Below are 69,629 nucleotides of genomic sequence, written 5' to 3'. Positions count from 1 at the left end.
CTAAGTGCTCAGCATGATGGGATTGCTTGCCCAAATGATCACTTGTGTCTGGTGTTGGATCCCCAGTCTCCTTGTTATTGGGGCAGGAGTAATAAAGGGTTGTGTTACCCTTGTTGTGTGAACCGAGGGCAGCAGAACTGTACCTGGCATACCCTGATAGAAGGACTCACCCTCAACTGAATGGCACTTGCTAGGCTGGGGACATGGGTTCCAAAGTGCCATAAGAAGAAAGAGTTGGTGGTAGGTACTTGTACTTTGGTCTGGTAGACACACTATTTGACCTTTCTCTTTCCATGATATAATAAAAGACATAATTTAGACTCTATTGAGAGCCTTGTTACATGCTGCAGAGCTAAAATCACTGATAACCAGGTCTAAATAATAAACCTTCTTTGAGTCAGTGTCTCTATTGTAAGAGACTGCCCAGTGTACACTAGGAGTGAGGCTCCCTGACTAAGCTAAAATCACTGAAATTTGTGTGAAGTGGGGGACCCTGAAGACATCTTGGTGAGCGGCCAGCAGCGAAGTTGGCAGAGAGGGGTGTTAATTGGCCATTGGGGCAACTAGCGAGTGCTTGAGCAGCAGAGTGTTTGAGGTGCCTCCTTCTCCCCCCACTTCCATCCAGGGTGGGAGGTGAACTCGGCGGCTGAACCTCTGAACTCTGGGACTGCACTGGCCAAGGACAGCAACTGTGAGTGGGGTGCAGAGAAGGGACGGGCACGTTAAAGGGACTTTTGGGTTGCTGGACTTAAGAACCTGAGGGGAAAAGGACAGTGCCCAACTTACTTGGGGGTGGGTCTTTTGCTCATGGTTTATGTTTATGAATCCTAGTTGCAATGTTTCCACAAATTAATGCAGAGTTAAATCCCTCCTTTTATTAAAAGGTTTTACTACACTCAGGCTCTGTGCTTACGAGAGGGGAAGTATTGCCTCTCAGAGACACCCAGGGGGTGGTGTGTAATTGTCCCAGGTTACTGGGTGGGGGCTCGAGCCAGTTTTGTGTTGTATTGTTGAAAAGGAACCTCTAGCTATTAAACCAGGCCCTTGTCCTGCTGGCTCTACCTGGCAGAAGGGTGACACGAATCTGTGTGAACAAAGAACCAAGACGCTGTGTGTTGCTTCTGCCTAACTAGTTGGGGGGTTTAGCACAATGAGAAAAGATAAGAAACAGAGTTAAAGTGTTACCAGGTATGGTGGGAGTGGAACTTCCCCAGGCCACTGGCTAAAGTGACCTCACTCCGTTCAGTCTCAAAGGGGGCAGAGATGTGACGAAGTGGGGATTTTCCCTTGTTATGTTGTATGTGAGTCTTACTGTTGAGCCGATGAGAGTTTTACTGTTTTGCATGAATACGGTGTGTGGCTCAGTTTCCCTGTGTGCTGCACCAGTTCCTCGGTGGTGGGAATAGAGGTGTGTGACTTTGGCTGAGACCTCTGGGGCAGGTGAGGCTGCTCCAGCGGCCTGCACCTATGCTGTGACCAGTGCCCTTCGTAACCTGAGACCCATGAGGGGGATGCAACCAGGTGATGACCAGGAAGTGAGGCAAAGACAAGGAGGAGGAGCAACGGGCGTGTTGGAGGTTGGGTCGCTGGAAGCTGGAAGTCTGTTTGGGGGGACTGGAAGATGGGGAGTCCAGGCTGCCTGGTCCAGGACTCCCCAAGATGGATTTGGCTGAAAGTCACTGATGTCTGTGCCACAAGTCCTCCTTTTCTTTTTGCGAATACAGACTAACATGGCTGTTACTCTGAAACCTGTGATATCAAGGTCTGTTCTATGCTGTGTTCCTGTCAACTTATAAACTTTTACCAGCTGGCTGAGAGTCACTTTTGACTGTGGAGTTGGAGTGCAGGGCCCTCTGTCTTCCCTAGAGCCCAGCCCGGGCAGATTCATTGCAGGAAGTGCACAGCATGGAAGGGGATGCTGAATGCTCTGAGGTCAGACCCAGGAAGGTCAAAGCTGTGTAAGCTTCTTGCCCTGGCACAGGATGCTCAGAGAGAGGAGGCATGCTTTCCCAGAGTCCTGACTGGCTTTGTATGGAGTAGTTCCAGAGCATTGGTCCAGTGACTCCATGAAAGTGGTTTGTCAGACAGAGCCCAGAAAACATAACCCTCTGGTCTCCCAGAGGATATGAACCGCCTTTGGGTTACGGGGTCCCACAATTAGGGTGTAATGTTACCATGTGTAATCATAATGGTACATCCATAAAGGAAAATCCCTGAGCTTGCTGTTATGTACATAGAATCATAGGACTGGGAGGGACCTCGAGAGGTCATCTTGTCCAGTCCCTGCACTCATGGGAAGACTATTCTCTAGACCATCCCTGACAGGTGTTTGTCTAATCTGCTCTTAAAAATCTCCAATGGTGGAGAATCTACAACCTCCCTAGGCAATTGATGCCAGTAGTTAATCACCCTTAGAGCTAGGAAGTGTTTCCTAATGTCCAACCTAAACCTCCCTTGCTGCAATTTAAGCCCACTTGTCCTATCCTCAGAGGTTATCAGACTGGGCATAAAGTCTCCCCTGGGATGTTGGGTCGATGACATTTAACCACTTTGCAGAATGTAACCTACAGGTAATATGAATACCAAGCTAAAAAAAAAATACAAATTTAAGCTGGCCACAGCCAGGAGCTGGAAATACTCCCTGATGGGTGAATGTATGGAATCCTCTGTGGAAGCAAGTGCAACCCGCACTCTCCAATGTGTCCTTTCAGACCATTACATGGGTGGTGCACCCCAAAGAACGGTGGGTGGACTGAGTACATCCCAACTGCAGCACATACACAGAAGGGTTAAAGCAGTAATTTAGTTGGTGGGTGAGGGGACACACATGGAGTCGTCACCAGAGAAGGGATTCGCGGGCAGCAGGAAACACAGGGTTGGGTGCATGGACCCTGGGGGACAGCTGGGTACCCAAATAACTGATAAGCCAAAATGTGAAACTTCAACAACAAATCAATGAACTACTGGCTCAGCAAGTGTCTGCAATGGTGACAGGATGGAGAAGGGCAGCAGAGGTGAACTGGCAGTTAACTCAATGGACAGGAAACCTGGTAATGTGGGTGGGGGGTGGTTTCAGAAGGCTAACCTGGAGGGAGGTGTATATGCTCAGCTAGCAATGTTAATGAATGTCATGAGGGACACATGGGTGGGACGATGTCCTTCAGCTTTAAATCGTAAAGCTAGTCCATAGTTATCCACACTTGCCCGACACACCCATCTGCATGAAAAATAACATCTTCCACCTGTGGGTTTAGCACCTGTGTAATAGTCACCATGATACTTTGGAACAGGACGGTAACAAAGGTGGTCCCCAGGAGCCCTGTGGGAGTAAGGAGAAAGGGATTAGCTCACTGGGAACCATTGGGGGATAGAGAGGGAGGGTTGAATGGTGTAAGTTGGACAATAATCAAGTAGAGCAATGTATGTCCATGAAAGATATTTGGATGTGCCCCTCCTCAGTGGCCACAGAAGAGGAGGATCAGTGGCCTGTTGCAAAAGGGGAGTGATTAGGGTGTTGTAGATGGGGTATGATGTGTTTTGCTGGGAATGTACACGATCCTGTAATATAACACTAGGGGACACAATTATACCAGCACATGATGAAATTACACACATCTACACACTGCCATCAGGACTATGGTGCATGAAAAGGGGTGGCTTTTGAGATTGCTTGTGGTGATAATGTCGTATTCAGGCCTGTATATTTGCCTGAGATAGAGTTTTGCGTCTTGTTTGCCCATTTGACTTTTCATATTTTTATATCCTTCCTAATATGTGTGTGAACAAAGACACTGTGTGTTGCTTCTGCCCAACCAGATGGGTTTGTTAGTACAATGAGAAAAGATAAGGAATAGCGTTAAAGCATTGCTGGGTTTCGTGGGAGTTTAATATACGAGTGTACACTTGCAGGACAGTCCTGCCTCAACTCCTTTCCGGAGATAAGGTCAATCTACCAGTTGGGAGGGGCGAGTGGGATGGGAGGGGTGGGGTGGCATAAGAAACACTAAAAGCCAAACAAATGCCTGGCCTTGTCCAGTACACAACCTCACTCCTTACCTCTCCCATGGGATACAAAAAAGGTGGTACCAAAGCCCCCAGACTCAAGACCCTCCAGAACAGAATATGACCACAAATTGTAAGGGGGTGGGACCCAGGGCCTGCGCTACAGGTATAATTAAGCCTGCTAAGAAGGCGGAGGTGGGGAAAAAGGAGACAAGGGAAAAAGGCTCTGTCAGCAAGCAGAGCTATTGATATGCTTGCTTGATTAACCCCAATAAACATTGCCTTGCCTGCACTTCGGATGTTGAAATGCCAATCATGATCGTGGGAAACCCAGCCTACCCCTTCCTACCATGGCTCATGAAACTGTACACAAGCAGCCTGGAAAGCAGTAAGGAGCAGTTCAGCCATGGGCTGAACAAGCGCAGAATGGTGATGGAATGTGCCTTTGGACATTTAAAAGGTCGTGTGCGTTGTTTGCTTCCGAGGTTAGACCTCAGTGAAAGCAATATCTCCATTATTATTTCTGCCTGCTGTACGCTCCATAATATCTGTGAAACAAAGGAAGAAAAGTTTCTGCCAGGGTGCGGGGTTGCAGCAGATCACCTGGCAGCCGATTTTGAGCAGCCAGATACCAGGGGAAGAAGAAGAGCCCACCGAGCAGCTCTGCATCTCTGTGAGGCTTTGAAAACCAGTGTCAGCAATGAGCCAGAATAAGGTGACACTTATCTGTGTTGTTCCTTACCAATCTGTCTCATTCAGTGCATTTTCTCCCTTGTTGACTCCACCCCCACAAACCACCATGTGTGGAATGAATAAAGAGCTTTTTTCCCCCTCAGTCTATTTTGTTTTATTATGGACACAAACATACAGACAGCAAAGAAAAGTAAGAGAGTCTTGAGCAAAAGGGCTGATAACACTATGAATCAGTGACCTGTCCTCTTCATTATTTACCACGTCCCCAAATTTTGTGTCATCAGCAAACTTTCTCAGGGATGATTTTATGTTTTCTTCCAGATCATTGATAAAAATGTTAAATACTGTAGGGCCCAAACCAGATCCTTGTGGGATGCCACCTGAAATAGCCCAGCTCAATGATAATTCCCCTTTTACAGTTACATTTTGAGGCTTAACAGTAGCCCAATTTTTAATCCATTTAATGTGTGCCATGAGAATTTTTTAATCAGAATGTCATGTGGTATATTCATTACTATCACCTTCCCCTTTCTTCCAAATGTTAGATATTATTTTTATTATTATTTTTACAGGTGCCTTCACTTCCCCTCTAAACCGGGTCAGTTTGTTAACTAGTACAACCTTCTTCCTCAGTTGTGGTATTGTGGCTTTTTGGGAATCTAGTTAGGTCTTCTTAAACGATTCCCAATCATCATTCACATTTTTCTGATTAAATTTTTCTTCCCAGTTGATTTGGCTCATAATTTGTTTTAGCTTTGTGAAATTGGTCCTATTAAAACACTATTACTGTTCTGGACTTTATTCCGCTCGCACATTAGAAATGTGATCAAGTCATCAATAACCATTAACGTTTAGTTCTTGCGATCCATTCCTCTTTATCTGTTAGGACAAAGTCTAACATAGAATTCACCCATGCTGGCCACAACACTTTTTGAGTTAGGAAATCGTCTTCTGTTATGTTCAGACATTCCAAGGATGTTTTAGTCCTGGCAGTGGGAGACCTCCAGCATATGTCACTCACATTGAAGTCCCCCATGATCACACAGTGTTTTTTCCTACACATTCCTTCCCCATAAGGAAGCAGTTGTCCTGTTCCCTCGTGTGCTTTGGTGGCTGTAGAAGATGCCAACTAGTACCCTATCTTGTGCTTTTATCTACAAGGACTTTAATCCGTAAACATTCAAAATCATTTTCTTCTGAGTCATGAGTGATGCAGAAACAGATAATGGCATATTAAAGGTAGAGTGCTCCTCCCCCGCCCCTTTTCCCCATTTGCTTCTTCCTCAGTTGATTTTAGCATTACTATTGTGTCATTTATTCCAACGGCTTTCAGATAGAATTATAAATGAACAATTCCAATTCCTCTTGTTTATTATGCAGGCTCCTAGCATTGGGTCACAGGCAACTAAAGAATTTCTTCTCTTCAAGTCCTTTGGTTTCTTGTCCTTTGTTCTGAACATCTCAGTTTCAGAGCTAGCGGAGTGCTCTTGTCGTCCCTCTTTTTACCTTCCCTGTTTGCTAGTAGTTTAACCCCCCTCCTGACACTTCTAGCCAGTCTGTCCCAGAGCAGATTGGTCCCCCTTCTGCAGAGATGGAGGCCATCCAAACTGAATAGCCCCCTGTCACTATAAACGGTGGACCAATGTTCCACAAAACCAAACCCCTCCACCCTACACCACTTTCCTAGCCAGTGGTTCTGTTGTCTGCTTGTCCCTTTGTAGAATCTTCTTCCAATTCTTCTGAGAATTGATTCTCCAACAAGCATTGTCCATCTTGCTTGGACGGTTGGAGGACTCTTTGTGGGTGAGCTTGATTTCTTTACAGTTTGGGCCAAGCTGCCATTTGATACATCTCTCCATTTCCTCAGACCATCTGGATCTTCAGAGGGATCTTCCCTAGTTTCAACATAGATGACCTAGAATTGATTGAAACTTCCAGCAGTGTGCAATTTCTCCCAGTCCTCTTCTCTGTGGTGGCCACAGCCTGCCCATCCTCATCTATCTCCAACAGTGTAGAAAGCCACCGAGACCTCCTGCCTGCGGTGGTTATGAGTCACCAGGCCTCTTCTCTGATTTCCTCTCTCTCAGATTCCTTGGTGGCCAGCTCCTTTCTTCCTTGAACCTGGGCTACTGGTGTTTCCTGAACACGGCTGTCTAGCTGCTCCTCAGTTTCTCTGACTCTTAGCATCTCACTTTGTCCCTCAAATCCAAGATTCGTGTCCTCCAGCCACCAGCATGGACTCCATGCACATGTAAGCAGGGGATTTGTCCCAAGTTTGCTTACATGTAGTAGGGGGATTTCTCTACGTACACACCATCCTGGCTGAACTGAGTGACGAAAGGATCTGTGTCCCTGACCAAAATCACTTCACCCTGATCCCTGCCCACCCTTGACTTTCCCTTTGGGCACCAGGTGAACAGGACTCGCATCACACAGGGAGATCTCAGCCCAGGAGATCCTGGGAGTTTATCTCAATCTCTCCATGGGCAACTCTGGCCAGGGACAAGGGTGCCCCTACTGCAGGACATTCCTAATTCACCCTTTCAACCCATAATCACTGCAGTTCACTTCAACATGGACAAAACATACTTACCGCTAAACCGTTTCTTTGGGGCTTGCAGGGTAAACCCCACGATGAAATGGCTTGGGTGAGGTTCAGTGCAGCAGTCTGTAAAGTGCAATGAACTTTACAGTTAAAACAAATTTATGAGTCTGGTTTCTTTTTCTGGGGGCTGGATGTGCTGCTCGGACATTGCTGGGGGGCACCCCCAGTCTACGGAGGCGGTGAAGCTGTGTGACTTAACCTGGAGGAAAAGTGAGACCCCCCAAGGGGGTCTGGTACGCTGACAGGTTCTTCCTAGAGATGGTTCCAAAACTGGGGCCAGAGCACAGATACTGGGGCTCCGTGACACGGCTGTCCTGGCAGGACCTCCCCCTGCACCCCAGCTGTGGCCTTTAGTGCCCTCTTGACCAGCCACATCCCCCTCAGAGGTGCAGAGCCATGGAGAATGAACTGCAGGGGACGATTCCACCCCCCGGAGGGTGGGACAGACAGGAACAGGCATGGGCAGTGTGCGCTGAGCAGGGGCTGGGTTTGCAACGTAGCCCAGTCAATCCCCAGTCAGGTGACGCAATGTCCAGCACCTGCAACGTGATGTGTAAAGGGGTACAGAGGAAGAGGTTTGCTGTGTGTGACGAAGTGGGAATGTTCTTAATGTTTTCTCTGAATACTGTGTGGGTGCCTCAGTTTCCCCCGGGCATTTCTTAAGTATCTAGGTGGTGGGATAAGGGGGTGTGATTGTTGCAGAGCCCTGGAGGGCAGATGTGAGGCCGTCTTCACAGAGACCCTGTCTCCTGGCGACTGATGGCCTGGCCCTTCCCCCCTGCAAGGTGCCAACTGAAGGTATTGGAGAACAAAGAGATCAGGTGGCCTCCTGGCCCGGGACAGAGAGAAAGGCCGGAGGAGGAGATGGAGAGGGTTGTCAGTTTCGAGATGGCTGGGGGGACGGGGGGAGGCCCAGAACCTGGGTGTGGGCTCCCCGCCCCCCAAGATGGACCTGACGGAGTGGTCCTGTTCTCTGCACCTACAAGCTCTGTTTGGGACTGTGTTCCTGTCGTCTAATAAACCTTCTGTGCTCCTGGCTGGCTGAGAGTCCCGGGGAATCGCAGGAAGTGGGGGTGCAGGGCCCTGACTCCCCCACACTCGCTGACACTGGGTGACCTGGGATGTCTCTGCATCTAAAGAAAAGCTCATGCTCTGTTCCTGACATGGAAATGGAGATAAATGGAAGGGGGCTGTTGTTCCCTCACGGAAGCTCAGGAGAAAGGGGCAGGGCTGAAGAGAACTCAGGATCCCGAGACTGACAGTCCCCAGGGCCAATGGGGTGATGCAAATGCTCCCGGTGAGCCTGATGGACAGGGCAGCAGGCCAATGAGGGAGTCAGGAGCCCAGGGACCCCTCCTCCGAGTGAGCTGGGGCTGCCTGGGGCAGAGAAGGGCAGAGTTAAGGGGACAGCAGGAGCCGAAGCTGGGCTGAGGGCAGTGCTGGGGAGCTGGAGCTGGGGCAGGGCAGACCAGCCGTGCTGACAAGGAGCCAGGGCTGAGCTACAGCGGGAGCCGTGGGCCCAGAGCTGGGATCGGGGGGCAGAGCCATGCGACACCACACCAGAGCCAAGCAGCTGAGGAGAGCGAGGGGGGGAAGGGAGCAGAAGGCCCGACTCGGGGGTGGGGGGCGTGACCCAGATCGGGGGCTGATGCTGGGGAGAAGGGTCCTGCCACCTGCAGCCTGCGGGGGTGTAGCCGGGGCCAGAGCCGTGTCTGACCCCGGTGTCACCGCAGTGCAGGAAGAGCGGGGAGGCCTGGGATGGGTGAGGAACAGACGCTGACCTTTCCTTACGCCCCAGAGACGGATGTGTGTGGTGTCCCCATGCCCACAGGGCGGAGCCCCTTGCTCCTTTAACCTGTCTCACTTTACCTGCTTTTCCTTATTGTTTCTTGCTGTTTTAATAAATTGTATTTGGTCTGAACTTACTGCAGGGACAGTGGGCCAGGGAAGTGGCTTTTGTGGAGCGAGCACCCTGGAGTGGGGACACCCTGGCCCTTGCCCTAAGTGACCGTGACAAGATTGGGGGTCGAGCCCCCCAGGACCTCTGGGCCCAGCTCTGTGGGGTTACGAGAACTCTGGTGCGTGGGAGAGGGGAAGGGGAGCCCTCGAGGGCAGGCAGGCCTCCGGTTGAAGGGATATAGGGTGAGGACTAGGATCCTTTCGCTGTCCGATTCCACCGGGGCCCTGCAGAAGCCAGGAAAGTTCTCCCCAATCGTGGGACCATTCCCCCGCTTACACAAGCGCCCCCTTGGCAAAGGGCTCTAGGGAAAGCCCTCAGTCATGCCCACGGCATCCAGTGACCAAACCCAGACGCTGAAAATGAAACTGAGTGGGGAGTGGCCAGCCCGTCACTCTGCAGAGAGACACGCAGAGAGCCAGGGAGGCAGAGGGGAAAAGTCAGAGACAAACGGCGAATTAACCTCGGAGTCTGTGCTCGCGTCTGTTCACCAGGGTGAGATACAGGAACAGAGCTGGCTGAGGGGGAGCCCAGGGCTGGGCTAGCAGGGGGCTGTGGGTCGGGAGTGAGGGGCACCGGCAGAGGTTGGGGGGAGCCCAGGGCTGAGCTAGCAGGGGGCTGTGGGTCAGGAGTGAGGGGCACCGGCAGAGGTTGGGGGGAGCCCGGGGCTGGGCTAGCGGGGGGCCGTGGGTCGGGAGTGACGGGCACCGGCAGAGGTTGGGGGGAGCCCAGGGCTGGGCTAGCAGGGGGCCGTGGGTCGGGAGTGAGGGGCACCGGCAGAGGTTGGGGGGAGCCCGGGGCTGGGCTAGCGGGGGGCTGTGGGTCAGGAGTGAGGGGCACCGGCAGAGGTTGGGGGGAGCCCGGGGCTGGGCTAGCGGGGGGCTGTGGGTCGGGAGTGACGGGCACCGGCAGAGGTTGGGGGGAGCCCGGGGCTGGGCTAGCGGGGGGCCGTGGGTCGGGAGTGACGGGCACCGGCAGAGGTTGGGGGGAGCCCAGGGCTGAGCTAGCAGGGGGCTGTGGGTCAGGAGTGAGGGGCACCGGCAGAGGTTGGGGGGAGCCCGGGGCTGGGCTAGCGGGGGGCCGTGGGTCGGGAGTGACGGGCACCGGCAGAGGTTGGGGGGAGCCCAGGGCTGGGCTAGCAGGGGGCCGTGGGTCGGGAGTGAGGGGCACCGGCAGAGGTTGGGGGGAGCCCGGGGCTGGGCTAGCGGGGGGCTGTGGGTCAGGAGTGAGGGGCACCGGCAGAGGTTGGGGGGAGCCCGGGGCTGGGCTAGCGGGGGGCTGTGGGTCGGGAGTGACGGGCACCGGCAGAGGTTGGGGGGAGCCCAGGGCTGGGCTAGCAGGGGGCCGTGGGTCGGGAGTGAGGGGCACCGGCAGAGGTTGGGGGGAGCCCGGGGCTGGGCTAGCGGGGGGCTGTGGGTCGGGAGTGACGGGCACCGGCAGAGGTTGCGGGGAGCCCAGGGCTGGGCTAGCGGGGGGCCGTGGGTCGGGAGTGAGGGGCACCGGCAGAGGTTGGGGGGAGCCCAGGGCTGGGCTGGCAGGGGGCTGTGGGTCAGGAGTGAGGGGCACCGGCAGAGGTTGGGGGGAGCCCGGGGCTGGGCTAGCGGGGGGCTGTGGGTCGGGAGTGACGGGCACCGGCAGAGGTTGGGGGGAGCCCAGGGCTGGGCTGGCAGGGGGCTGTGGGTCAGGAGTGAGGGGCACCGGCAGAGGTTGGGGGGAGCCCGGGGCTGGGCTAGCAGGGGGCTGTGGGTCAGGAGTGACGGGCACCGGCAGAGGTTGGGGGGAGCCCAGGGCTGGGCTAGCAGGGGGCTGTGGGTCGGGAGTGACGGGCACCGGCAGAGGTTGGGGGGAGCCCAGGGCTGGGCTAGCGGGGGGCTGTGGGTCGGGAGTGAGGGGCACCGGCAGAGGTTGGGGGGAGCCCAGGGCTGAGCTAGCAGGGGGCTGTGGGTCAGGAGTGAGGGGCACCGGCAGAGGTTGGGGGGAGCCCGGGGCTGGGCTAGCGGGGGGCCGTGGGTCGGGAGTGACGGGCACCGGCAGAGGTTGGGGGGAGCCCAGGGCTGAGCTAGCAGGGGGCTGTGGGTCAGGAGTGAGGGGCACCGGCAGAGGTTGGGGGGAGCCCGGGGCTGGGCTAGCGGGGGGCCGTGGGTCGGGAGTGACGGGCACCGGCAGAGGTTGGGGGGAGCCCAGGGCTGGGCTAGCGGGGGGCCGTGGGTCGGGAGTGAGGGGCACCGGCAGAGGTTGGGGGGAGCCCGGGGCTGGGCTAGCGGGGGGCTGTGGGTCAGGAGTGAGGGGCACCGGCAGAGGTTGGGGGGAGCCCGGGGCTGGGCTAGCGGGGGGCTGTGGGTCAGGAGTGAGGGGCACCGGCAGAGGTTGGGGGGAGCCCGGGGCTGGGCTAGCGGGGGGCTGTGGGTCAGGAGTGAGGGGCACCGGCAGAGGTTGGGGGGAGCCCGGGGCTGGGCTAGCGGGGGGCTGTGGGTCAGGAGTGAGGGGCACCGGCAGAGGTTGGGGGGAGCCCGGGGCTGGGCTAGCAGGGGCCGTGGGTCGGGAGTGAGGGGCACCAGCAGAGGTTGGGGGGAGCCCGGGGCTGGGCTAGCAGGTGGCTGTGGGTCAGGAGTGACGGGCACCGGCAGAGGTTGGGGGGAGCCCAGGGCTGGGCTAGCAGGGGGCTGTGGGTCGGGAGTGAGGGGCACCGGCAGAGGTTGGGGGGAGCCCAGGGCTGGGCTAGCGGGGGGCTGTGGGTCGGGAGTGAGGGGCACCGGCAGAGGTTGGGGGGAGCCCAGGGCTGGCTAGCAGGGGGCTGTGGGTCGGGAGTGAGGGGCACCGGCAGAGGTTGGGGGGAGCCCAGGGCTGGGCTAGCAGGGGGCTGTGGGTCGGGAGTGAGGGGCACCGGCAGAGGTTGGGGGGAGCCCAGGGCTGGGCTAGCAGGGGGCTGTGGGTCGGGAGTGACGGGCACCGGCAGAGGTTGGGGGGAGCCCGGGGCTGAGCTAGCAGGGGGCTGTGGGTCGGGAGTGACGGGCACCGGCAGAGGTTGGGGGGAGCCCAGGGCTGGGCTAGCAGGGGGCTGTGGGTCAGGAGTGAGGGGCACCGGCAGAGGTTGGGGGGAGCCCGGGGCTGAGCTAGCAGGGGGCTGTGGGTCGGGAGTGAGGGGCACCGGCAGAGGTTGGGGGGAGCCCAGGGCTGGGCTAGCAGGGGGCTGTGGGTCGGGAGTGACGGGCACCGGCAGAGGTTGGGGGGAGCCCGGGGCTGAGCTAGCAGGGGGCTGTGGGTCGGGAGTGAGGGGCACCGGCAGAGGTTGGGGGGAGCCCAGGGCTGGGCTAGCAGGGGGCTGTGGGTCGGGAGTGAGGGGCACCGGCAGAGGTTGCGGGGAGCCCAGGGCTGGGCTAGCAGGGGGCTGTGGGTCAGGAGTGAGGGGCACCGGCAGAGGTTGGGGGGAGCCCGGGGCTGAGCTAGCAGGGGGCTGTGGGTCGGGAGTGAGGGGCACCGGCAGAGGTTGGGGGGAGCCCAGGGCTGGGCTAGCAGGGGGCTGTGGGTCGGGAGTGAGGGGCACCGGCAGAGGTTGGGGGGAGCCCAGGGCTGGGCTAGCAGGGGGCTGTGGGTCGGGAGTGAGGGGCACCGGCAGAGGTTGCGGGGAGCCCAGGGCTGGGCTAGCAGGGGGCTGTGGGTCGGGAGTGACGGGCACCGGCAGAGGTTGGGGGGAGCCCAGGGCTGGGCTAGCAGGGGGCTGTGGGTCGGGAGTGAGGGGCACCGGCAGAGGTTGGGGGGAGCCCAGGGCTGGGCTAGCAGGGGGCTGTGGGTCGGGAGTGACGGGCACCGGCAGAGGTTGCGGGGAGCCCAGGGCTGGGCTAGCGGGGGGCTGTGGGTCGGGAGTGAGGGGCACCGGCAGAGGTTGCGGGGAGCCCAGGGCTGGGCTAGCGGGGGGCTGTGGGTCGGGAGTGAGGGGCACCGGCAGAGGTTGGGGGGAGCCCAGGGCTGGGCTAGCAGGGGGCTGTGGGTCGGGAGTGAGGGGCACCGGCAGAGGTTGGGGGGAGCCCGGGGCTGAGCTAGCAGGGGGCTGTGGGTCGGGAGTGAGGGGCACCGGCAGAGGTTGGGGGGAGCCCGGGGCTGAGCTAGCAGGGGGCTGTGGGTCGGGAGTGAGGGGCACCGGCAGAGGTTGGGGGGAGCCCAGGGCTGGGCTAGCAGGCGGCTGTGGGTCGGGAGTGAGGGGCACCGGCAGAGAAGGGGGCAGGGCTGGGATAGTAGGGGGTTATGGGTTGGGAGTGAGGGGCATTTGCAGAGCTGGGAGGGGGACAGGGCTGCACTCCCGGGCTCCAGGTAACCCAAAACCCCATGAGCAGAGAGGCACTTGCCAGCCCTGCCCCAAAATGGGAGTGGCCAGCGCACAACCGTGATTGGAAACTTACCCAGCCAAGTGGTGAAAACTAACAGTAGAGCCCAGGAGTCCTGGCTCCCAGCCCCTCTGCGGTAGCATCTTAGCCCCGATGTTCCCATGTGCTAGCTCTTGACCCAGTGGATCTCCCCAGGCCTGCGGGATCAGGGGGATGGAACAACTCCGGGAGGACGTCACCTGCTCCATCTGCTTGGACGTCTTGAAAGACCCCCTCTGCATCGAGTGCGGCCACAACTTCTGCCGGGGCTGCCTCTCGACTCACTGGAGCCAGATCTCAGCCCAGCAGCACCGCTGCCCGGACTGCCGGGCTCCCTGCTCCGGGGATAGGATGATCCCAGACACACACGTCAAAAACCTAGCAGAGAAAATCGCGAAGCCTCTGCAGGAAGAGACTGAGTTGGTGAGACCAGACAGGCCGGATAAGGGGAAAAGGAGCTTTCTCTTGTAGGGGATGCTGGGCCCAATCCATCCGCAGGGCAGGGACTGGCTGACTCATGGGGGCAGGGGATGGGACACCAGGCCTTTCCCCTTTAGAGGGCACCAGCCCTGATCTGGGCCCAGGGTGGGGACTGGCTGTCTCAGAAGGGTGAGGAAGGGGACACACAGACTCATAGACTGGTAGGCCAGAAGGGACCATCATGATCACCTAGTCTGAACTCCTGTACATTGCAGGCCACAGAACCTCATCTACCCGCTCCTATAATAGACCCCGAACCTCTGGCTGAATTACTGATGTCCTCAAATCATGATCGAAAGAATCCAAGTTACAGAGACTCCACCATTTACTCTAGTTCAAACCTGCAAGTAACCCGTGCCCCGTGCTGCAGGGGAAGGCAACCCCCGCACCCCAGGTCTCTGCCAATCCGACCTGTGGGCAAATTCCTTCCCAACCCCAAATATGACGATCAGCTAGACCCTGAGCATGTGGGTGAGACCCACCAGCCCGACACCTGGGAAAGAATTGCTTATAGTAACTCAGAGCCCTCCCCATCTAGTGTCCCATCACTGGCCCTTGGGGATATTTGGTACGAGCCTTCACACATGAGCCACATGCCTTTGTAGACAACCTCATCATACCATCCCCTCCATAAACTTGTCACGCTCAGTCTTGAATCCAGTTAGGTTTTTTGTTCCCCTTGGGAGGCTGTTCCAGAACTTCACTCCTCCGATGGTTGGAAACCCTTGTCTAATTTCAAGGCTAAACTTGTTGCTGGCCAATTTATAGCCATTTGTTCTTGTGTCAAGGTTGGTGCTTAACTTAAATCACTCCCCTCCCTCCCTGGTATTTATCCCTCTGTTGTGTTTCTAGAGTGCAGTCATAGCTCCCCTCAGCTTTCTTTTGGTTCGGCTAAACAAGCCGAGCTCTTTGAGTCTCCTCTTCTAAGGCAGGTTTTCCAGTCGTTGAATGATCCTAGTAGCCCTTCTCTCTACCTGTTCCAGTTTGAATTCATCTTTCTTAAACGTGGGAGACCAGAACTGCAAACTCTGCTCCAGATGGGGGCTCACCAGTGCCTTGTATCATGGCAATAACACTTCCTGTCTCTGATGGAAATACAGTACCTCACCTAGTACATCCTAGGGTTGCATCAGCCTTTTTCACGGCCACATCCCATTGGCGGCTCATAGTCATCCAGTCATCAGCCAATAAACCCAGGTCTTTCTCCTCCTCTGTCGCTTCCAACTGAGATGTCCCCACCTTGTAGCACAAATTCTTGTTGTTAGTCCCAAAATGCATGACCTTGCACTTTTCACTATTCAATTTCATCCCATTTTTATTATTCCAGTTTCAAGGTTGTCCAGATCGTCTGTACGATATTCCGGTCCTCCTCCGTACTGGCAATACCTCCCAGCTGTGGGTCATCCCAAAATTTGATCAGCACACTCCCACTCTTTGTGCCTAGGTCATTAATGAAAATGTTAATAAGATTGCTCCCAAGACCGATCCCCGAGGAACTCCACTAGTAACCTCCCTCCAGCCTGACAGTTCACCGTTCAGTTTGACCCATTGTCGTCTCCCTTTTAACCTCTCCTTACCCACCTTTCGATTCTCATCTTAATTCCCATCTTCTCCAATTTAATTTTCCATGTGGCACTGTATCAAATGCCTTACTGAAATCCAGGCAGATTAGATCAACTGCGTTTCCTTTGTCTAGAAAATCAGTTATCTTCTCAAGGCGAGAGATCAGGTTGGTTTGGCATGATCTACCTTTTGGAAAGCCAGAATGTATTTTATGCCAATTACCATTTATCTCTATGTCCTTAACTCCTGTCTCTTTCAAACCTTCGTCCAAGACCGTGCATACAATTGAGGTCAAACTCATGGACCTGTGGTTTCCTGGATCACTTCTTTTCTCCCTTCTTAAATATATGTACTATATTAGCCATTCTCCCATCATGGGATACAAGCCCTGACTTTTACAGATTAATTACAAATCCTTGCTATTGGGCTTGCAATTTTGTGTGCCAGTTTCCTCAATATTCTTTGGTGGAGATGGTCCAGACCCCCCCAGTTTGGTCCCATTAAGCTGTTTGAATTTGGCTTCCATTTCAGCCAATTCAGTGACAATTTCTACTCCCGTATTCTTGTTCTCATTAGCCATCTTGCCACAAGCATCTCTATAAGCTTATTAAAATCGGAGGCAAGATATTTGTTTAGCTGTTGGGCCAAACCCATGTAACCCTTCTTCCAGGTGACGCCAGCAGCAACCAGGGCCCGGTTCAATATCTCGGGGTTTCTTTTCAACAATACAACACAGAACTGGCACGAGCCCCCACCCAGTGACCTGAGAAATTTACACACCACCCTTGGGAGCCTCTCAGAGGCAAAACTTCCCCACTTGCAAGCACAGAGTCTGAGTGTAGAAAAGAAACTTTGAATAAAAGGAGGGAAGTACCTCGGCATTAATTTGGGAAAACACCACAAACAGGGTTCATAGACATACACCATGAGCAAAAGACCCACCCCAAGTAGGTTGGGCAGTGCCCTTTTCCTGCAGGGTCTTAAGCCAGCAACCCAAAATTCCCTTTAACGTGCCCGTCCCTTCTCTGCACCCCATTCACAGTTGCTGTCCTTGGCCAGTGCAGCCCCAGAGTTCACAGGTGCATCTGCAGGGTTCACCTCCCACCCTAGGTGAAAACGGGACGGGGGAGAGAAGGAGGCACATTACTCGCTCCGCGGCTCGGGCACTCGCTTGTCACCCCTATGGCCAATTGCCGTGCCTCTCTGTGGGGCTCTGCTCTCTGGCCCTCTCTTCCAGCCGCCCTGCTGGCCGCTTGCCACCCCTCTCCGCCAGCCGCCCTGCTGGCCACACCAAGCTGACTTCTGGGCCCCCCACTTCACACAGCTCTCAGTGATTTCAGCTGTTCGTGGGGGAGCCTGACGGCTGGGGCACACTGGGCAGAGTCTTGCATCAGAGACACTGTCCCAAAGCAGATCTAATACATTGACCTAGGTATCAGCGATTTCAGCTCTGCAGCCTGTAACAAGACTCTCAACTGAGTCTCACTTAGCTCTGTTATTACACAGTGGAGAGAGGAAGGGACAAGTGGTGTTTGGGACCCTTAGGCAAGGCCCACAACACACATACATGTGTGTGTGAGTATGAGTGTGAGTGTGTGTGTGTTCCATCGGGGTCGGCCAGGTACAGTTCTGCTGCCCTTCATGCCCCAATGACAAGGAGACTGGGGATCCAACACCAGCCAAAGGTGACCATTTGGGCAAGCAATCCCATCATGCTGAGCACCTAGGCAGGGTGGGTGTGCCCATCCAAAGGAGATCAGCTCCTGAAGTCCTTTTCCACAGCTCACCACCCGATGTCAGGGGAGACCTCATTCAACCTCTGCTTACACCTATATCTGTAATCTCCACCCCACCCTCAGTGCTTAGTGGTCCCACTTCTTCTTTCCTTGTTTTCTTTTTATTTATAAGGCTAATTAACCTTTTAGTGTTTGTTTCAATTCCCTTTGCACGGTCTAATTCTGCTAGGCCTTTGGCAGTTCTCAGTTTTCTCTCCACTTTCTGACCTCCAGAAGGCAGCTTTCCTTGCTGATCCATCCCATCTTCCATTCCTCGTAGGCTTTCTGCTTTCTCTTAATTTCTCTTTGAGATCCTGGTTCATCCAGTTTGGTCAGCAACCCTTTTTCTGGATGCAGACTCCAGAGAGTTTCTGCAATTTTGACTTAAAGTAATTCCAAGCCTCTTCCACATCCAGATCCTTGAGGTTTGCAGGCCATCCACTTCCCTAATTCCCTTAATGTTTTACAGTTTGGCCTTTTGAAATCCAGGACCCCCGGCTGCCAACCTGATTTCCTTTATCCTTCCATTTAATTTAACCTGAATAGCTCATGGTCACTCGAACCACGGCTATCCTTTACAGCCAGTTCTTCAGTGCGGTCCTCGCTACTTACCAATACTAAATCTAAACTGATCTCACTTCTTGTTGCTTCGGTGACTACTTGGTGAAGAAATCTGTCAGCCGTCACATACAAAAATATCCAAGCCCTACCATTATTAGTAGCTCTTCTCCCCCAATCTCTGTCTGGAAAACGAAAGTCTCCCATAATCACACAATTCCCAGTGGTATTTATTTCATTCAAACTATTCATGGGGTTTCTATCCATCCCCAAACCGGATTCTGGGGGTCTTTAGCAGACCCGAAGCACTGTCCCAGGGGAGCCTCTGGTAGCTTCTTCCCCACAGTGATTTTGACACAAATTGATTCTGTTTTATCCATTCCATCCCTTCTCGTTTCTTTCCACTCCACCTCGTCATGAGCAGACAATGCTACTCCACCACCTCTGCCTTTCTTCTTTCTTTCCTGTAATCCAGCCATGGCTGCTACTGCCCCATGGTTCTGTTCACCCGATAATATCTGTTTTCCCGTCCCGCACCCATAGTTCTACTTCCTCCATTTTGTCACCCAGGCTCCTGGCATTGCTGAGCAGACATCTTGCTGATTCTGCTTGGCTTTGCTCAGATTTCTCACGCGGGTAGGTACAGTCATTTTACTGCCAGTATCGGCCACCTGACTGTTAGTGTAGGTGCTCTTGGCACTATTGATCTTCTTCTCGTGCGTTCTCCTTCTCTCTGTCGTTCCTTTCTCCATTGCTGCGCCCTCTCCTACTTGATTTGCCTCCCGCTCAGTGTGAGAATCAGGCCTGGAGGTTCCATGAGCATCTCCCAGGGTTCCTAGTTTAAAGCCCTTTTCCTCAGCTGTCCCAACCTCCACCCCAGAAGTCTATCTCCCTCCCCACGCAGGTGGCATTCGTCCCATAACCAGTCGTCTGTCTGTGAACGCCTCCCAGTGGTTGAACATCCCCAAGCCCTCGTTAGTCCCAGTGCCTGAGCCATCTGTTGATTATCGGCATCTTGTCTAGGCTTTGCTCTCCTCCTCCAGGGACAGGTAGCATCCCACTGAAGATCACTTTAGCCTCCATTTCTTTATATGTCTTCCCTAGCCTGGCACAGTCTCCCTTGATGTGTTCCAGCAAGAATCTAGGGGCATTTCCCCTCCAGAGAGTTCTGGCTCTGATGCAGCCCCAGGGCAGGGTGACTGGCTGGTTTGGGGAGGTGGGAATGGGGACCGGGGCTCTGATCTCGGGCACTGGCTGGGTTGGGGCTTGGGAAGGGTCACGGGGCTTTGGTGCAGGGGACTGGCTAGCTCAAGGGGGTGGGAATGGAGCATGGGGCTCTTATCAGGGGGCCATGGGACAGTCTCTCTTGGAGGGTGGGGTCCCAGGTCTGACCCTGCTCTCTCCCTGCAGCAGGGGCCGGGGGCTCAGCCGGAGCCGGGGCACCCGGTGCAGCTGGTGCGTCTGGACGAGGAAGAGAACCTGATCCTGGATGAGGAGGCCCTGAGCCGCTGCCTGGAGCAGGGTGGGGTGGGGGATGCCCCCGTCTGCCTGGTGTCCATCATCGGGGAGCAGCGCCGGGGCAAATCCTTTCTTCTGAACTACCTGCTGCGCCGCCTCCGGAGCCCGGTGAGTGTGAACGGGGCAGGAGTGAGCTGTGGGTGTGAGCGGCCCTATCCTGCCCCCTGCTGGCAGGCTCAGAGCTGCACACGTGGTTGTGAGCAGCTCGCCCCCCACCATGTCCAGTTAGCTCGGGCCATGGCTGGACCCTAACGCGTCTGTCGGCCTGTCTGGAACACAGCGTGTCTCTCTCTCGTCTAGACAGCCGTGGGTCTGTTTGTCTATCAGATTACGATCACACCCGTCACCACGTATTCCTCCCTGCCCCACACTAGCACAATTAACCCCTGCCCCCCTCCCAGGGTTTGCAGCCCAGGGTAGGAGGGGGGTATCAGTCACTCTCCTCCCCCATGCTGCACTGACCTCTCCCCCACCATGTTCCCTCCCAGCAGGACGCGAGGGACGGGTCATGGATGGGCCGGGAGGATGAGCCCCTGGAGGGGTTCGAGTGGCGTGCGGACGAGGAGCGAGTCACCAACGGGGTGTGGGCGTGGAGTCAGCCCTTCTGGGTCCCGGCCAAGTCGGGGAAAGTAAGTGGGGGCATTGGGGGTGCACAGGGAAGGGGGAGGAGGCCATGAGGGGGCTGGGAGAAGGGAACCAGGTGGAGAGAGAACAGGGGGGAATGGAGAAGAGACAGAAGTAAAGAGCTAACCCTGGGGGACTTCTGGGGAAGTTGAGAAGGAGATGCCAGGGGCCATGGGGCCTGAGCAGGGGACAGGCTCTGGGGGCGGAGGGGCCGTGGGTGGCTGGACAACGCCGGGAGCTGACCTGGGACGCTCACTCTTGGCCCCCCCAGGTGGCCGTGCTGCTGGTGGACACCGAGGGCTCCATGGACATTGAGAGCAACAAGGAGACCAGCATCAAACTCTCCGCCTTTTCCATGCTGCTCAGCTCCTACCAGGTTGGGGGGCTCCCCGGGGGGTGCTGTGCTGCAGGGAGCAAGGTGGAGGCTCAGTGGGGGGTGCTCTCCCCTGGGGGTCAGGGCCGGCCCCAATGCCCCAGTGAGGCGCTAGGGGGCGCTGTGCTGCAGGGAGCGGGTGACGTGGCTGGGAAGGGGCCTGGGGCGGCCGTCCCTGCTCGTTGCTGTAGCTCTGTCTGTCTCGTGATTATCTGCAGATACTGAACACTGGCTGTCGGGTGAAGGACCCGGATCTCGAATACCTGGAGGTGAGGCCGGGCAGTGCAGAACGTGGCCGGGCCAGGTTCTCCCCTTATGCCCACAGCGTTATTATCCCTCCCCATAGCTCCTGTGGGGAAACTGAGGCCCAGAGAGAGAAACCGACTCTCCCACGGTGACGTGGGCCTCTGGAGTCAGCACTGTCACTGCACGGCCCAGCCTGGCTCTCTGCTCCCAGGTATCCGGCGTGGGCCACTGGGCCAAAGTTAGGACCCCTCCCTCCCCTCCAGCCCAGCTCTGCCATTGGTGGGAAGCTGCTGGGGCCAGGTCCTGGGGCGGTCGCTCTGTCCCCCTGCACTGCTTTTCTTTTCTCTCCAGCCTCTTACCCAGCCCCAGCCCCGCTGGGTCGAGCCTCTGTCAGTCGCACCCTTAGCAACATCACTGCCACCTGTGGTATATGGCGTGTCCTGCCCCTGTACTGAGCCCTGGGGGGATTCTCTGTTCAGGGGAGGGGTTGGCTTGGGAGGGTTTTATCTGTCCTCGCTGCCCCGGGTTCTGTCATTGGCAAAAAACTGGTTCACGCAGAGATATGGAGGCCTAGTCAGAGCTCAGGGAAATGCTACGTGCTGACATTGTTCAAGGCGTGAGCAGAGCCGTGGTTTGACCCCTGGGGCTGTGCAAAGGAAGTTGGAAGCATCCATCAGCCCTAGGCAATGGGGTGTTTGTGGAGTGGAACCCCTTTGTAAAAGGACCCCAAATTTCGATCACTGACTCCCCCCCCGCATTCCTCCCTCACCTCCATGGAGCACCTTGAGAGAAGGAGAAAGCCCTGAAACCGGATAGAGGAGGGGTTGTGCATTGACAGTCCTCCCCGCCCGTGCCAGACCCTCATGTCCCACAGCCTCCCTCTCACTCCCATGGCCGGGTGCAGCTTCTTTCTCTCTGACCCACTGAAATCGTCTCTGTCCATCTCACATTTTATTTTGCGCTCGCTGGGCCTCGCTCTCTGCCCTGGGCAGAGGAAGAAGCTCAGGTGTGGGGGTGGGGGGTGATCAGGCCCCTTTCTGTCCACAGGCAGGATCATTTCCCCCCAAACTAAACACCTCCCAGGTCCCAGACTCACCCCGCCCCTCTTTTCTCTCTGCAGATGTTTGTGCAGGTGGCCGAAGTGGTGGGAGAGGCCTATGGACTGGAGCCCATTCAGGTGAGACGGCTTCTCCCCCATCACCTGCTCTGCCCCATGTATCCCCACACTGCACCCCTCCTCCACTCCACAGCATGCTCCTGCCCCTTGCACCCCAGCCCCACTCCTGAGGGGTTGAGGTTTCCCCAGCAGACACTGTCCTTCTCCACGTCCCAGTGTCCCCCCACCCTCAACTCCCCTTCTGTCTCCCCTGCAGCACCTGGACCTACTGGTGCGGGACTGGAGCAGCTCCCGGGTCCTCGGAGCCCAGGGTGGGGAGCAGCATCTGAGACAAGTCAGACAGGTGAGTGTGGGGCTTGGGGGGGATGGGGAATGGGACCCAGGGCCTAGTTGTGATCCAGACCCAGTGTTGGGGACTGCTGGTTGTGTGACAAATCCCATTATAAGACCCCTTTAAAGTTGCTTATAACTTTGCCAAACTTTAACTGTTTGGGCTGAAATTTTCCATGCTTGTTCTCTGCCGCCAGCTCAATTCGCGGATGCTCCCTCCAGCTGTTTCTGAGAATGAGGCTAAAAAAAACTAATTGTTTGGCAATATTGAAAGAAAATTCTGATGTTCCGGTTTTTTTTTTAAACATCTCTATCCTCCCCGCCCTCCCCGCTGCAGAGTAAGGACTCTAAATTTGATGGGGGGTGGGGTGGCCAGTGTGTCAGGCATAGGCAGAGTCCGTCTACACAGACCATGCTCCACCCCTCCCAGCTCCACATGCCGCCCAGACTGAGCATGGCCCCGTCCCCACAGAGCGACCCAGCACGCTCCAGCCTCGGGCTGCAGGAGCAAAGCTGGACTTTCCCTGCAAGTGCTGCTCCAGGCCAGGCACCAGAACTGAGAGGGGACCTCCTGTCTCTCCCATGCGCTCAGTGAGCCCAGGTGGCGGGAGGAGGAAGCTGCTTGATTGCAGTGTGGAGGGGAGAAAAGCCAGAGCAGGAGGAGGGAAAGGAGCAGGGTGGGACAAGGCATCTGGATAGACTGGGAATGGGGTAGGGGGTGCGAGGAGGCTGAGCCCTGGGACTCACTCCTTTCTCTTCCTGCCGTCCCCTGCCTTGTTCACTGCACCCCTTCCAATTCCTACCGCAAACGAGGCCGGGCTCCTCCAGACCCTCTCTGACTGCCTGGCAGGTCTGGCTAATGTTAACACAGGTTTTTGTGTGTGAATGTAACGATTCCCCCTGTCTCGGCAGAAGCTGGAGGCGAGGTCCCCTTGCAAACACCCCAAGGCCCTGGAAGCACTGAAGAGAAGCAGCAGCTGCTGTTATCTGATGCCCTTTCCTGGCGAGCGGATCACGATGGGGAGCGAGGGAACTCTCAGAGGTAATGGACCCTGGTCATTGGCTCTAAGCCCCCTGCCATGTGCAGAGCAATGTGATTGGGGCGCTGATCATGCCTACATGTGGAAGGTAGAAAGTAGGGGCATCAGACAGGCCCTATATTCCACCACCATTGTCCATCTCTCTCCCCTTTGCAGACATGGGTGAGAATTTCCGGGAGAGCCTGAGGGACTACGTCACCACCCTGGTGAGCTCGGCCAGTCAACATGTCCAGACAGACCGGCATCGGGAGATGCTCACCGGGACACAGCTCGCTGCCAAGATAAAGGTGAGGACTGGCCAGCTGTGCTGGAGGGAGCAGGAAGGGGATGCTCTCCCCTTGCAGTCAGTAATGACCCCAATACCCCCAATTCCCCAGCTGCCCCACCCCAGAGGTGGCTGCATCTCAGCTCCAGGGGAGCCATCTCCATGTTCCCAACCTTTCTAAGCCTTGTGGAGTCTGTGACATGGTGATTTCTTTTGGTTCCTTTTCAGAATTTATCTGATGTGATGAAGAAACATCGCTTCGGCTTCTCCTCTCCCTGTCAGGTATTGTCTCTGCCTCTGACCTGATCGCAGGGTGTCTCCCCTCTGTCGTCCATGCCAGGGCTGGTGAGGTGCTTGGAACTGGGGCCATCCTACTGGAGGTGACTGGGAAAGGGTCTCGGGTTCTCGGACTCCAAGGTAGAAGAATTTGACTAGACTAGAAGGTGGCTGATGCTGATGCTGGTGGCTGATGCTGGAGGGTGTGACTGGTTCGGTCTCAGAGACCCCCTTGGGACTGTCACCTGACGTGCTGGAATTACCTCTGAGCCCATTTTCCACTGCCAGCCTGGGCCTCCAGAACCCTGCCTTCTTGAGCTAGACACACTAGCCTGCTGCAACACAGACCCAGGTCTGGGTCTATGCCCCCAAAGCTGCAGACTTTAACCAAAAACTGCTCAGCAAGTCACCTATCTCCAGCACCCAGACACCCAGCTCCCAAAGGGATCCAAACCCCAAATAAATCTGTTTTATTCTGTATAAAGCTTATACAGGGTAAACTCATGAATTGTCTGCCCTCTATAACACTGATAGAGAGGTATGCACAGCTGTTTGCTCCCCCAGGTATTAATCACTTACTCTGGGTTCATTAATAAAGAAAAGTGATTTTATTAAGTAAAAAAAGTAGGATTTAAGTGGTTTTAAGTAATAACAGACAGAACAAAGTAAGTTACCAAGCAAAATAAAACAAAACACACAAGTCTAAACCTAATACATGAAGAAACTGAATAAAGGTAAATCTCACCCTCAGAGATGTTCCAATAAGCTTCTTTCACAGACTAGATTCCTTCCTAGTCTGGGCCCAATCCTTTTCCCTGGTACAGTTCTCGTTAGTTCCAGCTCAGGTGGTAACTAGGGATTTCTCATGACTGGCAGCCCCCTTTGTTCTATTCCACCCCCTTTTATATCTTTGGCACAAGGTGGGAATCCTTTGTCTCTCTGGGTTCCCACCGTTCCTTCTAAACGGAAAAGCACCAGGTTTAAGATGGATTCCAGTATCATGTGACATGTTCACGTGTCCTGTGAGACTTCAAGCCTCCATTCTTCCCGGCCTGACTTATAGGAACACAGGAAGGCTTTCAAGTAAACAGAGCCATTTACAACCAATTGTCCTAGTTAATGGAAGCCATCAAGATTCCAAACCACCATTAATGGCCTGCCCTTTGCATAGTTACAATAGGACTTCAGAGTAAAACTTCATAATTCTAACTTCAGTTACAAGAATGATACGTTCATACAAATAGGATGACCACACTCAGTAGATTATAAGCTTTGTAATGATACCTTACAAGAGACCTTTTTGCATGAAGCATATTCCAGTTACATCATATTCACTCATAAGCATATTTCCATAAACATATGGGGTGCAATGTCACTAATACTGGAGGGGTTGCCCAGTCTACGGATATATCTCCAGTTCATGAGGCCCGTAACATCAACACGCCTGTCCCCAGGCATGGAGACACACCAGCCCTGTGTGTGTCGGCATGTGAATAACAGCAGTTTATCAGAGCTGGCCCAAAAGTGACGATTTTGGTTTGGTTTTTCATGCAGAAACCATTGAGGTGCCCACAAACCCCCCAAATGTTTCCATTTGGCAACGCTGCCAAGGTGGCTCCTGGGAACTGTTGTTCATGCTCCTCACATGCCCCATTCTCCTCTATGGGTTGGTGTGATGAAGGAATAGTCACCTCTCATGAGTGCCTCCTGCCAGCTGGGGCGATCCTGCATTCTTCCCATTTTCTGTTCCCGGTGCTCCCTGTTGGCAGTTGCCTTAGTCAGGGGTGGCTCAGCCCTCCGGCTAAGTCACACATAGTCTGAGATACACGAAGGAGCCCCTTTCAGGGTAACACAGTCCAACAAACGGCTGGCCCTCTGTGGGGGCTTGAGCCTCATCTCTGGGCCTGTTTACACTCTAGCATCTAGCCCCTTTCTCAGGCTCTAAAACGAAACTTGCCCCCTTTTCAGGGCTTTGGCCACTGCGCCAGTGGCCGGCTGGGGCCATAGGCTTGCTCACTACTCCAGGTCGCAACTCAGGAACCCTGCAAGTAGCAGCCACCTGCTGCTTTCATTACTAGTTGCTACTGCTGCGTTTCCTGGGGTGCTTCCCACTCTGTCCCATCACCTTCTTGGGTTCTCTCTCTGTTCCCTGTATGAGCAGGGTCTCCTCTAGGCCTCCTTGCCTGGAGAGTTTCTCCATCTCTGTCCTGAGTTCTCAGGGTCTTCTCTCAGGCCTCTTCACCTGCAGAGTTTCCCAGACCTATCCCTGCGTGAGCAGGGTTCCTTCCCCAGTCTCTTTCCCCGTGGAGTCTCACAGTCTTTTAGTCTTTCTTTACCCTTCTGGTCCCAGCCAGCGACAACCCAGCTCACCCCTGCAGCTCCTTTTAACTGAGCCTGCCACACCCTGATTGGCTGCTTCCCTGCAGCCTTTCTAGGCAGGCCTGAGGTTCCACACTGATTGCTCCTTTTCCTGGGGTGGAGTGTGCCAGGACTGCAGTCCTAACCTGGGCTTACAAATGCGTGTAGATGCTCCAACCTTAGGTTAACAACCCCAGGGGCTGCTAACTCAATTCCTACTAACTCTGGCCTTACATCGCAGTGGAGACTTACCCATAAGCACGGACTGCAAAGTGCTCTTGGGTTTCAGCCTCAGATCGCCTGGGACAGGTGCTACCCAGGCCCTCTTCTAGAGGAGAATTTGTGGTGAGAGGGGTGCAGTTTATGTCCTTGGGAGGGGGGATAGACCAGCCTAGCCATTCTGGAATGACTACTCCGCAATAGCCACTCCACAATAGTGCCACAGCAGAGACTGTTCCGGAGTCATTGTGTTCCCCGGTCGATTTAGGGCCCCCCCGCCTATACCCTAGCTAGGGTTCAAGGCGTGACCCAGTCAATTTAGGGCACCCTCGCCCTTTCTCTACTGAGGTCTCAGGGTGTAAGACACATAAGAACATAAGAACGGCCACACTGGGTCAGACCAAAGGTCCATCTAGCCCAGTGTCCCGTCTGCCGACAGTGGCCAATGCCAGGTGCCCGAGAGGGAATGAACAGAACAGGGAATCATCAAGTGATCCATCCCCTGTTGCCCATTCCCAGCCTCTGGCAAACCTATTGGTACCCACGGGGCTCAGGAAGAAACCGGGTCAATTTAAGTACCCACCCTTTCCCCTCGGGGCTCCGGGCTGTACGGGTCTGCGGTACCTTTTCCCAGCGAAAGTCTTACACAGTTGTGCTCTTTACATTCATTTATTAACAACACACACAGAATACATATACCAAGCAACTCTTATATGCTCACCACTCCCAATATATGGAGAAATTTCATCAATGGTGAGTCAGGATCCTCTCATGGGGGGTTCCCGGTGCCCATACATGTCACGGTCTTGCAGGGGGTAGGATGTTTTGCAGCTTGATGTTGTACTGCTCTCCGGAGTTGATTCCCAAAGAGCATTGTTTTTTCATTTACATCTATCGGTAAAATTAGCTCCCTCTTTCAAATTTACTAAATCTGTCACAATATCCCACACCCCTAAATAACAGAATTTTTAACCAATTACACCCTGGCACCTATGTGTCCTTCTTCCTGCCCAGGTTCTTTACATTTTCTCTTTCATGCCCAAATGGTAACTTAGGTGTGACCTTCTCTGTGCAGAGGGTCAGCATAAAAACATGGCTCACAGCTTATTTTACAAAAACGAGACAAGCCATTTACAACACACACTTTGCTTCTCTACAAAAGAAAAAGGACACTAAACTATCTAAACTACTACATGCCACAAGGGGCCACAACAGTGGTCCCCTTAACCCACCCAGCAATATTGTTAACCTATCCAACTATACTCTCAGCCCAGCAGAAGAATCTGTCCTATCTCGGGGCCTCTCCTTCTGTCCCTCCACCCCCATGAACATGATACAGTTCTGTGGTGACCTAGAATCCTATTTTCGAAGCCTCCGTCTCAAGGAATATTTCCAACACACCTCTGAACAACATACTAACCCACAGAGACCTTCCTACCAACACTACAAAAAGAAGGATTCTAGGTGGACTCCTCCTGAAGGTTGAAACAACAGACTGGACTTCTACATAGAGTGCTTCCGCCGACGTGCACGGGCTGAAATTGTGGAAAAGCAGCATCACTTGCCCCATAACCACAGCCGTGCAGAACACAATGCCATCCACAGCCTCAGAAACAACTCTGACATCATAATCAAAAAGGCTGACAAAGGAGGTGCTGTTGTCATCATGAATAGGTCGGAATATGAACAAGAGGCTGCTCAGCAGCTCTCCAACACCACTTTCTACAAGCCATTACCCTCTGATCCCACTGAGAGTTACCAAAAGAAACTACACCATCTGCTCAAGAAACTCCCTGAAAAAGCACAAGATCAAATCCACACAGACACACCCCTGGAACCCCGACCTGGGGTATTTAATCTGCTACCCAAGATCCATAAACCTGGAAATCCTGGACGCCCTATCATCTCAGGCATTGGCAAACTGACAGCAGATTGTCTGGCTATGTAGACTCCCTCCTCAGGCCCTATGCTACCAGCACTCCCAGCTATCTTCGAGACACCACTGACTTCCTGAGGAAACTACAATCCATCGGTGATCTTCCTGAAAACACCATCCTGGCCACTACGGATGTAGAAGCCCTCTACACCAACATTCCAAACAAAGATGGACGACAAGCCGTCAGGAACACTATCCCCAATAATGTCACGGCTAACCTGGTGGCTGAACTTTGTGACTTTGTCCTCACCCATAACTATTTCACATTCGGGGACAATATATACCTTCAGATCAGCGGCACTGCTATGGGTACCCGCATGGCCCCACAGGATGCCAACATTTTTATGGCTGATTTAGAACGCTTCCTCAGCTCTCGTCCCCTAATGCCCCTACTCTACTTGTGCTACATTGATGACATCTTCATCATCTGGACCCATGGAAAAGAAGCCTTTGAGGAATTCCACCATGATTTCAACAATTTCCATCCCACCATCAACCTCAGCCTGGACCAGTGCACACAAGAGATCCACTTCCTGGACACTACGGTGCTAATAAGGTGGGGGGAGGGATAGCTCAGTGGTTTGAGCATTGGTCTGCTAAACCCAGGGTTGTGAGTTCAATCCTTGAGGGGGCCATTTAAGGATCGGGGCAAAAATTGGAGATTGGTCCTGCTTTGAGCAGGGGATTGGACTAGATGACCTCCTGAGGTCCCTTCCAACCTGGATATTCTAAGATTCTATGATGGTCATATAAACACCACCCTATACCGGAAACCTACTGACTGCTATACTTACCTACATGCCTCCAGCTTTCACCCAGACCACACCACACAATCCATTGTCTACAGCCAAGCTCTGCGATACAACCGCATTTGCTCCAACCCCTCAGACAGAGACAAACACCTACAAGATCTCTATCAAGCGTTCTTACAACTACAATACCCACCTGCTGAAGTGAAGAAACACATTGACAGAGCCAGAAGAGTACCCAGAAGTTACCTACTAAAGGACAGGCCCAACAAAGAAAATAACAGAACGCTACTAGCCATTACTTCAGCCCCCAACTAAAACCTCTCCAACGCGTCATCAAGGATCTACAACCTATCCTGAAAAATGATCCCTCACTCTCACAGATCTTGGGAGACAGGCCAGTCCTTGCTTACAGGCAGCCCCCCAACCTGAAGCAAATACTCACCAGCAACCACACACAACGCAACAAAAACACTAACCCAGGAACCTATCCTTGCAACAAAGCCATTGCCAACTGTGTCCACATATCTATTCAGGGGACACCATCATAGTGCCTAATCACATTAGCCACACTATCAGAGGCTCGTTCACCTGCACATCTACCAATATGATATATGGCATCATGTGCCAGCAATGCCCCTCTGCCATGTACGTTGGCCAAACTGGATAGTCTCTACGTAAAAGAATAAATGGACACAAATCAGACGTCAAGAATTATAACATTCAAAAACCAGTCGGAGAACACTTCAATCTCTTTGGTCACTCAATTACAAACCTAAAAGTTGCAATTCTTCAACCAAAAAACTTCAGAAACGGACTCCAACGAGAGACTGGTGAATTGGAATTAATTTGCAAACTGGATACAATTAACTTAGGCTTGAATAAAGACTGGGAGTGGATGTGTCATTACACAAAATAAAACTATTTTCCCTTGTTTATTTCCCCCCAACTGTTCTTGTCAACTGCTGGAAATGGCCCACCTTGATTATCACTACAAAAGGTTCCCCCCGCCCCCCGCCGCTCTCCTGCTGGTAATAGCTCACCTTACCTGATCACTCTCATTACAGTCTGTCTGGTAACACCCATTGTTTCATGTTCTCTGTGTATATAAAATCTCCCCACTGTATTTTCCACTGAATGCATCCGATGACGTGAGCAGTCGCTCATGAAAGCTTATGCTCAAATAAATTTGTTAGTCTCTAAGGTGCCACAAGTACTCCTTTTCTTTTAGCTTATTTTATGTTTGTTGAGTCTCCTTCTCTATCCTCCCTAATTTCACAGCACCTGGCTGTTTCTACTTTACAACCTGGGTGGTTATAACTCTCGTTAGGGGCATTCCTGGGGAGGCAATACTTTGTCAGCAGCAGAAAATTCTCTTTTTTTTCACGTTTAGTGGTGAGATCTCTGAGTTTCGCCCAAAGCTGGTTTAATATGGGGGGTTGATCAGGTCTCAGACCAACAATTGCTCCTCCACAACAAGAGTTTACCCAGCCCAGAATAATACCCCTCCCCCCAGCAAAAAAGAGCTGAGATTCACACCCAAACCACCTGCCCCCTGATGATCAATAAAAGCCCCCACACACCACCAGACCCGTGAGAACCGGCGTCACTGATGTGCTCTCGGGCGTCAGCCTCAGGCCGAGCCCGGCTGGGACAGGGGTTTGCAAAGTCTTTGGCTAGAGGAAAGTGCTGCAAGGGCAAAATGCAGGTCGGGGTGGGGAAGGGAGCCGAGGCTGGGCTGCCGTTAGGGAACAAATTGGAGACCAGGGGCACCAGACGCCGAAAGCGGCCGCCATGCCACCTAGTGGCATCTCTCTGTTACGTGAGGCTGCTGCGGTGGAAGCTTCAGCCACTAAATGGAGTCGGGGCCCCATGAACTGCGGCTCACCCCGGTCTTGTCCCCCCGGCACAGATGGCCATCACCTTCCACAACCAGAGAGTCGTGGACAGCGCCCGCACAGACCACGCTGTGTTTCTGAGGGAGAAGGTGAGTTCAGGGGGCGGAAGGGTCTGCGCCCCCAGCCAGAGGAACCCCAGAGGGAAACATCCCGGCCAACCCCGTGGGCTTTGGGCTTTGGGGAGGAGACGGGAGCTCATATCTCCAGCTCCCAGGGTGCTTGTGGAGATTGGTGAATCCAACCCATGTACAGTGGAAGCCCTGATCTCAGTCACAGGAGTGAGGGGAAGTTTCTGTGCTGTAGCTGGGGGGTCCATGGGTGAGACAGGGTCACACACCCGCCCCTTCTAACAGCCTGGGCCCCTCCTCTCCCCCTCCTCTCCCGCTCCACGCAGGACGGCCTGTCCCGGTGCATGGTCGACTGTCTGACGATGGATCTGAGCGCAATGGCAGAGCAGTTCGAGGAGCAGCGCAGGTGGCTGCTGGGGCGGTGCCGGGAGGAGATGAGGGAGCCAGAGAAGGAGACCCTGCTGATGGCCCTAGAGGAGGAGATGACTCAGGAGGCCGAGACTTTCCTGGAGACCTACCGAAGGCGCTATCAGCATCACACCACCAACCAGAGAGCCATGGACAGAGCCCGCAGAGACCACGCTGACTTTCTGAGGGAGAAGGTGAGTGAGAGGGGTTGTGGCCCCATGCAGGGGAACCCCAGGGAACCTTCCCAGCCATCCCCATGGCCTATGTTTTTTTGGAAGGAGATGGGACCTCGTATCAGCTTCTGAGGTGGCTGCAGAGATGGGAGACCCCAACCCCAGTACAACAGGCATCCTGATCTCAGGCACGGAGTTCGGGGGAAGTGGCTCTCCTGTAGCCGGAGGGTCCATGGGTGAGATGGGGCCGCACACGCACACCTTGTAACAGCCTTGTGTCCCCCCTCTCCCACTTCTCTCCCGCTCAACGCAGGACGGCCTGTCCCAGCGCATGGCCGACTGTCTGACGGTGGATCCGAGCGCAATGGCGGAGCAGTTCATGGAGCAGCGCAGGTCGCTCCTGGAGCAGTGTCAGAAGGAGATGAAGGAGCCGGAGGAGACCCTGATGACGGCGCTAAAGGCGGAGTTGACTCGGGAGGCCGAGACCTTCCTTGGGACCTACCGAAGACGCTATCAGAGTCACAACATCAACCAGAGAGTCATGGACAGAGCCCGCCAAGACCACGCTGACTTTCTGAGGGAGAAGGTGAGACAGGGTGAAACTGTGCTCCAGCCCGGGGAACCCCAGGGAAACATCCCGGCCAGCCCCGTGGGTTGTGGGTTGTGGGGCAGGAGACAGGAGTTCATATCTCCAGCTCCCAGGGTGGCTGCAGAGATGGGAGACTCCAACCCATGCACGGGGGGGGCTCTGATCTCGGTCAGGGGGGTGGAGAGAAGTTGCTGTGCTGTAGCCAGAGGGTCCATGGGATAGACGGGGTTCAACCCCCACCTTCTAACAGCCTTGGGCCCCCTCCTCTCCGGCTCCACACAGGACGGCCTGTCCCAGTGCATGGTCGAGTGTCTGAAGGTGGATCCGAGCGCAATGGCGGAGCAGTTCATGGAGCATCGCAGGTCACTGCTGGACCGGTGCCGGGAGGAGATGAAGGAGCCAGAGGAGACCCTGCTGACGGCCCTAGAGGTGGAGCTGTATAAGGAGGCCCAGACCTTCCTGGAGATGTACAGAAGGCGCTATGAGCATCATGCCTTTAACCACAGAGCCATGGACAGCGCCCGCCAAGACCACGCTGACTTTCTGAGGGAGAAGGTGAGTCTGTGGGGTGGGGGGCTGGGCCGCAGCTAAGGGAACCCCAGAGAAAAATCCAGGCCAGTCCCACGGGCTATTGGCTGTGGGGCAGGAGACAGGAGTTCATACGTCTGGCTCCCAGGATGGCTGCAGAGATGGGAGACTCCAGTGTAGAATGGGGGCTCTGATTTCAGTCAGGGGGTTTTGGCCAGTGCCCGGCACAACCCGGGACCCAATCTCAGTCACAGGGGAGGTGGGAAGTTGCTGTGCAGGGGAGGGGGAAAGTAGAGGGTCCTCCAGTGAGATGGGGTCACACACCCCTCCTTCTAACCGCCTTGGGCCCCCCCTCCACTCCCACATAATGTAGGATGCCCAGTCCCAGCACATGTTCAGCTGTCTGATGGTGACGCCGAGTGCAATGGCGAAGCAGTTCGTGGAGAAGCGCAGGTCACTGCTGGGGCGGTGCCGGGAGGAGATGAAGGAGCCGGAGGAGACCCTGCTGACTGCGCTAGAGGAGGAGCTGACTCGAGAGGCCGACATCTTCCTGGAGACCTACAGAGAGCGCTATCTGTATCACTTAACCAATCTGGGCCAGAAGTTGGGGCAGGGGCTGATCTTGTTGTTGGCAGCGAAGTCAAGTTTTCGTGACTGAGGCTGCAGAGCTAAGCAGCAGCTGTTAGGGTGGGGCTGGGGGTGGGAGTGGGGTGGACACTACAGCCAGGATGTACATGTGCAGGGAGGTGGGTAGCAACATCGGGCAGCAGGAAACGGCGAGAGCTGCAGCTGCCCACATCGACAGGGCATCACCATCGACACAACAGTTGGACCGTGAGCCCCTGCTCTGTGATTTTCACTAAAACACCTTCCAGGGAGGCCTCCAGCCGGGATGGGAAGCCATCAAGGCACAGAAAATTCACATCTGCCCTCAGAAGTTAGTCCCAGTAGTTATCCTCCCACAGTCTGGATTACAGTGGGAAGGAAAAGAATGGCTTAAGACACACCTGTCAGCTATCACTTCAGAGCTTAGTTGAGCTGGGCGAACTATGGGGATTTTTGTTCTCTGGTATGAGGGAGTAGGGAGCATTAACCTTTTAATGTTGCATGGGAGTTTTACTAGTCTACTTGTAGGCATTTTACTAGCTGCTTGTAGGCATTGTGTGTATCCTCTTTGCAACTGGTTGTGAACTTGAATGTTCTTTCCAGGGTACCATAGTTTTCTACAGAACTTCTGAATTCTACTAGGTTAAAATATATAAAAGGAGAAGAATTTTTTCAATATTTTTATTAATCTTTTTCTAAAACAAAAAAGCAAATTCCTCCTGTGCTGGCTGAGGAAAGTCGTGGTTTCATTTACCTTCAGCTTTACATTTACAGTTCTCTGAAGAGGTTTAGCGAGTAGCTCAGTGGTTGGTGAGCCTGTCGGGAGGAGAGGCAAATTCATGCACAGGTATAGTGTGTGCACATGCTGTAAAAAGACATCAGCCTCTGCCCCCCTCCATCTCTGCCTTCCCCAGGATTGCTGGGCCTCCCCCAATCACCTGCTAACTGTAGTTTGTTCGACTTGAACAGTCCCTGTTTAGTAACCCCCTAAAGTTCGTTTCAACTCCTCATGCAAATAAAAATTAAATTAAATTAAATTGAAAAAAACCCAGTATCCCAGATAATGTCACGGCAAACCTGGTGGCTGAACTTTGTGACTTTGTCCTCAACCATAACTATTTCACATTTCGGGACAATGTATACCTTCAAATCAGCGGCACTGCTATGGGTACCGGCATGGCCCCACAGGATGCCAACATTTTTATGGCTGACTTAGAACAACGCTTCCTCAGCTCTCGTCCCCTAATGCCCCTACTCTACTTGCGCTACATTGATGACATCTTCATCATCTGGACCCGTGGAAAAGAAGCCCTTGAGGAATTCCACCATGATTTCAACAATTTCCATCCCACCATCAACCTCAGCCTGGACCAGTCCACACAAGAGATCCACTTCCTGGACACTACAGTGCTATTAAGGGATGGTCACATAAACACCACCCTATACCGGAAACCTACTGACTGCTATGCCTACCTACATGCCTCCAGCTTCCATCCAGGACACACCACACGATCCATCATCTACAGCCAAGCTCTGCGATACAACCGCATTTGCTCCAACCCCTCAGACAGAGACAAACACCTACAAGAGCTCTATCAAGCGTTCTTAGAACTACAATACCCACCTGCTGAAGTAAAAAAACAGATTGACAGAGCCAGAAGAGTCCCCAGAAGTCACCTACTAAAGGACAGGCCCAACAAAGAAAATAACAGAACGCCACTAGCCATCACCTTCAACCCCCAACTAAAACCTCTCCAACGCATCATCAGAGATCTACAACCTATCCTGAAAAATGATCCCTCGCTCTCACAGATCTTGGGAGACAGACCAGTCCTCACTTACAGACAGCTCCCCAACCTGAAGCAAATACTCTCCAGCAACCACACACCACACAACAAAAACACTAACCCAGGAACCTATCCTTGCAACAAAGCCAACTCTGTCCACATATTTATTCAAGTGACACCATCATAGGACCTAATCACATTACCCACACCATCAGGGGCTCGTTCACCAGCACATCTACCAATGTGATCTATGCCATCATGTGCCAGCAATGCCCCTCTGCCATGTACATTGGCCAAACCAGACAGTCCCTATGCAAAAGAATAAATGGACACAAATCTGATATCAGGAATCATAACAATCAAAAACCGGTAGGAGAGCACTTCAACCTCTCTGGCCACTCAGTAACAGACTTAAGGGTGGCAATTTTGCAACAGAAAAGCTTCAAAAACAGACTCCAATGAGAAACTGCTGAGCTTGAATTAATATGCAAACTAAATACCATTAACTTGGGTTTGAATAGAGACTGGGAGTGGCTGGGTCATTACACATATTGAATCTATTTCCCTATGTTAAATATCCTCCCACTTTCTTGTCAACTGTCTAAATGGGTCATCTTGATTATCACTACAAAAGTGTTTCAGTTTGGAGCTGTCTGGAGAGATAGAAGAAGGCCCAGAACCTGGGTCTGGGTTTCCCACCCCACCGCCTAAGATGGACCTGACTGTGGGGTCCTGTTTTCTGGACCTACAAGCTCTGTTTTAGACTGTGTTCCTGTCGTCTAATAAACCATTTGTTTTCCTGGCTGGCTGAGAGTCACAGTGAATCACAGGAAGTTGGGGGTGCAGGGCCCTGACTCCCCCACGCTCTGTGACATCTGGCTGTTCTGAAAAATTGAAAAAAAATGGCAGATTGAGAAGTCTAAAAAATTCCATTTAGGATCAAATGAAACATTTTGTTTGAGCTGAAATTAGAGGGTTTTTTTTTTCAGTTTCAAGCAGAGGTTTTTTGTTTTTATTTTTTTTCTTTAATTTTTAATTTTAAAAAAATGGAAGTAAATTTCAAAACTGAACATCATTTGGAACTGGAAAAATTGTAATGTTCCATTTTGAAAATGTCAACATGGGATTTTTGGAATTTTGGCTGTTATTTGTTTGTTTGTTGAACAAGTTGGCAAAACAGACAAAAAAAATCAACCTGTTTTGTTGTCTCTCAATCTACTTTTTCACTGGGGGTGGGGGGGGGGGTAAGAAGGGGAGTTTGGGCCCAAAAGCTTCCGCCATCTCCAATGTTAAAGGGAGAGTTATTAGCTTTGGTTATCAAATCCAGAATTATTAGCTTTGGTTCTCATTCTGTTCTCCCTCCAACCTACAAAATTGTTTTAATTGGGAATGGCCAATGCCTGTGAATTCAGAAGAACAAAGGACCCCAGAAGGGCTTAAACGGGGCCCCACTCTTGGGGCGGGTGGGGAAGCAATGGGAGGCAACTAGGAGGAGCACTAGGAGGCTGCTGGAGAAGCCAGATGTTCCTGGGCTAACATCAGGGGATGGTAGGACTCTAGGTAGACAGACATGCAATAGGCTGTTGTTTTAACAACATTTTCTCTTATGCTACATTTCTGCAGCTAAATAAACAATGCTTCAGTGGTTTGGTCACTGGATACTGCTGGTTACAGACTCCTGAAGGGCAAGACAGCACATGCTAATCCCATTGGTTCCGCTAGGACACAACTGTATATCCATGGGGGGCTCGGTCTGAGAGCAGGCCAAGGGCACGACTCCACCCCAGAGGTAATGGGGACAAAGCCTGCAGGGATGCACTGGGGTGCAGCTAGCCCTGTACCCCATATGTCCAAGGGAGGTTACCAGGTGGGGAACCCCATGGGGGAATCCTTCTTCCTCCTTCTCCTGATGGTTGCCCACCATGTCCATGCCTGAGCTGCTGGCATCAGCAGCTCCCCTCGCTCCATGAAGAGCTTTGGAATCTTCCATGACAAAAGGTCTCAGAAAGACCTTTGAATAGGCAGGTTCCCAGGGATGTGATGCTGGGTGTGATAGCCAGGATACTGGGAATAGGTTCCCAGGGAGATGCATGACCAGGCCACGAGGGATTAGCTGAGATCCACCTGTGCAATTTGCTAGAGCGAAGTCCCAGGCCCCTCTGGTGAGTGGAAACCCAGAGCTGTCCCTCCCAGGCAGTGAAAGGAAGGGCAGGCTGTGTGTCTGTCTGTGCTATGAATGGCAGGTGCCAGGGTGCACCCAGAGATGGTGTCAGAGCAGCAGCGAAAGCGAAACCATGACACTTGGGAAAACAAAGTCTTTCCCTCTCCTAGCCTTATTGTCGGCAACTCCTGGCCTATTTTAGTGGAAACTTTCTCCAAATTTCAGCTGGAGGCACATAACCCCAGGTCAATGTCTGCAACAGCAGTAGAGGATCCAGTCCCAGAGACCCAGACGGAACCAGTCCCAGAACCAGAACCAGCGGAATGACCAGCACCAGACCCATTGCCAGCACTGAATCCAGTACTTGCAACCTCAACACCACAGGGCCCCACCAAACCTGAACCGTCAGCAACCCATAACCCTACACAAGAGGCTCAGCCGGAGCCTGAACCCCAACATAGTGTCCCAGCGGAGAGTGGTTCACAGTCAACGGAAACAGCCTCATCCCCTACATCGCTTCCAGAGGGACCAAGCATAGGTCCACAATTAAATGAGGAACTGATGTCTCCAGCATCAAGGGAAGAGTTCCAGACCAAACAGGAAGCAGATGAAACCCTCCAGAGAGCTTTCTCAGCTCTTCTCAGCTCTTCTAATCAATCCAGGTTTGTTGTAGAAAAAGGACTTTTTTACAAGGAAACTCTTTCTGGTGGACACCAGGAAGACTGGCATCCTCAGAGACAGTTGGTAGTTCCAACTAAATACCGGGCCAAGCTCTTCAGCTTAGCCCACAATCACCCTAGTGGCCATGCTGGGGTGAACAGGACCAAAGACCTTTTGGGGGGAGTCATTCTACTGGGAGGTAATGGGCAAGGATGTTTCTACCTATGTCCGGTTTTGTGAAGTATGCCAAAGAGTGGGAAAACCCCAAGACCAGGTCAAAGCCCCTCTCCAGCCACTCCCCATCATTGAAGTTCCATTTCAGTGAGTAGCTGTGGATATTCTGAGTCCTTTTCTAAAAAAGACACCCAGAGGAAAGCAGTACATACTGACTTTCATGGATTTTGCCACCCGATGGCCGGAAGCACTAGCTCAAAGCAACACCAGGGCTAAAAGTGCGTGCCGGGCACTAGCAGACATTTTTGCCAGGGTAGGTTGGCCCTCCGACATCCTCACAGATGCAGGGACTAATTTCCTGACAGGAACTATGGAAAACCTTTGGGAAGCTCATGGGGTAAATCACTTGGTTGCCACTCCTTACCACCATCAAACAAATGGCATGGAACTTTGGGGGCCATGATACATAAATTCGTAAATGAGCACTCCAATGATTGGGACCTAGTGTTCCAGCAGTTGCTGTTTGCCTACAGAGCTGTACCACATCCCAGTTTAGGGTTTTCCCCATTTGAACTTGTATATGGCCGTGAGGTTAAGGGGACATTACAGTTGGTGAAGCAGCAATGGGAGGGATTTACACCTTCTCCAGGAACCAACATTCTGGACTTTGTAACCAACCTACAAAACACCCTCCAAACCTCTTTAGCCCTTGCTAAAGAAAAATTACAGGTTGCTCAAAAAGAGCAAAAAGCCTGGTATGATAAACATGCCAGAGAGCGTTGTTTCAAGGTTGGGGACCAGGTCATGGTCTTAAAGGCGCTCCAGGCCCGTAAAATGGAAGCCTCGTGGGAAGGGCCATTCACAGTCCAGGAGCGCCAGGGAGCTGTTAATTATCTCATAGCATTCCCCACCTCCAACCGAAAGCCTAAGGTGTACCATATTAATTCTCTAAAGCCCTTTTATTCCAGAGAATTCAAGGTTTGTCAGTTTACAGCCCAGGGAGGAGACGACGCTAAGTGGCCTGAAGGTGTCTACTATGAAGGGAAAAGTGCTGGTAGTGTGGAAGAGGTGAACCTCTCCATGACCCTTGGGCATATGCAGTGACAACAGATCAAGGAGATCTGCACTAGCTACGAGCTAATGTTCTCAGTCACTCCAGTCACCCCAGGACTGACTGAACGGGCATACCACTCCATTGACACAGGTAATGCTCACCCAATTAAAGTACAACCTTACCGGGTGTCTCCTCAAGCTAAAACTGCTATAGAACGGGAGATCCAGGATATGTTACAGATGGGTGTAATCCGCCCCTCTGAAAGTGCATGGGCATCTCCAGTGGTTCTAGTTCCCAAACCAGATGGGGAAATACGTTTTTGCGTGGACTACCATAAGCTAAATGCTGCAACTCGCCCAGACAACTATCCAATGCCACGCACAGATGAACTATTAGAGAAACTGGGACGGGCCCAGTTCATCTCTACCTTGGACTTAACCAAGGGGTACTGGCAGGTACCGCTAGATGAATCCGCCAAGGAAAGGTCAGCCTTCATCACACATCTCGGGCTGTATGAATTTAATGTACTCCCTTTCAGGCTGCAAAATGCACCCGCCACCTTCCAAAGACTTGTAGGTGGTCTCCTAGCGGGATTAGGAGAATATGCAGTCGCCTACCTTGACGATGTGGCCATATTTTCGGATTCCTGGGCAGACCACCTGGAACATCTACAAAAAGTCCTTGAGCGCATAAGGGAGGCAGGACTAACTGTTAAGGCTAAGAAGTGTCAAATAGGCCTAAACAGAGTGACTTACCTTGGACACCAGGTGGGTCAAGGAATTATCAACCCCCTACAGGCCAAAGTGGATGCTATCCAAAAGTGGCCTGTCCCAAAGTCAAAGAAACAGGTTCAATTCTTCTTAGGCTTGGCCGGTTATTACAGACGATTCGTACCGCAATACAGCCAAATCGCCGCCCCACTGACAGACCTAACCAAAAAGAAACAGCCAAATGCCGTTCAGTGGACCGAAGAGTGTCAGAAGGACTTTAACCACCTTAAAGCAACACTCATGTCTGACCCTGTTCTAAGGGCCCCAGACTTTGACAAACCGTTCCTAGTAACCACAGATGCGTCCGAGCGAGGTGTGGGAGCAGTTTAAATGCAGAAAAGACCTGATCAAAAATTCCACCCTGTAGTGTTTCTCAGCAAAAAACTGTCTGAGAGGGAAAGCAACTGGTCAGTCAGTTAAAAAGAATGTTGCGTCATTGTCTATGCCCTGGAAAAGCTACGCCCATATGTTTGGGGACGGCGTTTCCACCTGCCAACCTACGATGCCACGTTACAGTGGCTTCACACCACCACGGGAAATAACAAAAAACTTATTCGGTGGAGTTTAGCTCTCCAAGATTTTGATTTCAACATCCAACACATCTCAGGAGCTTCTAACAAAGTGGCTGATGCACTCTCCCATGAAAGTTTCCCAGAATCAACTGGTTAAAATCGTCCTTGAGATGTGGAAAATATTGTTAGTCTTTATGTACTTGTTAGTATATTTAGAGGTGCATGTGTCTTATTAACTCTGTTTTTTTCCTAGAGCTCCAGAAAGAAATCCCTGCCAGTGTTTCACCCTAGCTGAGATTTGGGGGGCGTGTCATAAATATAAATGGAAGTTTAAAGCCCTTTAAAATCCCTCCTGGCCAGAGGAAAAATCCTCTTACCTGTAAAGGGTTAAGAAGCTAAAGGTAACCTCGCTGGCACCTGACCAAAATGGCCAATGAGGAGACAAGATACTTTCAAAAGCTGGGAGGAGGGAGAAAAACAAAGGGTCTGTGTCTGGCTGTATGCTGCTTTTGCCGGGGCAGAACAGGAATTGTATCTTAGAACTTTTAGTAAGTAATCTAGCTAGGTATGTGTTAGATTGTGATTTCTTTAAATGGCTGAGAAAAGAGCTGTGCTGAATAGAATGACTAACCCTGTCTGTGTGTCTTTTTTGTAACTTAAGGTTTTGCCTAGAGGAATTCTCTATGTTTTGAATCTAATTACCCTGTAAGGTATCTACCATCCTGATTTTACAGAGGTGATTCTTTTTTTACTTCTATTAAAAGTCTTCTTGTAAGGAAACTGAATGCTTTTTCATTGTTCTAAGATCCAAGGGTTTGGGTCTGTGGTCACCTATGCAAATTGGTGAGGATTTTTACCAAATCTTCCCCAGGAAGTGGGGTGCAAGGGTTGGGAGGATTTTGGGGGGAAAGACATGTCCAAACTACATTTCCCAGTAAACTCAAAGTTTGGTGGTGGCAGTGGAAATGCAAGGGCAAAGGGTAAAATTAATTTGTACCTTGGGGAAGTTTTAACCTAAGCTGGTAAAAGTAAGCTTAGGAGGCTTTAATGCAGGTCCCCACATCTGTACCCTAGAGTTCAGAGTGGGGAAGGAACCTTGACAGCTCCAATCTCCCCTGCCTCAATTACAGTTCTGGGCTTCCCATCTAGAATGTATCTTTCTATTTCCTCAGGAACACCCTCTAAGAACTGAGCCATTTGCATTAGGAAGGGCAAATCTTCTGGAGATTTAACACTTGCTCCTGATATCCAGGCATCCCAATGTTTCACAATGTGGTAGGCATGTCGGGTAAATGACACCTCTGGTTTCCACCTTAGAGCTCTGAACCATCGACGGGAATGCTTGGGTGTTAGCCCCATTCTGACTCTTGCCTTGGTTTTAAACAGTTCATACTTGTTCATGTGTTCCTTAGGCATTTCATCCGCCACCTCAGCGAAGGGTCCACTGAGCTGCGGTCTCAGCTCTACCATGTATTGGTCGGTAGAGATGCTGTACCCAAGGCAGGCCCTTTCGAAGTTTTCTAAGAAGGCCTCGGTATCATCGCTTGCCTTGTAAGTGGGGAACTTTCTGGGATGGGAAGTGGTACCTGGAGAAGGATTGCTAGGGTTTGTTGGTATATTCTGCTGAGCCTTTGCCTTCTCCATCTCCAGTGCATGCTTCCTCTCTTTTTCCTTCTCCTCCTCCACATGCTTCCTCTCTTTTTCCTTCTCTTCCAGTTCTTTGTCCCTTGCCTCCACAGCTCTCCTGTGGGCAGCCTCTTGGGTTTTTTTCTGCCTCTTTCGCTGCCTCCATATCTTTGTCCTTTGCCTCCATTTCTTTGTCCTTTACCTCCATAGCTCTCCTGTGGGCAGCTTCTAGGGCTTTTTCTGCCTCTTTCACTGCCTCCAGTCTGATTCATTCCAATTTGTGTTGTGTCTTGGTTTCTGCCATCTTTGCCTCTCTGGTTTTAACTAACTTTACACCCAAGAGAGAGAAATAAAAGAAACAAAAAAACCTTGGCTTGTAAAATTTTGCTGTGCTGTAATATGATACCTATATTCTCTGATAGTGATTGTCAGCCTACAGAAAAATCCTAACACCTTTGTCTCCAGGCAAATAGACAGAAAACTCCTCTAGTTGCTCTTAGGTAAAAAAAAAAAAAAACTTCTTCAGGTCTGTGAAGACTAATGAATTTCCCTGCAGGAGGTTAACTGCCCTGCTTTTAGGTAGAGAAAACTCCAGCTCAAAAAAGACAATTCCCTTTTGTCTCTGCTCTGGCCCCCAAGCAGAGACAACAAAAAAAACCCAACAACTCTAACTGCTTTCAGTTTAAAACCTGGTTTCAAGCAGCCCAAAGGAAAAAAATATTTCCTTTCAAAATCTGTGCTTCTGGTTCAAAAAATCTCAAATTGATCTCAAAATGATTTCAAGTTAATCCCACCGCTCTGCCACCATGTCAAGGTTCCTTCCCCACTCTGAACTCTAGGGTACAGATGTGGGGACCTGCATGAAAACCCCCTAAGCTTATTTTTACCAGCTTAGGTTAAAATTTCCCCATGGTACAAACTATTTTACCTTTTGCTCTTGGACTTTTTTTGGTGCCACCACCAACCGTGTAACAAATATATAACAGGGAAAGAGCCCACTTGGAAATGTCTTTCCCCGCAAAATCCTCCCCAAACCCTACACCCCCTTTCCTGGGGAAGGCTTGATAAAAATCCTCACCATTTACATAGGTGAACACAGACCCAAACCCTTGCATCTTAAAAACAATGAAAAAAGCAATCAGGTTCTTAAAAGAAGAATTTTAATTGAACAAAAAGTAAAAGAATCACCTCTGTAAAATCAGGATGGCAAATACCTTACAGTGTAATCAGATTCAAAACATAGAGAATCCCTCTAGGCGAAACCTTAAGTTACAATAAGACACAAAAACAGGAATATCCAATCCATTCAGCACAGCTTATTTTCTCAGCCATTTAAAGAAATCAGAATCTAACGCATCTCTAGCTAGATTACTTACTATGTTCTAAGATTCCATTCCTGTTCTGTCCCCGGAAAAACCATCACACAGACAGAGAGAGCCTTTGTTTCTCCCCCGCTCCAGCTTTGAAAGTATCTTGTCTCCTCATTGGTCATTGTGATCAGTTGCCAGCAAGGTTATCCTAGCTTCTTAACCCTTTACAGGTGAAAGGGTCTTTCCTCTGGCCAGGAGGGATTTTAAAGGTGTTTACCCTTCCCTTGATATTTATGACAGTCCCTGTGGGACAGCACACCTGGTAGTTCTGTGCGTGTCCAGTGGATCGGGGCTGGATGCTCCAGGGGGACACTCAGAGAACACTGGGGGTCAAGGGCTACCTGTGGGGCCCAGGCAGGCAGTGCTTGTGAGGGTGGAGGCTGGTGGTTTTGAGGAGCTGATCCACACTAGCCCCAGACAAAAATGCTTAGGTGGTGGGAGATGTTAGCACGAGAAAGTTAGGAAAAACTGACAGAAGCACAATCCCGGTTTTTTTTGGCAACTGAATCACATTCTTGAACCATATTCAATTTGTCATCCACTGTAGCTCCTGATCCTTTCCAGCCGTATGATCACCTAGCCAGTTATACCCCAGTCTGTAGCCCTGCCTTTGATTTTTCCTTCCTAAGTGCGGCACTTGGCCCGCGTCTTTATGGAATTTCATGTCGTTCATTTCAGACCAATTGTTCCATGTGTCAAGATCACCTTGAATTCAAATCCTGCCCTCCACATAGCTAAGAAGAAATCAGCCACCACTGAGAGCTGGAATGGCCTAACAAGGCAGCTTGAGGATGGGTGTGATATAAACACCTACCTAACTAGTTAGAGCTACCTATGGACTATGCTCTGTCCAGCTATCCAACCATGTCCCCTCTCTACAATCCCTGTCTCCAGTTACCCTATAAGCTCTATCTCGACCTCTATATGCTTTATCTCTATCTCTTTATAGGTGAGGATGGTAGAGATGCCACTAGCCAAGGCTGCCCAACACTTTCTATTTTAAGACCTTGGTTTCAGTTGCCTGTAACTTTGCCGAACTGTAACCGCTGGGGCTGAAATTTCCAGGCCGGGCGTCTGCCTCCATCCAAAGTTTTGGGGAAAGTTTCTCTAAAATGGGTCAACAGTTGCTGAGAATGAGGCTAGGAGGGGGAACGACTTTGTTTTGCCATGTGTCATGGTTATAGGGCTCTCACTGCTCCTCTGACACTGTCTCTGGGTGCGTCCCATTACATGGCATTAGCAGACACACATAGCCTGCCCTTCCTTTCACTGGCTGGGAGTGGGAGGGACAGCTCTGGGTTTCCACTCACCAGAGGGGCCTGGCACTTTGCTCTAGCTCTTCCCCAAGGTGGATCCCAGCTGATCTCTCATGGCCTGGTCATTCACCTCACAGGAACCTGCCCCCCAGTATCCTGGCTGACATGTCCAGCATCATATCCTTGGGAACTTGTACATTTCATGGCCTTTCTGGAACCTTTTGCCCTGGAAGATCCCAAAGCCCTTTATGGAGCGAGGGGAGCTGCTGGTGCCAGCTGCTCAGCCAGGGACATGGTAGGCAACCGTCAGAAGAAGGCGGAAGAGGGATTTCCCCATGGGGTTCCCCACCTGGTAACCTCCCCTGGACATGTGGGCTACAGGGCTGGGTGCACCCTCAGTGCAGCCCTGCAGGCATCATCCCCATTACCTCTCATGGGCTGGAGTCGTGCCCTTGGCCTGCTCTCAGACCGAGCCCCCCATGGCTGGGTAAGTTTCCATTGGGCTGCTGTGAGTTGGCCACTCCAATTCTCTGGCGAGTGCCAAGGAGAAGGCACTTCCTGCTGCACCCTCTGCTGGTGGGGTTTTGGGTTCCCTGGGGGCCCGGGAGGGCAGCACCCCAAACTCTAATGGGAATGATACAGCGGTTACTGAGCTCAGCCCACTGGAAACACCCGACCCGCCGGGCAGTCTCAGAAATGCCCGCTGCCATTGCTCCTGTTCTTATTGCAGGCGGGCTGCCTTAGGCATCCTGAATCTCTCCCCCAGCTCACAGGGCCCCGGGGCTCCTGGACAAAGCGCAGCCGGCCAGAGCACACCACCCCGGCCAGGCATTAGCCACAGGAAGGGAGAGGGGATTGACGGAACGTCACTGGAGCAGACCTGGGCACCGAGCCTGGCAGTTCTGACGGCCAGAGCCAGCTCTGCTCCGCCTCCTGGCAGGTCTCGGACTGTCCTGCTGCTGAGATAACCTCAGCCATGGATCTTAGCTCTGCCAGTGCCCCTCAAACCCAACCCCCAGCCCCCTGCTAGCCGAGCCCTGGGCTCCTCCTTTCCCCACCACAGCTCTGCTGCTGTAGCTCAACCTGGAGAGCAGACTCAAGCGCAGACCCGTTTGTCTCTGATGTTTTCCCTGCGTCCCTCACTCTCTGCATCTCTCTCTGCACAGAGTAACGGGCTGGCTGCTCCCGCCTCAGTTTTTATTTCAGGCTCTGGCTTTGGTCACTGGATGCCCTGGACGTGGCTGAGGAATCTTGGTTCGTCTCCCTTGAAATATTTTTGGAGGGGACAGTTGGAGCAAGGGTGGAGCCCTGGGCAGGTTCCCTGGACCCTTGGCTGGGGCCTGGACCCTCAGCACTGGTGAGGGACATTGGGGTATACTGGGACTAAGGTTTGTACTTGGGGTCCATATTTTTGAGCTTACCCTGCGGGCAACCCGCCTGGACAAGAACCAGGTGTGGGGTCACTCTGATAATGTGGATGTTGGCCAAGGCGGGGTGAGAGCCCTGGACAGAGATGGGGGGCAAAGATGGAGGGGCTTCACAGCCGTGGCGGGAATAACTCTTTGGGTGGTAGAGACATGGCTGGTACATAAAAACCCGCAACCCCCTTGCATCTAGAAGAGTTGAGCGAAGAGCTGGAATTGCCTTGGCTAGGCAGAGCTCACCACAAAGGCCAGTTTTCCGGCCCGGGACAAGTAGACTGAATGGCAGAGCAAAGCAGCAGCTGGATTCAGCCATAGCCCAACAGGGTTCGGTGGGGGAACCGCCATGGGAAAGCGTACTACAGCGGGAGCAGAGGAGTTGACGGCAGCCATCCATGGCAGCCTAGCGACTCCCGTGAGGCCTCCCTGTCCTAGCTGCTGGAACCGCGATTGCTGGGCAGGCGATAGACCCCCACAGCTGCTCATGGGCCAGAGGCCCTGATTTTCCTGAACTCCCAGAAACTCAAACTGTGAACGAAGAAGTTGGGGAGCCATGAGCTGAGGGTGGGGGCAGAACAAACTGCGTTCAGGGTCCAACTGCTGGGACTGTGAGTGATGTGCCCTGAGGTACACAATGGTGGATGGCGTTAAACTGTAAATATACGTCCCCAGTTCAACCCGGCCCTTTCCTTCCCCTCGCTGCCCCCAGCAAAGTTCATTTCTTCAAACCTCTGCAATGGAGAGTGGGTAGAGACTTTCCTGGCAAAGGTGCCCAGAGTTGTTACAGATTCCCAGATGACTGGGGGCGGAGAGAGGAAGGGCTCGACCTCGACCTGGCCCTGGTAGCTGCCGATGCCGCTGGCAGAAGGGTGGCACATACAGCAAAATTGTAACGTGCTTCCTTGAGTCCAAATGGAACAGGCTAAAGCAGGTTACCCCACCTAAACCAAGCTCCTTGCATCTCGGACCAGCACCGCTGGGCCCCCTCTTGCCGAATCGCTGCCCCTTTGCTTCAGCGGTGAAGGATACAGGGGCATCCATTTACCTTCTCCTTCTACCCGCCGAAAGTTTGTTCAGCCTGAAAGTCAGGAGCATGTTCCCCTCCCGCCATGGTTTATTCTCCAGCATGATGACCCCATAGCTTTGTGTTACCTTCGTATGTCCATGGGGCATGCATGAGGCTGGCTTACAAAGTTTAATTGACGTCAACGGAGGTGGACTGACAAATGTACGTCCTACATCTGGCAGAAACTTGTCTGCTGACCCTGCCTTTATTCAGACTTGAAAACGTGTTTTCCATATGCACATATGCGCGTAGCTCCTCACCTCATGACAGGGCCTACATTTCACACAGATATCAATACCGTGTGCTCCTGGGATGCATTTGAGGCATTACAAGACACTATTTGTGGCTAAATACCATGACAGCGGTGTGTTAGGTGCAGCGAGTTTGTCCGGCCTGTTAGGAGTTGCTGACACAGGGCACTGAACCCGCTGCCAGCAGATACCGATGGGCCTGGGTGTCACACAGTCATTGGAAGTTTTCAGGAGTGGGTTCGACCAATGTCCCTTCTTAGAATCTGTGGGCAACAACTGCCCCGCTGTGGAGTGGTTTGTGGTTGACATGTCTGGGCCACGCTACAGCCCTGTCACCGCATTCATCACCCACAGATTGGGCTGGGGGGTGGACTGTTCAGATCAGATCCCGGACGACTAGAAAAAGTCTAATGTAGTGCCCATCTTTTAAAAAGGGAAGAAGGAGGATCCTGGGAACTACAGGCCAGTCAGCCTCACCTCAGTCCCCGGAAAAATCATGGAGCAGATCCTCAAGGAATCAATCCTGAAGCACTTACACAAGAGGAAAGTGATCAGGAACAGTCAGCATGGATTCACCAAGGGAAGGTCATGCCTGACTAATCTAATCACCTTCTCTGATGAGATTACTGGTTCTGTGGATGAAGGGAAAGCAGGGGATGTATTGTTTCTTGACTTTAGCAGTATTCTTGTCAGCAAGTTAAAGAAGTATGGGCTGGATGAATGCACTATAAGGTGGGTAGAAAGCTGGCTAGATTGTCGGGCTCAACGGGTAGTGATCAATGGCTCCATGTCTAGTTGGCAGCTGGTAGCAAGTGGAGTGCCCCAAGGGTCGGTCCTGGGGCCGGTTTTGTTCAATATCTTCATAAATGATCTGGAGGATGGTGTGGATTGCACTCTCAGCAAATTTGCGGATGATACTAAACTAGGAGGAGTGGTAGATATGCTGGAGGGCAGGGATAGGATCCAGAGGGACCTAGACAAATTGGAGGATTGGGCCAAAAGAAATCTGATGAGGTTCAATAAGGATAAGTGCAGGGTCCTGCACTTAGGACGGAAGAATCCAATGCACCGCTACAGACTAGGGACCGAATGGCTAGGCAGCAGTTCTGCGTAAAAGGACCTAGGGGTTACAGTGGACGAGAAGCTGGATATGAGTCAACAGTGTGCCCTTGTTGCCAAGAAGGCCAATGGCATTTTGGGATGTATAAGTTGGGGTATAGCCAGCAGATCGAGGGACATGATCATCCCCCTCTATTCGACATTGGTGAGGCCTCATCTGGAGTACTGTGTCCAGTTTTGGGCCCCACACTACAAGAAGGATGTGGAAAAATTGGAGAGAGTCCAGCGAAGGGCAACAAAAATGATTAGGGGTCTGGAACACATGACTTATGAGGAGAGGCTGAAGAAACTGGGATTGTTTAGCCTGCAGAAGAGAAGAGTGAGGGGGGATTTGATAGCTGCTTTCAACTACCTGAGAGGTGGTTCCAAAGAGGGTGGATCTAGACTGTTCTCAGTGGTAGAAGAGGACAGCACAAGGAGTAATGGTCTCAAGAAGCAGTGGGGGAGATTTAGGTTGGATATTAGGAAAAACTTTTTCACTAGGAGGGTGGGGAAGCACTGGAATGCGTTACCTAGGGAGGTGGTGGAATCTCCTTCCTTAGAGGTTTTTAAGGTCAGGCTTGACAAAGCCCTGGCTGGGATGATTTAACTGGGAATTGGTCCTGCTTTGAGCAGGGGGTTGGACTAGATGACCTCCTGAGGTCCCTTCCAACCCTGATATTCTATGGTTCTATGATTCTATGATCAGGTGGGCCTTATCAGACTGCTTGTCAATGCCGTCCTCCTCCTCCCCTTAGCTGGCGGTGCCCTCGGCCCGGTTCTTATCCTTCTGGGCGATCTTCTTACCAACTCCCCATCCCACGGCCCCACCCATGCACCCCCCAGCCACGGCACCCGCCCCAACACCAATGGCCACCGCCTCAGCAATGCCGAGCACCGCAGCTTCAGCAGCAATGGCACCAGCGGCAATTCCCGCCGCAGCACCTCCACCCACCGGTGCCAGGACCAGCCCCCCCACCCCAACGCCCGCTGCAATGGCAAATCTCTTGAAGCGCTTCCTGTAGGTCTCCAGGAAGCTCTCGGCCTCCCACATCAGCTCCTTCTCCAGCTCCGTCAGCAGGGTCTCTTTCTTCTGCCTCAGCTTCTTCTCCAGCTCCGTCCCCAGGGCCTCTTTCTTCAGCAGCATGTCTGTCCGGCACCGCCGCAGCAAGTCCCCACGCCGCTCTGTGAACTGCTCGGCCATCTTGCCCGGCCTCACCTTCAGGAATTTAAGTGGGTTCCTGGAGTCGGTGTCCTGCAGTAGCAGGGAGAGGAGACAGCCAAGAGTATTAGATGTGGCAAGTGCTGCATAGACCCTGTGACGAAGCGGGACTGTTCTTAATGTTTCCTCTGAATAGTGTGGGGGTGCCTCAGTTTCCACTAGGCAGTTCTTAAGTATCTAGGCGGTGGGATAAGGGTGTATGATCATTGCAGAGCCCTAGAGGACAGGTGTGTGCAGGGGTCTGGACACAGAGAATGGCCGACACCCTGTTTCCTGGCCACTGATGGCCTGGGCCCTTCCCTCCTGCAAGGTGAGAGCTGAAGGGTTGGAGAACAAAGGAATCAGGTGCCCTCCTGGCCTGGGAAAGGGACAAAGCCCAGAGGAGGAGGGGGCTGGAGGGAGTTTCAGTTTGGGGCTGGCTGGGGACATGCAGTGAAGTGCAGATGGGGATGTCTGGCTCACTGCCCCCCAGAATGGACCCGGCTGAGGGGTCCCGTTCTCTGCACCTACAAGCTGTGTGTTAGACCATGTTCCTGTCATCTAATAAACCTTCTGTTTTACTGGCTGGCTGAGAGTCACATCTGACTGTGGAATTGCAGGGGCAGGACCCTCTGGCTTCCCCAGGACCCGGCATGGGGGGACTCGCTGTGGGAAGCTCACGGAGGGGCAGAGAGGATGCTGAATGCTCTGAGGTCAGACCCAGGAAGGTGGAAGCTGTGTGAGCTGTGTGTCCTGAAGACAGGCTGCTCACAGAAAGGAGACTTCCCCAGAGTCCTGACTGGCTTCATAGGGAGCAGTTCCAGAGCATTGCGCAGGGACTCCGTGACAACTGGTGGCAGCGGTGGGATGTACTGCACCCCGTGGATGGCGCTTTCTGCAGTAAGTGACTGGGGAGCAGTAAAACGAAGGGGGATTGACGAGGACCAGGCCTGCTGAAGGCTCAGAGAGGAGCGGTTTCGGGGGGCAGTTAACCCCTGGGAGTGTGTGACCAGCGAGAAGGACTGTGCAGTAATGGGGTCCCCCTGGGACTGCGCAGAGCAGTCTCAGGGGCAGAGGAGCCTGTGGCTTGGCCCTGGGAGAGAGAAGGACTTTTGCAGTAACAGGGTTCCCCTGGGGATTGCAGTGAGCAGTCCAAGAAGCAGGAGTCTGCCGCTCGACCCTGGCAAAGAGGTGGTGACCTCGAGAAGGGCTGGCACCCTAGGGGTTCTCCCTGGAAACCCTGGGGAGCTGAGAGCACACAGGCCTGTGAGACCACAACAGCTTGGGAGGAGCGGAGTGATGGCCTGTCATCATCTCCTTAAGAAGGACATTGTAACCCTGTGCAGAAAGAGAGGGTTGAGCGTTGGAAAGTTCACCAAAGCAGAGTTAATCGTGCAGCTGGAGGAGGATGACCGCTCTAAGGGACAGATTCCCGACCCAAATGGGGCTCTAGCAGGATCTGGGAGCAGCTGGAGTGGGAGCCAGGCATCCCCAAGACTCCTGTCCCTGACCAGACGAGGGTCTTCACGATCGGGTTCCCCATCGGGGGATCGAGATGGACGGGATTGGAGCTGAGTCCGAGAGAGCGAGAGGACTGTGAGAGACAGCGAGAGCCCGAGAAAGAGCTGCAGAAGCAGCAGCAGCATGAACTGGCGGTGGGGGAGCGGAGAGGCCTAGGGGACCCCCCGGGGTGAGTGGGGATAGACCCCGGGGGGCCAGTTCCGCAGGGAGCCTCGAGACTAAATTGCTGCCCCTGGTTAAGGAGGTGAGGGGATGTGGATGCCACCTCACTGCCTTTGAGCAGGCTGGCGATTTGAACCAGGGGGACCCTGCGGAAAAGCCCCGGTGTCTAGCTCCCTTGCTGGGTCCCAAGGCCACAGACTCCGTCAGCCAGATGGGTGGGGAGGTGGACAAGCTCCCACTCCTGACCCCAACCTATATGTCTGTGTGGAGTTTCCTGGGGCCAGGCCCCTTGACCACCGGGAGCGGAAGGTGATGGTCAATGGGGAGACATTCCTGGGGTGGCGAGATCCTGGGACAGAGAGAACTGGTGTCAGGCCCTGGGTGGTGCAGCCTCAGATGCTGAGGGGCTGTGTGAGCTGGGTGAGGGTCCCAGGGACGAAGCCCCTCGCCCTGCCTATGGCCCAGATCCCTGTGCAGACCCAGGAGGGGTGGGGCTGGCTGGTCGTTTGGGTTCTCCAGGATACGAGCTGCGAGACCCTGTTGTTGGTGACTGTGTCTCTTTGGACAGGATCCAGGCCCTGCTCCTGTAATGGCCAAGGTTTTGAATTTGAATCCAGGGAACCAATCGGCGGAGAGGGAAATGGTCAGTGAAAATGCAGATGACCTGGCTGGCATGGGGGAGGAGCTGCTAGGCTCAGGCTACCTGCCTGCCTGTAACCAGACCCCTGGGGCTGGATGGGACAGAGAGATGCTCCCCGCCCCCCTTGCACACCGGAGAGGGGGCTCAGGCTGGCTCTGATGCAGTGAGGAAAGCAGCGAGCTCGCTGCCTACCCCCACTGGGACAGCAAGGGCAGCGCTGAGCACAGTGGGAGCTGAGACCCCAGCTGAGTGGGGGAGACACAGGCAGGGCAGGGGATCTGTGGGGAGTGGCAAGGTGCTTGGTAAGGAGCCTGGATGAGCCTAGGCAGCCTTGTGAGCTGATGGCTGTGTCTAGTCAGCAGGGTGGGAAGGCGAGGAGAGTGGAAGATGAGAGTCCCTGGACCTAACCTGTTAGCTGGGTGGAGAATTGGGACAGTGAAGGAAACGTGTCTGTGTCTGTCAGGGGTATTGACTTGCCTGTGGAGGGAGCTACCCTGGTCTCCAAGCAGTTGTCTGTGACCAGCCTTGTGTGCTGGGACAAGGGGAATGAGATCCCAAGCTGTGTGTCTGGGAAAGGAGAAAGTGTGTCCAGCTCTTCTTCGTCTGTGGAGCAGACAGAAGGGGCCTTTCAGCCTGTGACGGTTGAAGGTCGTGCAGTTGTCTCAGAGCTGGTTCTGGATTCAGCTAAAGCCCAGGAAGGGAAGGGTCCTAAGTTTGTGTCTGCTCAGGAGAATGGCCCTGTAACTAGGTCACATCCAGTTAGTGTCTATGTAAAATCCCAGAGACCAGACAATTCTGGTGCTTGTATTTTGCCCGTTGCTAGTGTGTGGCTGGGAAAGGGTGCAGCAACTCTGTCTAATCAGGGTGAGGTCCTAGCCAGGGCACAAGGAGAGCAGAAAGATGATTTGACTGTGTTACCTACGGAGGGTGTGGAAACCTGTAGCAAGAAGGAAAAGATTCCTGAACTTATGTGTGGCAAAGGGAAGGAGAATGCTTCTGACCTTTTATCTAGGGAGTCAGTAAGTTTGCCTGAAAGAGGATTGTGTAGGAATCTGCCGGATGGGCCAGAGGTGATTCTGGATGTAAGGGAGACCCAGAAAGAGTCTGTTGTTGCTCAGGAAAGTGTTCCTCTAGAGCAAGCCCTAGGTGAAGAGGGTAAGGGCAGAATTTCTGTGAAGGGTGAATTGTTGCATAGAAAAGCCCTAGGGAAAGGAATCCTCATGGAGTCTTTGCAAGCAGTTTACTGCCACTGAAGGGGGTGAAAGTGATTTAATCAAGAAAGTTTCAGTTCCTAACAGCCAGAAATTTTCTGTTGTGAATGTGGCCCAGGTCAAGATGGGGGCTCTTAACCAAGAGAGCCCGAATTGCAGGCCTCCAGACTGGAGCACTGGGAGAAGACCCGATCCCAGTTTGATGCCCGGGAGTTTTGGGGTGGCAAAAGTGCACGGACCACATAAACCTTCCCACATGCGGCATGAGAGTACTATTGACCACCGCAACCTAAGGGAGAGCATGAAACTGGAAGGGCCTGGTGTAACTCCCACCAAGGAATGGGAGAGATGCTGGGGCATCCACTGGAATGTTGGTGGCTTCGAACTTCCCCAGGTCACCGGCTAAAGTGACCCCGCTCAGTTCGATCTCGAAGGGGGGAGAGATGTGACGAAGTGGGACTGTTCTTAATGTTTCCTCTGAATAGTGTGGGGGTGCCTCAGTTTCCCCCATGCAGTTCTTAAGTCTCTAGGTGGCGGGATAAGGGTGTATGATCATTGCAGAGCCCTAGAGGGCAGGTGTGTGCAGGGGCCTGGACACAGAGAATGGCCAACACCCTGTTTCCTGGCAACTGATGGCCTGGGCCCTTCTCCCCTGCAAGGTGAGAGCTGAAGGGTTGGAGAACAAAGGAATCAGGTGACCACCTGGCCCAGAAAAGGAACAAAGCCCAGAGGAGGAGGGGCTGGAGGGAGTTTCAGTTTGGGGCTGGCTGGGGACATGCAGTGAAGTGCAGATGGGGATGTCTGGCTCACTGCCCCCCAGAATGGACCCGGCTGAGGGGTCCCGTTCTCTGCACCTACAAGCTCCGTGTTAGACCATGTTCCTGTCATCTAATAAACCTTCTGTTTTCCTGGCTGGCTGAGAATCACATCTGACTGCGGAGTTGGGGGGGCAGGTCCCCCTGGCTTCCCCAGGACCCGGCATGGGGGGACTCGCTGTTGGAAGCTCACGGAGGGGCAGAGAGGGTGCTGAATGCTCTGAGGTCAGACCCAGGAAGGTGGAAGCTGTGTGAGCTGTGTGTCCTGAAGACAGGCTGCTCCCTGAGAGGAGACTTCCCCAGAGTCTTGCCTGGCTGCATAGGGAGCAGTTCCCGAGCATCGCCCGGGGACTCCGTGACAGAACCCGACCAAGATGGGGGCCTTGTTGTACAAACACCCTCCAACTGAGATCAGGGCTGCCATCGTGCCAGGATCCCACAACTCAAATTGGACCCCCCGTCATGCCAGCTGCTACACAGACCAACCCCCCAAGTCAGATCGGGGCCCCAGGTGTGCGAGGTGCTGCACACCCCTCTCCCCATGACTGAGACTGGGCCCCCATTATGTTGGGTGAGGCACAGTTCTCTGGACTGAGATCGGGGCTGCCATCATGCCAGGTGCTGCCCAGAACCCCCAAAACTGAGTTCCCCCCCCAAGGTTTGGGATTGGAGTCTCTCATCTCTTCAGCCACCCTGGGAGCTGGAAATCTGAACTCCCACCTCATCCCCAAAGCCCACAGCCCGGGGGGCTGCCCAGGATGGTTCCCTGAGGTTCCCCGGGTGGGAGGCAGAGCCCTCCTGCCCCAGATTCACCTTCTCCTTCAGAAACTCAGCGTGGGCTGCGCGGGCCCTGGCCAGGGCTCTCTGGTTCGTGTGATGCTGATAGCGCCTTCGGTAGGTCTCCAGGAAGGTCTCGGCCTCCCGAGTCAGCTCCGCCTCTAGGGCCGTCAGCAGCGTCTCCTCCTTCAGCTCCTTCACCTCCTTCCGGCACCGCTCCAGCAGTGCCCTGCGCTGCTCCATGAACTGATGCGCCATTGCGCTCGGATCCACCGTCAGACAGTCGTCCATGCACCGGGACAGGCCGTCCTGCGTTGGGCCGGAGAGGAGGGGACAATAGTGGGGTGCAAGGGGCTAGAAGGGGCGGGTGTGCGACCCCATCTCACCAATAGACCCTCTGGCTACAGCACAGCACCTTCCTCCACCCTCCTGACCGAGATCCAGGCCACTGCTGTGCCGGGGTTGCAGTCTCCCATCTCCGCAGCCCCCTGAAAGCGGATATGAGGTCTCCTCTCCTGCCACAAAGCCCATAACCCACGGGGTTGGCTGGGATGTTTCCCTGGGGTTCCCCTGGCTGGGGGCACAGCGACACCCCTGGACTCACCTTTTCCTTCAGAAACACAGCGTGGTCTGCGCGGGCCCTGGCCAGGACTCTCTGGTTGCGGAAGGTGATGGCCATCTGTGCCGGGAGGACAAGGCTGGGGTGAGCCGCAGTTTATGGGGCCCCGACTCCACCTAGGGGCTGCCCCTTCCACCGCAGCAACCTCATGAAACAAAGCGAGATCGCCAGCCCGTGTGGAAGCTGCTTGGGGCTGCTGGTGCCACCACTTTTCAATTCGATCCCCGCAGCAGCCCAGCCTCGGCTCCCTTTCTTGCCCCGACCTGCACTTTGCCCTTGTGGCACTTTCCTGGAGCCGAGGACTTTGAAAACCCCTGTCCCAGCCGGGCTCGGCCTGAGGCTCATGCCCAAGAGAGCATCAGTGACAGCGGCTCTCGTAGGTCTGGTGGGATTTCAGGTTTTTTTATTGATTTCCAGGAGCCAGGTGAATCTCAGCTCTCCTTTGGGGTTGAGGGCTGGGTTAAATCTTCTTGTGGACTCTGGAATAGGCTCTTCTGTGCAGCTGTTGTGGAGTAGTTATTCTGTTCTAGCTGGGCCGGTCTATTTTCCCCGGGCAGAGAAGCTTCCCGCATCTGATTCTCCTCACGTAGCTCCTATCGCAGCCCATCTGAGGCTGACGCCCAAGAGAACTTGACAGACGATGTCAAAGGGTCTGTCTACCCTGGGTCCTGCCCGGCTGCGGGGGAAGGTGGCATGACTCGGACGTGGAGGGCTCGGTGAGGGCTGTGCTGGGACGCTGCCCGGCTGGCAGATCAGACCGAAGGAGCCAGGGCAGAAGTTCTGCTCAGCCGGCCCGATTCCCAGCTCCCCAGAGGCCCCATGAGGCCGGGTGGAAAGGTCCGTGCTGCCGGACCCAGCACAGGGGGTGGGCTGGGGGGCATGGCTGGAGCACGCTGTGCTGTGGTTACGCCCCACTTCCCAGAGAGGCCAGCGAACAGAGCCCCTGAATCCACCTTGTCCTGCCCCCTTCCCCTGCCACTGCATGTGCCTCCCATGATGCACCAGGGCCATGATACATGCACCAGGAGAGGAGATGCTGATGCGTTGTGGTTCATGGGATGCCTGAATCTCCTCTCTACTCCCAGCACTCAGGTCAGTCTACACCTCCCATGGTGCCCTGCAGCTTTGATGCACTGCACCCTCACCAGGAAAGGATACCATGGCGCTTGGTGGGAGATGTAGTTTGGTTGCCTTAACCTCCCATTCTCCTCTGTGGGCTGGTCTCATGGGAGGTGCGGTGCAAGCTGCAAGACCAACCCACAGAGGAGAATGATTATCTCTTGCGGAGGGGAGTGATGGTGTCTGGTACCTGCAGTGCATCATGGGATGAGTAGTTCCACCAGGTGCCCAACCCGTAGAGGAGAATGGAGAGCGTGAGGCACAAGACCTACAGTTCCCAAGAGCTGTGGCAATGGCCTTTCCACACAAGAGATATTTTGGGGTTTTGCTGGAAACTCCAAGTTTTCTGCAGGAAAAACACCCCCATTTTCAGACCTGCTCTAAAAAACTCCTCTCATTTAAACACCAACAGGAGCTGCCTGGGGAAAAACAGGGTTTGGTGCTATGGGTCTCAAGGATTGGAGACGTGTCTGTAGGTGGGATGAACACTCCAGTACCAGCAGCTCTCCAGGCTAGTGAAATTCTTCTACCCTGGAGTCCAAGAAAATAAGATTTCATCCAGACTCTTTCCCAGTCACCTCCCGCAGCATGGACCCAGATCCCAACACTGCCCCAACCCTGACGTGGACGGGTGAGGGGAGACACCCCATGATCAGGTCAGAGACAGAGACGGTACCTGACAGGGAGAGGAGAAGCCGGAGCGATGGTTCTTCATCACATCAGATAAATTCTGCAAAGGAACCAAAAGAAATCATCACGTCACAGACTCCACAGGGCTTAGAAAGGCTGGGAACATGGGGACAGCTCACCTGGAGCTGAGATGCAACCACCTCTGGGGTGGGGCAGCTGGGGAATAGGGGGTATTGGGGTCATCACTGACTGCAGGAGAGAGCATCCCCTTCCTGCTCCCTCCAGCACAGCTGGCCGGTCCCCACCTTTATTTTCGCAGCGAGCTGTGTCCCGGTGAGCATCTCCCCATGCTGGTCCAACCGGACGTTTTGACCAGCCGTGCTCACCAGGGCAGTGACATAGTCCCTCAGGCTCCCCCGGAAATCCTCACCCATGTCTGCAAAGGGGAGAGAGACGGATGATGATGGGGGAATACAGGGCCTGTCTGATCCCCCTTCTCTCTACCTGCCACGCACGGGCATGATCAGCGCCCCAGTCACATTGCTCTGCACAGGGCAGGGGGCTTAGAGCTGCTGTCCTGGGTCCGTTACCTCTCAGCCTTCCCTCGCTCCCCATCGTGATCCCTCTGCCAGGGAAGGGCATCAGGTAACAGCGGCTGCTGCTTCTCTTCAGCGCTTCCAGGGCCTTGGGGTGTTTGCAAGGGTTCCTCGCCTCCAGAATCTGCCAGAGCCAGGGGCAATGGTTACATTAACACACAAACACCTGTGTTAACATTAGCCAGACCTGCCAGGCAGTCAGAGAGGGTTTGGAGGGGCCCGGCCTCATTTGTGGTAGATGTTGGAAGGGGGGCAGTGAACAAGACAGGGGACGGCAGGAAGCGAAAGGAGTGTCCGTCAGTCCCAGTCTCCCTGCTCCAAGCCCCTGTCTCCCCACCCCAGGTCCCAGTCTCTGCAGACTTCTTGTCCCACCCTGCTCCTTTCACTCCCCCTGGCCTGGTTTTTCTCCTCTCCCCTTTGCAATCAAGCTGCTTCCCCCTCCACGCTGCCTGGGCTCATTGAGCGTAGGGCAGCAACAGGTGCCCGGCCTGGAGAAGCAATTGCAGGGAAAGTCCAGCTTTGCATCTGCAGCCACCGGCTGGAGGTTGTTCCATGCGGATGGATTCTTTGGAGACGTCATCAGCTAAACTCACGCCCAGTGTTTCTCGGCCTGGTTGTGCTGGTGACTCCCTTTGGCCTTAATAGACAATCTGGACCCCTGTACTTGAAAAAAAATGGTGACTTCCACCTTAAACTTGGACTTCAACTTCAGCTCCGGCCGCTGTGGGCTGAAGCTGATGCCTGAGGCCCGGACATCCAGGGCTGAAGCAAGTAATTTAGCTTTGCAGGGTCCCCTATGGTGCAGGGCCCTGGACAAATATTCTGCTTGCCACACCCTAACTCCAGCCCTGCACTTGGGACCCCCCCCCCACCACCCTTCACACAACCTCCCTGCGGTCCCACCTCCCCCAGGTTGGAAACACTGGAGCCATCATCCCTTCGAGGGGAAAGGCCCCATGTCCCATTCCTCCATTCTCTGAGTCCCACAGTCACCTCTTGGATGTATCTCAGATGCTGCTCCCCACCCTCGGCTCCAAGGTCCGGGGAGCTGCTCCAATCCCGCACCAGCAGGTCTAGATGCTGCAGGGGAGACAGGAGGGGAGTGAGGGTCTCTGGGGGTGGGGGGATGCTGGGTTGGGGAGAAGGTTGATGTCTGGAGGGAAGACCTCAGCCCCGAGGGAATGGGGCAGGGGGTGCATGGGGCAGGAGCAGGCTGTGGAGTGGGGGAGAGGTCTTCAGCATATGCTCAAAGTCCCCAGCCATCTGACAGCATAGTCATCAGCCAGGTGCAGAGCCAGTAGCCCACCCTCGAAGTCCGTGGGCACTCGTCAAGGATATGCGACATAGGCTGAAGTTGACCACAGCTACATCCCTGGTCATCAGAGAAACCCCATCTGAAGAGACGGGCTGCACAATTGCCCTGTCCTGTTAGGAACCAGCCCAGGTGCCTTGGCAGCTCGAAATGTGGTGGACCAATGGTGGGGTCAGTGATTAATGACAGTCATCGCTGACCACTCGTTGCACCGAGGCGATTGCACTGTCATGTCCTGCAGTGGCGGAAATGACCCTGAAGGGCGTCTACAAGACAGGGGGGCTGGCAGGGAGCTGAAGAGGCCTGCGTACAAAGGCAGGTCGCTGTTCTCACGGATCTTGGCCAGCGGCATGACGGAGGCCCCCTCACGGTGAATACGGGGTGGTGCTGTGTCTATAAGTATTGTCAGCCGCAGCAGCGGAGTTACCCATAACGTCCCTATCCCAATGCCCGCAGGGGAGGGGGTGCCGTGTGGGGATACATGGGGCAGGGCGGGTGATGATGGCGGAAGCCGTCTCACCTGAATGGGCTCCAGTCCGTACGCTTTTCCCACCTCTTCGGCCACACGCACAAACATCTGTAGAGCAAAGAGAAGAGGGGTGGGGGACGAGTCTAGGGCATGGGAGGCATTTACACTGCGGGGTCATCCTGCAGGTGAACACAAAGGGGCCTGATCGCTGCCCCCCATCCCCATCTGAGCCGCTCCCTCCGCCCATCGCAGAGAGCGAGGCCCAGCGAGCGCAAAACGAAGCTGGAGAGAGATGGAGATATTTTCCACGGGGTGGAAAGAGAAGTGGGATGCCCCCGGCCAAGAGGGTGGTGGGGGCGGCTGTGGGATCCTGTGCCCCACAGAGGAGCCAGTCTTGTTCCAGGATTCCCTCCTTCACTCCAGGGCACCCCGTGGCGGTGGGGGGGGTCAGTGAGCCCAATGTGAGGTCTTTTCCCTGAGGGGTTCCTGAGATGAACCCTCCAACCCACAGAGCCCCATTGCCTCCGGCTGACAGACGCCACCAGCACTGTTTGCCCAGCCCCGGGGGTGACACCACGGCTCTGCTCGCGCCTCCAACAATCTCGGCCACGTGGCGATTACTCGAGCTCTCCCTGGACTGCTCTAGCTCCACGTTAACCAGGTTTCTGCCCCCCACTGGACCCAGGGCCGTGTGGACAGATAAAAACCCTCCCAGAGCCAACCCCTCCCCCCCACAGAGAATCCCCCCTGGGGTGCAGTAAAGGGGCAGGACACGCAGTATGTCGCAGGTGGCAGAGATGTCACTAAGGGTGTGACGGCCAGGGGCTCGACCCGGCGGGGCTGGGGCTGGGTAAGAGCAGAGCAGATCAGGGGGCAGAGCAACCGCCCAAGGACTTGGCCCCAGCAGACTTCCCACTGACTGTGGAGCTGGGCTGGAGGGGAGGGAGGGGTCCTAACTTTGACCCAGGGGCCCACGCCGGACACCTGGAAGCAGACAGCCAGGCTAGGCTAAGGGTGACAGTGCTGAATCCAGAATCCCACGTGACCGTGGGAGAGTCGGTTTCTTTATCTGGGCCTCAGTTTCCCCACAGGAGCTATGGGGAGGGATAATAACCCTGTGGGGCTAATGGGAGAACCTGGCCCAGCCACGTTCTGTGTCAGGCTGCCTGGCCTCACCTCCAGGTATTCAAGATCCGTGTCGTTCACCTTATTCGAAATATTCAGTATCTGCAAATAGTCAGGAGACAGACAGAGCTACAGCAACGAGCAGGGACGGCCGCCCCAGGCCCCTTCCCAGCCACGTCACCCGCCCCGAGCACAGCGCCCCCTAGTGCCGCAGGGGGCATCGGGGCCGGCCCTGCCTGCCAGGGGAGAGCGCCCCCTACTGAGCCCCTGCCCCGCTCCCTGCAGCACAGCGCCCCCTAGTGCCCCAGTGAGACATTGGGGCCAGCCCGGACTGCTGGGGGAAATGTCCCCTGCGGAGCCCCCAGACTGTGCTCTGCAGCACAGCGCCCCCCCGGGGACCCCCAACCTGGTAGGAGCTGAGCAGCACGGAGAAGGCGGAGAGTTTGATGCTGGTCTCCTTCTTCCTTTCAATGCCCATGGAGCCCTCGGTGTCGACCAGCAGCACGGCCACCTGGGGGCCAAGAGGGAGAGCCCCAGGTCAGTTTCCGGCTTTGTTCAGCCACCCACGGCCCCTCCGCCCCCAGAGTCTGCCCCCTGCTCTGCCCCCATGGCCCCTGGCATCTCATTTTTGCCCACCCCAGTGTTAGCTCCCTCCTCTTGCTCCTCTCCATTCCCCCCCGTTATGACTCCATCAGATTCCCCTGGGGCCTCCTTCCCCATGTCTCCATCCTTCCCTATTTCCCCATTGCCTTTGTTCCCAGCCCTTTCCCCCATTTCCCTTCTCCCAGCATCCCCATGTCTCCTTCCCCCTTTCCTATGCACCTCCAGTGCCCCCACTCACCTTCCCGCCTGGGGTGGGGACCCAGATGGGCTGACTCCATGCCCACACCCCCTTGGTGACTCGCTCCTCGTCCGCGCGCCACTCGAACCCCTCCAGGATCTCATCCTCCCGGCCCATCCACGACCCGTCCCTCGCGTCCTGCCGGAAAGGAACATGCAGGGAGAGGGGTCAGTGCAGGGTGGGGGAGAAGAGTGACTGGTCCCCGCACACTCCAGACTGTAAGCCCTGGGAAGGGGCTGGGGGTTAATTTACTAGGGTGGGGCGGGGAGGAACACAGGGCGATGGGCGTGCTCAGATTCTGACAGATAAACAGTCAGAGACACACAGACACGCTGCATTCCAGACAGACACACAGACAGAAAGACAGACTTGCTCGGGTTCAGACAGATAGACAGACAGACAGACAATATTACCAGACAGAGTACCAGGCAGACAGGCTGACAGACATGCAATGAGGTGTGTGTACTCCCACACACGTGTGCAACTCTGAGCCCTCCAGCAGGGGGCAGGATGGGGCCGCTCACACCCCATCTCACTCCTGTTCCCGTTCACACTCACCGGGCTCCGGAGCCGGCGCAGCAGGTAGTTCAGCAGGAAGGATTTGCCCCAGCGCTGCTCCCCAACGATGGACACCACGCAGACGGGGGCGTCCCCCGCCCCACCCTGCTCCAGGCAGCGGCTCAGGGCCTTCTTGTCCAGGATCAGGTTCTCTTCCTCATCCAGACGCGCCAGCTGCACCGGGCGCCCCAGCTCCAGCTGAGCCCCCGGCCCCTGCTGCAGGGAGAGAGCAGGGTCAGATCTGCGACCCCACCCCTGAGCCAGCCAGTCCCCTGCTCCCTGCTGGATCAGAGCCCTGTGCCCCATTCTACCCCCTGAGCCAGCCAGTCCCCTGCCCTGGGGCTGGATCAGGGGCAGCACTCCCTGGAGGGGATCTTCAGTGGGATTCTACCTGTCCCTGGAGGAGAGCGAAGGTGAGACAAGACGCTGATGATCAACAGGTGGCTCAGGCAATGGGGCTAAGGTGGGCGTGGGGATGTTCGGTCACGGGGAGGCGTTCACGGACAGAGGACTGGTCTCCTGGGACGGACGCCACCTGAACAGGGTGGGGGATAGACTTCCGGGGTGGAGGTTGGCACAGCTGATGAAAAGGGCTTTAAACTAGGAACTCTGGGAGATGCTCATGGAACCTCCAGGAATGATTCTCACACTGAGCAGGAGGCAGGAGGAGAGGGTAGGAGCAACGGAGAAAGGAACGACAGAGGGCAGGAGAAGAGATGAGAAGAGGAACGATAGTGCCAAGAGCACCGACGCTGAGAGTCAGGTGGCCGATACCGGCAGCAAAGCCAAGTGGAAGCAGTGAGGTGTCTGCCCAGCAATGGGATGAGCCCGGGTGACAAAAGGGAAGGAACTAAAACTACGGGTGTGGGACAGGAAACCAGACACATGGTGCAGTAGCAGCCATGACCGGGGTACAGGGAAGAAAGACAAAAGGCAGAGGTTGCGGAGTAGCATTGTGTGTTAATGAAGAGGTGGAGTGGAAAGAAATGAGAAGGGATGAAATGGGTGAAACAGAATCTTTTTGGGTCAAGATCACTGTGGGGAAGAAAGGTACCAGGGGCTCCCCTGGGAGAGTGTCTTGGGTCTGCTACAGACCCCCAGGATCTGGTTTGGATATGGATGGAGACCCCTTTCATAGCTTGAATGAAATAAATACCACTGGGAATTGTGTGATCATGGGAGACTTTAATTTTCTGGACAGAGATTGGAGAAGTGCTGCTCATCATGGCAGGGCCCAGATAATCCTGGAGGTGAGACAGCTGAGAGGTTTTTTCATCAGTGACCAAAGCAACAAGAGGTGATGCCAGTTTAGATTTAGTATCGGTAAGTAGCGAGGACCGCACTGAAGAACTGGCTGTAGAGGACAGCCTTGGTTCAAGTGGCCATGAGCTAATTCCATTTAACTAAATGGAAGGATAAACGAAAACAGGTCAGCAGCTGAAGATCCTGGATTGCAAAAAATTAAGGGAATTAGGCAGGGAAGTGACCTGGCCTGCACATCTGGATGTGGACAGGGTTTGTCAAAGATGCAGGAACTCTCTGCAGTCTGCATCCAGGAAAAAGCCCATAGGGAAGGGTTGCTGAGCAAACTGGGTGAACCAGGATTTCAAAGAGGTGATTAAGAGAAAGCAGAAAGCCTCTGAGGAATGGAAACTGGGAGGAATCCATGTCGGGATAAAATGAGAACTGCCAAAGGCCAAGCAGAATTTGAACTTGCAAAAAAATTAAAACCAACAGGAAAACGTTCTTTAGCCTCATAAAGAAAAAGAAAAAAAGGAAAGAAGAAGTGGGACCACTAAGCGCTGAGGATGGGGTGGAGATAAAAGATACAGGCTGCATGGGCCAACACCTAAAGATATGGGCATGGCCTCAGTTTTTAAGAAGCATAAGGAGAAGCTTGTGGCCAGATAGCTAATGAGAACAAGAATACGGGAGTAGAAATTGTCACTGAATTGGTTGAAATGGAAACCAGAGTCAAACAACTTAATGGGAGCAAACTGGGGGACCTGGATCATTTCCATCCTCGAATATTAAGGAAATTAGCACATGAAATTGCAAGCCCAATAGCAAGGATTTCTAATTAATCTGCAAAAGTCAAGGGTAATATCTAGGGTCCTACCAAATTCACAGCCATGAAAAATGCCTCCCAGATGGTGAAATCTGGTCTTCACCTGGGAAATCTGTTATTTTGTGTGCTTTTACCCTAAACTATACAGATTTCATGGGCAAAACAGCATTTCCCAAATTGGGAGTCCTAACCCAAAAGGGAGTTGCAGGGGGAGGAGCGGGGTCTCAAGGTTATTTTCGGTGGGTCACAGTATTGCCACCCTTAATTCTGCACTGCCTCCAGACCCGGGCGGCTGGAGAGCGGCAGCTGGTGGCTGGGATCCCAGCTCTGAAGGCGGCATCCCGCCAGCAGCAGCGTGGAAGTAGGGGTGGAAATACCGTACCAGGCCACCCTTATTCTGCGCTGCTGCTGGCGGTGGCTCTGCCTTCAGAGCTGGGATCCTGGCCAGCAGCCGCCGCTCTCCAGCCACCCGGCTCTGGAGGCTTCTCGACTGAGTTTGGTAAGTTTATGGAGGGGATGGTCTGATGAGACTGCCTACCATGGCATGTAGCCCAAATGCGAGTGCCAGTAGCAAATATCCCACAACGGGCGGTGATGGGACACTAGATGGGAAGGGCTCTGTGTTACTAGAGACACCCAGGTGTCCGGCTGGTGGGTCTTGCCCACATGCTGAGGGTCTAACTGATCCTCATAGTTGAGGTTGGGAAGGAATTTCCCCCAGCTCAGACTGGCAGAGACCTGGGGGGTTTTCGCCTTCCTCTGCAGCATGGGGCACGGGTCATTTGCAGGTTTGATCTAGTATAAATGGTGGAGTCTCTGTAACTTGAAGTCCTTTAACCACGACTGGATGATGTCAGTGACTAGCCAGAGGTTCTGGGTCTATTACAGGAGAGGGTGAGTGAGGTTCTGTGCCCTGCAGCTTGCAGGAGGTCAGACTAGATGATCATGATGGTCCCTTCTGGCCTACAAGTCTGAGTCTGTGTGTCCCCTTCCCCACCCCCTGAGCCAGCCAGTCCCCACTCTGGGGCCAGATCAGGACTGGCTCCCTCTAAAGGGGACAGGCCCTATGTCCCATTCCCTGCTCCCCTGAGCCAGGCAGTCCCTGCCCTGGGGCTGGATTGGGCCCAGAATCCCCTACAAGAGAAAGCTCCTTTTCCCCTTATTCGGCCCGTCTGGTCTCACCGGCTCCGGCTCTTCCTGCTGAGGCTTGGTGATTTTCTCCACCAGGTTTCTGACACGTGTGTCTGGGATCATCCTGTCCCTGGAGAAGGGAGCCCGGCACTCCGGGCAGCGGTGCCCCTGGGCTGAGATCTGGCTCCAGTGAGTCGAGAGGCAGCCCTGGCAGAAGTTGTGGCCGCACTCGATGGAGACGGGGTCGCTGAACACGTTCCAGCAGATGGAGCAGGTGACGTCCTCCCGGAGTTGCTCCATCCCCCTGACCCCACAGGCCTGGGGAGATCCACTGGGTCAAGAGCTAGCACATGGGAACACCGGGGCTAAGATGCTACCGCAGAGGGGCTGGGAGCCAGGACTCCTGGGCTCTATTGTTAGTTTTCACCACTTGGCTGGGTAAGTTTCCATTCGGCTGTTGTGCGCTGGCCACTCCCATTTTGGGGCAGGGCTGGCAAGTGTCTCTCTGCTTCTGGGGTTTTGGGATTCCTGGGGGCCCTGGGAGTTCAGGGAATGATACAGCCATTGCTGCCCCCCCACCTCCCAGTTCAGCCCGCTAGAAGCACCCGACCCGCCAGGATGTGGGTTCAGCTGTGGGGTGAGATTGTACGAGCCGGCCAAGGGGCCTCGGAAACGCCAGCTGCAGTTGGTCCAGTTCTTATTAGAGGGGGGCTGTTTTGGGCCTCCTGAATCCGCCCCCCACCCCTGCTTACAGGGCACTGGGGCTTCTGGATAAATGGCATCTGGCCAGAGCAAACCATGCCAGTGCCCCTGATGTCTGACCCACAGCCTCTGCTAGCCCAGCCCTGCCCCCCGACCCCAGCTCTGCCGGTGCCCCTCACTCCCGACCTGCAGCCCCCTGCTAGCCCAGCCCTGCCCCCCAGCTCTGCCGGTGCCCCTCACTCCCGACCCCTAGCCCCCTGTGAGCCCAGCCCTGCCCCCCCCAGCCCTGCCGGTGCCCCTCACTCCCGACCCGCAGCCCCCACCTAGCCCAGCCCTGGGCTCCCTCTTGCCCTGTAGCTCACCCTGGTGAGCAGACTCCAGCGCAGACCCTGCGGTTAATTCAATTTCTCCGGTTGTCTCTGGGTGTCCCCCACCACCTCCCTGGCTCTCTGCGTGTCTGGCTCTGCACAGAGCCCGGCTGGCCGCTGTCTGCTCAGTTCCACTTTCACTCTCTAGTTTTGTAACCCGGAGCCATGAGCGAGGCCGGGCTCTTGGGGCGGCTCCCTAGACCGGTTTGGTTCTGCAGGCCCCCAGTAGCACTGGACGGCGAATGGATCTGAGTCCTGGCACCAGTTCCCTTGACCCAGAGGGGAAAATGGGCACAGTTCAAGGAACAAGGGGCCCCACCCAAAGGGCCCCGGGAGACTAGAAACAACCATCTATGGGGCTGGAAGGAAAGTTCACAGTCTGCTCCTCACATGTCCCAGGCCTCCTGCCCAGGCCCTGGTTGCGCTGCAGTCTTACCACGGGTCAGACCTTTGCTCTGGTGGCGCCCACACGCCCTCAGGCTTAGGCACCCGCCGGCAGCCCCCCATCAGCTCCTCTCCCTCCTCCCAGCGCCTCCTGCCTCCCAGCAGCTCCCCCTGCCACGGATCAGCTGTTCCGTGGCACTGGGGGGAGGCACGAGGGCCCAGCGCACTCAGGGGAGGGGGCAGGAAGAAGGGGCAGGGGCAGAGCAGGAGTGGGAAAAAGCAGGGCAGGGATGGGACATTGGGGGAAGGGGTGGAGTGGGGGTGGGGCATGGGCAGAGCCCCCCTTGGCAGATTAGAAATTCGGCACCTATGCCCTCAGGCTCTAGGGGGGCAGGAACCCTTCTCCCCAGCATTGGTCCGCCTGGTGAGTTCATGTCCTCCGAGTATGGCCAGTGAGGCCCCTCATCAGGCGACGTCTCCCTGCCCAGCCCCCCACCACCCCGCTCTCCCCAGCCACTCACCAGGCTCAGCTGCAGTGTTACATGGGGTACGGCCAGCGTCCGGTATCCCGACTCTGGCCCCACGGCTCCTCCTGCAGGTCGACCCAGTATCCCTGGTCTCCGCTGTCCCAGCTCCCAGCTCTGCACAGCCACAGCTCAGCCTCCAGCCCAGCTCAGGCTGCTGCTTTCCCCTTAACTCTGCCCTCTTCTGGCTCAGGCAGCTCCAGCTCACACAGAGAACAGGCCTCTGGGCTCCTGACTCCCTCATTGGCCCGCCTGCCCTGTCAATCAGGCTGAGTGGGAGCTTTGGCCTCTCCCCATTGGTACTTTCTCTTCAATCCTTCCCCTTTCTTTTGGGACAGGGACAGCTAAAACCCTCACTAAGTTTGGCACATGGGCCGAGCCTGGGCACATTCCCTGGACTCTTGCCCAGGGCCTCTCCCCTCAGCACTGGTGTATCGGGGGTTGACCTGGGGAAGGGGAAATTGGTGACACCCCCAGAACTCCTTACACAGCTGGAACCACCCACTGGAGACCCCCAAACAAGGCGCTACTCACAGCACCTTGCACCTGTCCTCACTGCCCGGCTCCAAGCTCAGATGAGCTGCAAAACAGGCAGTGAGGGGGCGGGGCAGAAATTTCCCATCCAAGTGGTTTCTGGACTGGAAACCGGGATTTTTCCAGACTGTGACATTTGCCTCCCGAACGTATCAGAAAACAGTGACCGTTGGAACGACGAGTCGACGTCCCGGCACGTGTCTGTTGGGAAAAGCCACCGTGGCAAGGCCTGGCACAGTTTGGCAGAATCCAATTTTTACTTGTCTTATAATTCTGATGGATTTTGAAGCATATTTTAATTAATATAATCTGGTCATTGGGAAGTTTAGACTTGAAATTAGATGAAGGTTTTTAACCATCAGAGGAGTGAAGTTCTGGAATAGCCTTCCAAGGGAAGCAGTGGGGGCAAAAGACCTATCTGGCTTTAAGATTAAACTCAATAAGTGTATGGAGGAGATGGTATGATGGGATAACATGATTTTGGTAATTAATTGATCTTTAAATATTCATGGTAAATAGGCCCAATGGCCTGCGATGGGATGTTAGATGGGGTGGGATCTGAGTTACTACAGAAAATTCTTTCCTGGGTATCTGGCTGGTGAATCTTGCCCATGTGCTCAGGGTTCAGCTGATCGCTATATTTGGGGTCGGGAAGGAATTTTCCTCCAGGGCAGATTGGAAGAAGCCCTGGAGGTTTTTCACCTTCCTCTGTAGCATGGGGCACGGGTCACTTGCTGGAGGATTCTCTGCTCCTTGAAGTCTTTAAACCACGATTTGAGGACTTCAATAGCTCAGACATAGGTGAGAGATTTTTTGTAGGAGTGGGTGGGTGAGATTCTTTGGCCTGCGTTGTGCAGGAGGTCAGACTAGATGATCAGAATGGTCCCTTCTCACCTTAATATCTATGAATCTATATTTTCTCTCAGTTTTTACTGATTTACATTTTCACAGTTGTGAGCCCTCACGGTGTGGTGTTATGTGCGGCTGTTCCCCAGCTGCTCTATCCGAGAGGTGGCTGCAGCTCAGTGCTGGGTGAGCCATCCCTGTGCAACATTATTCATGGCTGCACCCCACCTGCCCTGCCCCAGAAGTGGCTGCATCTCCGCCCCGGGAGCTGGGTGACTGTTACTCAGCACTGGGAGAGTTGAATATTTGCTGAGGGTTTTTGTTTCAGTTCCAGAAATCCCACGTTTCTGAGAAGAGGCAGCTGCTGGGGTGTGGTCTCCGGAGGGAGAAGTAGTGGTGACTCCCTGAAGGTGTCGAGCTGACGAGGAGCTTTCTCTCCGCTAGGGCTCTGGCCAAACTGTTTAGGTCCAGGGGAGTCACAACTCCAGCACTTCCAGTGCCCATTACAGCACATGCGTTTCCACCAGACCCGGCCAAAGGGCCCGTGAGGGGAGCCGAGGAATGAAGGGTCCCTGCCCAGAGTGGGATTCTCAGAGCAGCTCTGCCGACCTGGCGCTCCTTAGGGACACGCTGGCAATGACGTCTGGGCAGGGAAGGGCTAACAACTCATTCTGGCTTCATCTGCCGCTGGTCCGGATGCCCCACACTGAGCTCCCTGGCTCGCTCTGCATGGGACTGTTACCCCAGGGCGACGCCAGGGAATCGTGTCTCCCTGTGTTTAATGTGCTTTCAATGCAGGCTGGACCACTCCTTAAACTCCCCTGGGTTTGCAGAGAGCCTGGCGCATCAGCTCTGAGAGGGGAGCAAGCTGGCCCCAATCCAGAACGTGGTGCTAACTCTGATCCCCGCTAAGGGCATCTCACTTCTCAACATCCCAATGTCTTCGCTGTGGATC

General features: G+C 54.2%; 2 protein-coding genes across 2 annotated transcripts; one reads left to right on the top strand and one right to left on the bottom strand.

Annotated features, from left to right (window-relative positions):
• Positions 1-13,792: 13,792 nt before the first annotated feature.
• On the top strand, positions 13,793-33,367 carry LOC144930593 (RING finger protein 112-like). The gene is made up of 14 exons (XM_078853031.1): positions 13,793-14,041; positions 19,405-19,620; positions 20,004-20,141; positions 20,408-20,512; positions 20,728-20,778; positions 21,876-21,932; positions 22,129-22,215; positions 23,115-23,244; positions 23,399-23,529; positions 23,736-23,789; positions 30,958-31,032; positions 31,906-32,178; positions 32,464-32,628; positions 33,158-33,367. Exons 1-14 carry the CDS (start codon positions 13,793-13,795, stop codon positions 33,365-33,367), a joined length of 1,941 nt encoding a protein of 646 aa, XP_078709157.1.
• Positions 33,368-49,223: 15,856 nt separating this feature from the next.
• On the bottom strand, positions 49,224-62,443 carry LOC140912305 (RING finger protein 112-like). Its single transcript, XM_078853080.1, has 12 exons — positions 62,118-62,443; positions 61,560-61,697; positions 61,125-61,229; positions 60,770-60,820; positions 59,645-59,701; positions 58,806-58,892; positions 57,807-57,936; positions 57,522-57,652; positions 57,263-57,316; positions 55,453-55,527; positions 54,885-55,157; positions 49,224-49,776 (listed from the first exon to the last, which is right to left on the bottom strand). The coding sequence occupies exons 1-12, from the start codon at positions 62,421-62,423 to the stop codon at positions 49,276-49,278; spliced, it is 1,908 nt and encodes a 635-aa protein (XP_078709206.1). The 5' UTR covers positions 62,424-62,443; the 3' UTR covers positions 49,224-49,275.
• Between the last annotated feature and the right edge of the window lie 7,186 nt (positions 62,444-69,629).

This window comes from Lepidochelys kempii, chromosome 6 (assembly GCF_965140285.1).
Source record: "Lepidochelys kempii isolate rLepKem1 chromosome 6, rLepKem1.hap1, whole genome shotgun sequence".
Taxonomy (NCBI): Eukaryota; Metazoa; Chordata; order Testudines; family Cheloniidae; genus Lepidochelys; species Lepidochelys kempii.
This window is presented reverse-complemented; position numbering and strand designations above follow the sequence as displayed.

What these genes read in the sequence shown, in the direction of transcription:
- LOC144930593 (XM_078853031.1), top strand. Translation starts at nt 13,793, where the DNA reads ATGGAACAACTCCGGGAGGACGTCACCTGCTCCATCTGCTTGGACGTC. An exon ending in TGCAGGAAGAGACTGAGTTG is followed by an intron (nt 14,042 to 19,404) that starts GTGAGACCAGAC and finishes CTCTCCCTGCAG; the next exon opens with CAGGGGCCGGGGGCTCAGCC. An exon ending in TCCCGGCCAAGTCGGGGAAA is followed by an intron (nt 20,142 to 20,407) that starts GTAAGTGGGGGC and finishes TGGCCCCCCCAG; the next exon opens with GTGGCCGTGCTGCTGGTGGA.
- LOC140912305 (XM_078853080.1), bottom strand. Translation starts at nt 62,423, where the DNA reads ATGGGGCACAGGGCTCTGATCCAGCAGGGAGCAGGGGACTGGCTGGCT. An exon ending in ACGGACTGGAGCCCATTCAG is followed by an intron (nt 58,893 to 59,644) that starts GTGAGACGGCTT and finishes TCTCCCCTGCAG; the next exon opens with CATCTAGACCTGCTGGTGCG. An exon ending in GCTTCTCCTCTCCCTGTCAG is followed by an intron (nt 55,528 to 57,262) that starts GTACCGTCTCTG and finishes CTCCCGGCACAG; the next exon opens with ATGGCCATCACCTTCCGCAA.